This window comes from Thunnus albacares, chromosome 1, assembly GCF_914725855.1.
Source record: "Thunnus albacares chromosome 1, fThuAlb1.1, whole genome shotgun sequence".
NCBI classification, from domain to species: domain Eukaryota; kingdom Metazoa; phylum Chordata; class Actinopteri; order Scombriformes; family Scombridae; genus Thunnus; species Thunnus albacares.
In genome coordinates, this window is record NC_058106.1 from 36,133,880 (window position 1) to 36,205,968 (window position 72,089).

Here is a 72,089-nt window from a genome sequence, read left to right on the forward strand (position 1 = left end):
AACTATTTTCCATTTGTTCCTTCATTATATCGACACTGAATTTCTTCCAGAGCTTCATCAGAGAGCAAGAAACACTTTATATTTAGTAAAAAATAGTTGAATAATAAATATAATGAATATTTCACATGCATATAAATTATAAAGACATGTTTTAGTTTATCATTTGCACATCAAAGCTGTGAACAATACAGCACAAACATTGTGAAGTAAACAGCTCGACATAAACACAGGAAATCACAGCTGTGTGTTTCGATTAACTACATTTGTAATATGATGAAAACTGAATTTACAGCCTTTTAAACTTATTCATAGCAAAAAAAACCCCAACAAAACCAAAAAACAGAAAAAGCCGCCATTTCCCTCAAAAACTGCATTGAGAAATATGATCATTTATGTTTTGCAGTGTATCTCCAACTTGTTTATGATGTTTTTTACCTGCAGGTTTTTTACCTGTTAACTGTGAGTTCAGTGCTAACTTCAGTGTGTTGCACTAACTTTATTCTAACAACATGCACATTAACATGCCCAGTGTTACATGCTAAAGTGCAGATATGCCACATTTTACATGACTGAGGACAGTGGTGGATTGTAACGAAGTACATTTACTCAAATACTGTACTGAAGTACAATGTTGAGGTATTTGTATGTTACATTTATCTGACACCTGTAGTTACTTTTCATATCAATATTTTACACACAAAATAGTATGAGTTGTTAAAATTAGCTCTACATTGACCCCATTAAAATGCTGCTTAGATGTACACATCAGTGAATCAGTATTAATATTCTAATAATAATAATAATATATGTATCATACATATAACACCCTAAATGCACTTTTAACTTTGATACTTTAATTACATTTTGCTTCCAATATTTCTGTACTTTTATTAAAAGATTTTGAATGCAGGACTTTTACTTGTAATTGAGTATTTTTTTCATTGTGCTGCTTTCACTTCTTCTACTGATTAAAGATAAAAAAGCAAAGTTGTCTTTATTTGTCTTTCACCCAACAGTTCTGTTTCTGGGGTGTAATGAGCCTTTCGGCCTCATGGGGGCGCTCAGACACATTCAGTTTAGTTGTTGTCTGAGTTAAGTATTTTTGTTAAACTTTGGACTTCTCACTGACCCTTTTATATAATAATTTGGACGGTATTGGTGATGTAACCGTTACTTGGGGCTGGTGGGGTTTTAGCAGAGAAGCTAATCTCATTAGAGACCTACTTAATAGCATTCTTGTTCCGCCTAAAGCAGAGTGAGAGCTGTGGCCACAGACAAGACAATTGTTCAATGTTAGTTTACAGAATTATGACATTTTTTATATAAAAAACAAAAACTATAAAATGAAAAGTTAATTCATACTAGGCCTCAGGACCTCCCGCAACCTAAAACCCTTAATGCTACTGAGACGTGACAAAGAAGAGAAAATGGATTTAGCTTCACCTTCGGTTTACAGAGTTTCCCTTTAAGCTAAAAGTGAAGCTCGGCTGTTATAGTTTGTGATCGTGATTTTGCTTGTTTGTAAAACTTCAGGAAAGTCTCCCTCACACACACACACACACACACACACACACACACACACGCACAGATTATCACACAATTTGCAGATTTCTCAGTCATGACAGGAGTGTGAACAGATCAGCTTGTTGTAAATCTCAGAACTTCTCTTCTTCCAGTAGTTGAAGCTAAAAAAAAAAAAGCATTTTCAGTCTTTCTGAAAACTTAATTTACATTTTCAGCATTTTTGTTGACAAGTATGCAGACATGTTCACAAGTCTGAGTTTGCATTTATTTAACTTTTTATTGAGCTGAGATACAGGTTTACGACTCTTTCAAACAACTTTTGCACATTTGCAACTTGTTCTGATTCAATATCAGAGACACTCTTGACATCTGAGGCTCACTTCTCCTGTTTTGACATAATCTGTGGAAAAGATGCTTTTGTTATTTAGATCTGGTGAGCTACACCGACTGGCCTGATGGAGGTGCTGTGATTAAACCTAAAACTCTGTGTAAGCTGTCCAGTTCTGATGAAACATGAACAGTTCATGCATCTTGTTCCTGGCTGACCTGCATCATCGTCCTCTGTCACAGAAGATCAGGTGTAAACAATGAAAGTAATGATGGCTGAATCCCATTCAGCTGCTTCAGTCTCAGGGTTCTGGTAGTGTTCATGCAGCCTCACTGTCACACTGGCCCTGTTCACACCTGGCATTAACATGTGTCTTGGGTGATCCGATCACAAGTGAACAGCTCTAAGTACAGCTGTGAAGCTCTGTATTGAGATCTGATCACTGAGACCACATTCGGAGGTGGTCTGGGCTGCATATGACCACATTCTTTTAGCAGTGTGTACGTGAATGTGTTCTGGGCCACATTGAAGGACCATCTACTCAACTGATGTCCTCTGTGTAAGTGAAATCCTGCTACTAATGTTTGTTTACACAGCCTCTTGAGCCAGAGGAAGCTCCCTGAAGCTGACCAATCAGAACAGAGTGGGCTCATCAGGAGGCGGGGCTTAAAGAGACAGGAGCTAAAACAGCCTGTTTCAGACAGAGGCTGAACTGAGGGGCTGCATAAAGGACCAGCAGAAGATAAATAAGGAGTTTTTAACTGTAAATCATGCAAAGATGTTCCAGTAGAGCCCCAGAATATAAATATAATAATGTGCATGTTATATTTTAAGCCTATAGCATTATAAAACCTACATCAATAAATGAAATAACACAAAAAAGCAATTGTCATCAAAAGAAAATATGATACGTTATTATGATCAATGTTATTGTTATTTTGATATTAATTAAACATCGTCACTTCCATATTGCCGTGGATTATTGGTAAAAGTGAGTCTGCACCCCAAGCAGACAGCCACATGAGGCCCCTTGTTGTGGACTTGATGAATAGTGGATTTGGTCCAGACCTCGACACTCACAGACCTCCTGGAAACGTGTCCGTTAACTCCACGAGTCCACGAGGGCGGTGAAGTCCAGACATTTGTATTCAACGTCGGCGTTGACAGTGAGGATGAATCTCCTGGTGTGACAGGCGGTGACACTGTGACATCACAGCTCAGGATTATGGGATGTAGGTGTGTCACATGGACGTGACAATAGAAAACAAGTGTGAATGGTGAACAGAGTGTCTGCTGTGGAGTCTGATGGGCTTTACAGACGCACTCTGAAACCGGGACAGCGCTGCTGACCTTTGACCCACATGGCGGCTAAAGGTTAAAACTATCCAAACTGAACAGTTGGCCGATGCCTCGGGGCGAGCAGGCAGCCTGTTGTCGCTCTCCATTCATACATGCCAGTTTGTGACTCGATGTTCTTTATATTCTGGATTTTTAAATAGAAAAAGAGAAAAAGTAGATGTAATTTTAAGGATTTGAATGAGGTAATTTGTGTGTGTGTGTGTGTGTGTGTGTGTGTAAAAATCATGTTGGACATTATTATTGAAAGTCAAGTATTTTTATATTTATATCATATAAAACATGTCTGGAGGGAATCTTTAATCCCCAGAAACAAAAGCGTCTAAATGTTTCAAAACAATTAGTTCTGCATTTACAGCTTTGTTGGTGTCAGCAGGAGCAGCAGACTGGAATCAGGACCACAGCCCACTGAAACCAGTGACACCACCAGTGAAGGTTCTGCAGCTGAAGTAGAGATAAGATGATCTAAACTTAGTTAGCAGATAAACATTATTTACTGTACCTCAGTTTTCTGCACTGGTTTCATCAGAAACTCAAATGCTAACTATTAGCTTACCTCAGAGGTTTTCAAATACAAGTCTTAAAGGTTCACTTACCAAATTTTCTCTGCATCAAATGTCCAGCAAGGTTGAAATAAATGATGATATTTCTGTACAAAAACTCCAGAACTCTACATGAACTACTATTAATGGGAGATGTGGCATCTTTGTTGTATGACCAGGTCATTAAACCAGAGCACTGGAAACACTGGTGTAAGTGTTGATGAACGAGTTCTTCACTGTATTCATTGTTGAAAATGTTTGATTTTACATTTATTCTGTGGGAGGCTCAATATCACGACCTCAACTGGTTCAGTTTTGTGGTTTTTATTTCTGTGTTCTGTTTAGTTTTGTTCAAAATTGACATGTTTGGTGTCGTAGTCGTGTTTCACACCATCCTCTTCAAATTAACACATAGTTCTCAGTCCGCTTATACTTCACTGCACTGTTTTAACTGTCAACCTTTCTCTTTTTGTAATTGCTAGTTTTGATAAAGCAGATAAAGCTCCTACAGCTGACAACAACCTTGCTAACTGTGGCGACTAGCAGGCGGCTGAATGAAGACAGGTGAGGTCATGTGACAGCGATGTGTCAGCTCAGGTTGCAGTGAAATTTTGTTCCCCGTCCGGATTAAACTGTTATAAATGTTATCTGAACCAGAGTCCACCTGCTGAGTTTGTGTGATTAGCTTTGACTTCACTTACAGAACTTATTTCTTACACAATAACTCAATGAAAGAAGAAAAGCTGCTAAAATTAATAATGTTTGGTTCTGTATTTATTGCTGCACTGTCCAGTTTGAATTTTAATATCACACTAGTTAGTTTACAATGAGAAGGAATAAATAATACTTACTTTTCTTATTTGTTCAGTTTTTGTATTATTGTATTAATATAATTCATATATCATCATATATATATATATAATTCTATGGAGGGGCTCTATTTCCCATAATCTGACAAATTGTAAGGTGTCAGATTATATGTGGGTGGTAGTTTATCTCCAGGTGGTTGGATAGTCTGAGTCATAAATCCAAACCTGCCGTCTATACAACAGAACTAAGTTCTAAAATAAAGGCTGAGTCATAAAATTGAAGTCATAAATAAATGATGGTTTCTTTTTTTAAACCTTGTGAAAGTGAGCTCGGACGGGTTTCGTCATGCGGTGAGCTCCAAGTCGACGCTGCTGCTGCTGCTAAAACACTTTTTGGCAAAATAACGGTGTCACGGTGTTAAAGGCGTCCGGAGGAGGAAAGATAAGCAGCGAAAATGTGAAATGTCAAGAGTTCAATGTTCAGCGACGAGAGGTGATGTAGTCGTCTTGTGCTGCCTCCTGTATTTAATTAACATTTATAAATCTCTTGTTTGTGTCTTTATCTACCTCTAACATGGCGCTTGTCTTTATTTTTCACTTTTTCTGCTTGTATACATCTCTGTCTTTATGTTTTTTATGTCTTCATCCATCACTTTTTGTCTATTTCTCTTTATTTATCCTCATCTCTTCTCTCTTTGCAGCCACTCTGCATCAATAATCTTCATTAGATGGTCAGGTTGCATCACTCTTTTACTCCTCTTTTAGGTTGGGAAGCAAACTCCAAACACACACACACACACACACACACACATACATACACACACTGTCCCTCAGTAATTAGCCTTATCCCATCAATCAGCAACATCTCAAAGCACTCCTGTCTTCTTATGAATTTTTTAATCCTGTTCCAAAAAGTACCAGATGGAAAGAGGAGCTCCCACCTTTTCTTAAAACACCGCGGTGAAATCCGAGGGAGCTGCCATTCACTCTTACCGCTCTATCAAGGGCTTATCTTTCATTTATGTGTGTGTGTGTGTGAGTGTGTGTGAGTGTGTGTGTGTGTGAGACTACCTGCAGGGTTACAAAGCCATCAGAGGCTCATTTAAGGACAGACTGACCTATAAAAGCTGTGGTCAAGTGGCAGAGAAGCACTTAAAGAGGATCCAGCCGAGTTTAAGGTGAAAGAAAATCTCACCGGGTGTTATGGACAATTTAAGTCTTTTTCGTCACATTTTCACCACCATGTGAACATTTATTCACCATGCAGGTATAAAATGTCACTGCCTTTTATTTGAGATAAGTTATATCTCTGCTAAAAAAAAAAACATAAAAGAGGGAAAAATCAACCCAGGCTCAGTGATTTATCCTGTTATCTACTGTATTCTGTTGTTTTTGTTAAGAAGATATGTCAAAGAACAGATTTTGCTGACATTTTGGTGGGAAAATGATAACATGATCAAAGAGCTTATGCTTTATTTTAAAAGTTCTATCAAGGGTGGGAAGGTACAATACTTCTCATCTTTCCTTCTCTACATCTCCCATATCTGCTCAAGTTCACTGGTCAATCTGACATACGTGTGTACTGTATGTATGTAAAAACAACCACACAAAAGGTGTTTCAACTCTGTGTTTGCACAACTGATCAGAAGATACAGTATCTGTTTGTGTGAAGGCCACAGTGTACAGGAAATATATAATTAGACTTAGATAAAAAACTGATTCAGCAGAAACAGAGATACAGAAGACGGATACATCAGTTGTTTCTGACCAGTTGCTCGGTTACGGCAAAATAACCCACATCCCACAACAGAGATCAACTGACATGGACACACTGGGTCTCAAGCAAGAACAGATTCATTCATGGACGAGAGATATAAACGCAAAATATGTAATTTTCTGCCACTTTCATTCAAAACAACAACAAAAGACAGAGTTTGATGAGGTTGTACACATAAAACACTGAATAAAGCAGTTTTACATTAATGATTAATGTTTCTCCGACGCTGTTCAGCAGACACAGGATGTCCGGAGGGGCTGCTAGCCGAGGGGCTGCTAGCCGAGGGGCTGCTAGCCGAGGGGCTGCTAGCCGAGGGGCTGCTAGCCGAGGGGCTGCTAGCCGAGGGGCTGCTAGCCGAGGGGCTGCTAATGTTTGCTCAGCTTGTTTCTCTGATAACTTAAGATCCAGATGTCTGATGACTAAAATCCTTCATCCAGTTAAAAGATACAGTAAAAAACGACCAAAATCTAAAAGGTTTATCATAAAAATGTGGCTTAAAACTGAATAAAAAGTCAAGTTACAACAGTTTCTGGCGGACAGCCATGATGCTGATGCATGTGTAAAGGGGCACACAACTCAACAAAATGTACAACATTGGTCCACTTGTTTTTAGACATTTTTATGCAGAAAAGTTACACATTATACCTTTAAGTTAACTTGTCACATTCACCAATTTTGTCATACAAATTTTTTCTGTGTGAGTGATCCAGACCTGTGGTACAAGTCATGAACACTCTGCCTTCCCTAACAGGGTAAAAACATTTGAGAATCATATTGCTTTCATCTGAACAAATTTGGAGCTAAATGATGTATGTATGATTAAAATAAACTTGATGTTCATCATGGCTTTCTAAGGGGTTTCAAAGTTTAAAAAAAAAAATACTCTGTATATTTTATTTGCAAAGTTTCAGGACAGAAAGCCTCTTCTGTAGCACAGACAGTGTTATATCAACTACTGTTCATAGCAGTTAAGGGTTGGCGTTAATTATGCTATTATAATTACATCTCATTAACGGACACGTACTCGTGAACAGGTGTAATTCATCAAGTTAAAATGAACAATTTTTGTGCAGTTAAGAGAGTTTGGTGAATCTGACTTAGAAAACCTGTACAAGAAAATCTCAGAGGATAATAATCCCAACATGTTCCTGCATCGGACCCAACGTCAGACTAAACAATGATAGTAAATAAATCCAGTCTGATTATTAGCTGTAGAATAAGAGAGTTGGTTTATGGTCGATCAGAACCGGATCATACAACATACTGACCGACCACATCGGAAATCAAATGTCTATATAGTTGTTTAGGGTAGTGAACGCAACACTCAAAGGTGCCTCCAGAGTGTATAAATCTGAAAACACCAGCTTGGTGTTGTTTTGTGTACGGGGACATTTCATTGGAAGAGGAAGAAGAAGTAACAGAACAACAATAAAAACGATGGCGGATGGTTTCATGCAAGTGTTGTTCTTTTTATTGTCTACTTTGACAGCTTGTTTAGAGTTAAACGTAACTATTCACTAACATTTCTCTCACTGAAATTGTTTTAGTCTGCTTGCAATAAACAAAATGTCAGGAAGCTGCTGCCAAAATGGAAACAGTACACCGTTTCTTCTTCACTGGTTTTCTGTGGCTGACTTGCTCGTCTGTCCTCTGCACATGCTCAGTAGGAGGAGTATTTTCAGAAACAAACTGAAAGTCCTGCTGTGGATGCGTGTCGTCTTTGCTCGAAAACGGCATTTAGCCGGCTTAAAGGAAACGTGGTGTTAGTGTCGCACTTTGTTGTTCACAAATAAAAGTGACAGAAATAGTTGAAGTGTGAAGAGTGAAAAGGAGAGCTACAGAGAGAAGATGAACCTCTGGCTTCTTTCTCACCTCTGCAGAGCAGCGCTGTGTGAAGTTTGGTGTGAATGTCGGCTCAACTGTTCCAGACATTCTGCCTCTGAAGGATTATATTGGCCCTTAACTATGGAAACAAATAACATCATTAATATTTTGAGCTTGTGAAACAGTTTGTGAATGTGTAATAAAGTTCTGTTTTTTACCATTATTATCTACAGCATCCTCAAGTCCAATTAAACCCACCGAGGTCGCAGGAAAGTCCGAAAATTCACGACCTGCAGGGAGACGAACACAACAGAACCATCTGCCTTCTGATTGGACAGATTGACTCTGCTTTTGACCAATCAGATTCAGTTATAAAAACAGGGTCAAAATTAGTACTCATAACTTTCAGCTTGCAGCTTGTAACTTCAGTGTCGCACACAAAGGAAGGAAATTTGTTTTTCTGTCTCTCTCAGACTTTGTGAAACCTCACTGTTGAAAAAATTCCTGCACAAATTTGAAAAACACAAACAGAAAATATTTCTACAGCTACAAAAACTTTTTACACATTTGCAGATTATATCTGTGCACATGAAACTTTCTCACACATGCGCAAAATATTTCTACAGCTGCAAAACTTTATTACATATTCACAAACCATTTCACAAACCCAAAATATTAATGACCATTATTTGATTCCATAGTTTTTGTTTCAGGCCCGACCTGCCAGAATAAAATGTTGGTATTGTACATTTCTGCAAACCACAGATTTGTCGAATATCTACTTTTCAACATGTGTAATATGTATCATATCAACATTTCTGAAGTGACACATGACATCTACATGAGCTGATGTTCTTATTAGGAGGAGGAGGGGTTGGTGGATTATTTGGAAGTTTGTTGGCAGAAATCAATGCCCACTTCCTGTTTTCCTGGCAAGAAAACCAGGTGTTTTTAGTGAGACGTCGGGACATTTGCAGCCGTTTTTATTCTATTTTTTATTTTATTTTAACCCAAACCACGATCTCTCCCTAACTAAGTGGTTTTTGTGCCTAAACCTAACCAGACCTTAACCACAGCGTCGTCACATCATAAAACATCATTATTCAACGGATAACGGCCGACATTGAAACATAGACATTCAACGTATCCGTGGTTTGCAGAAACGTACAATGCCGATGTTTTGTTCTGGCGATCGGGTTGTTCAGGCTTCAGCTTTTAGTCATTGTGCACATCCATGATGAGATGTGTGTGTAGCAACAAGACCAAAACCTCAGGCTTTTTATCTTTTAGTACATTTCACCATGAGGATGTTATAAATCTTTATCAAATTAGATCTTTACTGTATCTCTCCTAAATGTTGTTTTGAACACAACTTTTTGGTCGGATTTTTTAAAACGGCGAACACTTTTCTCATCTCTGAGTCAGGCCTGTAATCACATGCTCACATGCTGTTTACTGAGATAACAAGCAACTTTTTGCCAGGAAGTCTTAGCTGTAGCTTCATCTCAGGATGACTAATATGTGCTTCAGAGGAAAGCGCTGACTCCATTCAGTTTACCTCCCTGCTCTCATTTAATCACTGAGTTCAAGAGGAGGAGAAGAAGAGCAGCTCACATTCGAGGGATGATACCTCACAGTGATCTTCCCTTATGTCTTTATGTATCTTCTGCCTAAAGGGATTTAGGGCGAGTTAAACATCTGCGCTGTGATTTTTAAACTCGTGTGCTATTCTTCTTCTCTTTTTCCTCCTGAGGCTCTGTGACAATGTGTGAAAAGCTAATTGCTGCTGACTTTATTCTAATGATATTCATGCCACAGGAGCAGCCGTGGCACAAACACCTTTACACTGAGATCAAAAGTAACAGTTGTTAGAAAACTTGTCAGCTGTTTGCTGCATGTGATGTCTGATTATAACGTTGTGGGGTGAAAACTAGACCTGGAATAAAAAAGCATTTCTGCCCTCAGTTGATACCAAATTCGAGAGCTAAGATTAGTTTTTCAGAAGTATAAAAATATTTGCTCTTTGAAGTTTTGAGTCCATGAGTTTGGCTGAATAAACAATAAAGTGTCATTACTGTCATAGTTTTATTCTTATTATTTTTATCCAGGTTATCCAGTGTCAGGTTCATTGCTACATGTGGGTTTTGAACAGTTTGTGCAAAATGTGATGAAAAATATAGAAAAAAAATATAGAGAAAATATAGAAAATTGTCAGCCTTATCCTTTGAAATCCCACTGACATTTGACATTATTCACTCCATAGGTTTAAACAAGGATGGTATTTGTTTTAAAAATGGTTTAATACTGTTGTTTAGTCCATATTTAGTTGTTTAGCACCCTTTAACACATCCCGTTTCCCACAAGCCCTTGACCATCTTGGTTTGACAGAAGGCTTGGCTGGATATGACACCAGGACTTCTGCTCCCTGTGAGGTGCTTTCCAAATCCAAAAACTCAAGGGCTGATTTGTAAGGAATGGATTAAACAGTGTTTGTATGCTAACGTAAATTGCAAATGTTAGCTGACAGGACCGCAGGGCTAATCGTCATTTGGTTTGTTCATTGTGATAAGTTTTGTTGCATTCAAGAAGCAAACTGAGTCCATTTACCACCAAGTCAAGTCAATTTTATTTATATAGAAGTTCTCTCTTTACAATATCATTTACAGAGACCCAACGTTCCCCCATGAGCAGCACTTGGTGACAGCAGCAAGGAAAAACTCCCTTTTAACGGCAAGAAACCTTGAGCAGAACCGAGCTCTGGGTGGGCGGCCATCTGCCTCGACCGGTTGGGTTGAGAGAGAGACAAGAAGAAGGGGGGGAGAGAGAGAGAGAGCAGGAGGAAAGAGAGCCTAGCAGAATATAAGTTCCACATAGAAATGCATAGTAATAATAATAATAATTGTAGCAGTGGGTGTTGAGCAGGATCACAGAGGCAGCAGGTGGTTTGCAATCATAGATCCAGATTCTACAGGTCTGGAGGCAGAAATACCTGCAGAGCCGACAGGAGGAAAGAGATGAGAAGGCACAAAACTACGGGAGAGAGAAGATGCCGAGTTAGTAACATGCGTTAATGAATGCGTACAGATGGAGAGGAGGAGGAGGAGGTGAGAGGAGCTCAGTGCATCATGGGAAGTCCCCCGGCAGTCTGAGGTCCAAGGTGAGCCTGGTCGGCCCTAACATAAGCTTTATCGAAAAGGAAAGTTTTAGGCCTACTCATAAAGGACAAGTGTGCAGGATTGGCAGAAATGGAATATAATATTTTTAAGTATGTTTTAATCACCTGAAAATAACAATCATTATGTTTTTATTACCTTAGAATGAGTCCTTTATATCTCCAGAGGGAGCAGGTCCTCGTCTACAGAGCGGCTGTCAGACTCAAACTGGAGGATGGCTCCACAGCAACAGTGTTTACTGTCATAGAAACATTTGATAAAACATAACATTTGATAAATTCAAGTGTGTGCTCTGGGTGATGATTGTACGCTTCCTGTGTTCATATGTGCGTGATGTCTGTTTGTGTTCTTGAACGAGTCTTTTATGGTTTTCGTCTCCTCTTTTCTTTGTGTGTCAATGTCAATGTGAAGCACCTGCATTAAAACAGGTGCTATATAAATAAAGTTTTACTTAATAAAAGACTAAAGAAACCAGAAAATATTCACATTTGAGAAGCTGCAACCATTTTTTTTTTCTTACAGAATGAATGCAAACGATTAATTGATTATCAAAATAGTTGGCAATTAATTTAATAGTTTGCAACATATTGATTAATTGTCGCAGCTCTCTTGATAATTATCACCTTGGCTCTGTGTGACTCTGTTCATTGTAAACTTACTCATCACTGGTGAGGATGATCTTACATTTTAACTTCATTTCCTCTCAGTTCCACATCTTCACTGTCACATCAAAACCAGCTGGTTCACGACCGTCAAACTTGATGAGAAGTTGTCAGAAGTTGTGTGTGACACTTTTCATTCTGGTATATTTAATTATAGTATGAAGTTAAGGACTGTTTTGTGGATCAAAGTGAAGCCGGGTGTCATTTTTCTCTCTGAGACACTTTTACTTTTTACACCAGAAGGCGTTCAGAGATGGAAGATGTCTTTCTGTCCCTGAGGGAGTTGAAAAAAGTGATGAAAACTCACTGACAGAAAACTACATCCAAGTGCAGTCATAGTACCAGCAGAAGTACTTAAAGTAGATGGATTAGCGGTTGTTATACTGTAGAAGTAACAGTAGAAGTAATACTAGTGGTAGTGCAAATAGTAACAGTCACAATATTAGTAGAACAGTACCAGCAGTGGTAGTAGAATAGTACTAGTAGCAAGTAGTAGTGCTAGTAAAATAGTAGTAATGTCAGCAGTTGTTGTCGTATTAGAATGATGGTAGAAGTAATAGTACTTGCAGTAGCAGCAGAATAGTGGTAGTAAAGGAAAGAAGTTAAAGGAGATGGATTAGCAGTTGTAATACTGTAGAAGTAACAGTAGAAGTAATACTAGTTTTAGTGCAAGTAGTAACAGTCACAATAATAATAGAATAATAGCAGCAATGGTGGTAGAATAGTGTTAGTAGTAGTAGAATATTACTAGTAGCATAGCAGTAGTAAAAGTAGCAGTAAAGCTAGTAAAATAATAATGGAAGTAAAAAAAGAATTATTGTAGAATGACAGTAGTAGAATAGTAGTAGTAGTAAAATACTAGCAGGGTTAGTATTAGTAGAATCGTGGCAGTAGTAGTTGTAGTAGCAGTTTCCTACTGTAGTAGTAGAAGAAGTAGCCTGTGGTAGAAGAATGGTACTCATAGTAATGTCAGTTTCATAGTGGTAGTACTATCAGCGGTCATAATAGTTGTACTAATAGAATGTATCAGTAATAGTAGAAGTTGTAGTGGTAGCAGTAGTACAGTTGTATCAGTAATCATAGTAGTAGTGCAACAGCAGTAGCATTGGTAGAAGAATGGTAGTCATAGTAGTATCAGTAATCATAGTAGTAGTTGTACCAGTGGTCACAAGGTGCAGCCTGGTCGCCAGAATAAAACGTTGGCATTGTACGTTTCTGCAAACCACAGAAACGTTGAATATCAACGTTTCAACACGTGAAATACGTAGCATATTAACATTTCAACAAAACGTATCAAATCAACATTTCTAAAACACATTTCTAAAGTGACGTAGTTCACATGAGATCTATATGAGCTGACTTTCCTATTGGGAGGAGGGGTTGGTGGATGGTTAGTAAGTTTCTTGGCAGCAAGTTGGAAATCAGCAGAGAAACCTCAAAACCAATGTCTGCTTCCCGTTTCAACCAACAAAAGTGGATTTTTTTTAGTGAGACGTCAGGACCTTTGCAGCCGTTTTCATTTTATTTTTTATTTTATTTTAACCCAAACCATGATCTTTCCCTAACCCTAACCAAATGGTCTTTGTTCTTAACCTAACCAGACATTAACCACAGCGTTGTCACACCATAAAACATCATTATTCAACGGATAGAAATGTTAATATGCTACATTTTGTAGAAACTTTGAGATGACACGTTTTGTTGAAATGTTAATATGCTACGTATTACACGTGTTGAAACGTAGATATTCAACATTTCTGTGGTTTGCAGAAACGTTCAATGCCAACGTTTTGTTCTGGCGACTGGGTTGCAAGGTATTAATACTGTAGTAGAATCACAGTGATAGTGACATTCACTCTCTCTGCCTCTCACACGTTGTATATCATCATTTGTGCATTATGGGTAAAGATATATTATGTTTGCAGTAAACATAGGTAGATGTCTTTCTGTTTTTTTTTCTTTGTTGTATTTCTTTTGTTGTTTTGTCACATATTTTAATAAACTAAAATAAAAATCAAATCAATCGCACATTCACTCCCTCTGCCGCCCTTGTTGACGCTGTAGGTGAACAACGTGAGCAACACTTTATGTGTAAATTCATACTGCTTGTTGAATCAAGAGCTTTGTACCTCTGCATGTTCACTCACCGTAAATGAGTCCACAGCTGCAACAGATTTATCCTCAAATGGGAAAAAAAAGCCTGAAAGTATTGAGAGCTGAAGAAGGGAAATCTGTGCAGTCATTGGGTTTCATCTATCGCAAACGGAATTTTTATTGTGATCGTCTCATAAAAAATAAAAAGTCAGAGAAGAATGAGAAGGCGTTATTTCAGTAGATTCATTAGAAGGTTGCTGTCTTAAAGGGGGTTTATTTTTATACTGTGATGATGTTGGATGTTAAACATGTTCAAGTTCCAAAATATGATGGACTCGAGCCGCCTCATGGATGAATTAAGGAGAACTAGATACCGAGAAAGATAACGCCCATATATTCCAAAAGTCATCTGTGTTTCCATGTTGCTTCCTCACACTTGCACGTTTTCAGACCCAAACAGCACATCCACTAGAGTCCTTCTCTGGCTTGTCCGAGACTTCCGCTGGCCGACTTCTGGTTGGCTCCTCGTTCACTTGAATAAAATAATGTAATCATGTGTATCTTTAAGCCTTTCCAAATGTTTTGGATCAAATTCTGATAGTAAAATGAGTCATGTCGTGAGGGTTGTAATGCTCAGAAAAATGTATTCACCATTTTACAGCCACTTCTAATGTTTGTATGTGGGGAAAACTGCCTTTTGGGCCAGAGTGCATCACGTGACAGACCCGGAAGTTGTGATTATACAGCCCAGCGATGTTGTTCGCGTCGTCCACTCACATATTTCAGATCAGATTCCAGCTCCAACGGATGTATTTGAGAAATTTATATTTCGAGTCAAGAATGAGAAAAAGAAGTGAAATCCTGCTACTACAGTTTGTTCATGTAGCCTCTGGAGCCAACAGAAGTCTGCTGGGAGGAAACTTCCTGAAGCTGAACCAATCAGAACAGAGTGGGCTCATCAGGAACCTGTTTCAGACAGAGGCTGAACTGAGGGGCTGAATAAAGGACCAGTAGAAGATAAATAAGGAGTTTTTAACTGTAAATCATGCAAATATATTCCAGTAGAGCCCCAGATTTAAAATACAGACGTGGAAATGTGCAGAATATGTTAACTTCAAAAGTGCATCTGAGCAACAAAAAAAAAAACAAATATCAATTAGCAATTTAATTACATTTTAGGGATTTTTTTTTTACTTTACTGTTTTATTGCTCTGTTTAGTAGTTAATTTGCAGGTCAGGCTGAACTACATAAGAACTTATAAAATATTATGCAATGTCATTGATTAAAAATACACAATAGTATAGGAGAAATAAAATTAGCTCCATCTACAACATGAACATAAACATAATCAATAATATTACAATAATATACAACAGTAACACTCTTAAAAAGCATTTATGCAAAATGAGAACATTTTGCTGATAATACTTATGTACTTAAGTATAATTTTCCAATATATATGCAAAATATATTTATTTACTGAGTGGATCTTGAGTTCATCTTGATGGTGATAAATTCATGAGTGTGTGATATTTTCCAGCACAGCTGAGGAGAGAAGAACAGAAGGGCAGGAATGTGTTTGCGTAGTAAATAATAAAAGTAGAAGCTCTGCTTTTAATACTGCTGCTGTGCTGCTGGAACAACCTGACATTAAATATGAAGCTGACAAAAACAAGATGATGACAGGCTATTAATGAAATATTACCTGAGCTGTCAATCTGTCTTTACGTATTTATGCGGCTGCTTTTTCATCTAGTTTGAACTGATGACATTTTGGGTTTTTTTTTAGATGTTATTGTTGTTTCATATTTTATGAATAAATGCAAATGTGGGACATATGCTTTATGATCTGTGAAATTACCAAGGACATCTATGTAAATATATGAGTCCATGACTTTATCATTTTATTCCTGACAAAGTCTGATATGTTGTGTTTGAATATTGTCAATAAACCTAAATAGTTAATTGGGTACTTTTCCTGTGTGATCTTTTACATAAGGAAAAGATGTCAATACTTATTATTATTAAAGTTTATTTGTAAAGGTATAGTCCTACAGTATGAACCACATACACAGCATTTATACCCCCAGCTAGTTTGTGATGTTGGTGCCAAGACAAAAAACTTAACAAAACAGCACAAAACACAAACAACAATGACGTCATAAAATTACCATAAAACTCAAAGCCAAGAACCAGTTCACTCACGACTGATCCATCTTTAAAAAAAAAAACTGTTTCATCTTAAAGTCTAAAATTATCCCAGTCATGATTCATTTTCCACCACTGACCATATTTGCATGTAGCATAAGATGCATTTAAACATTTCTACACCAAATAATGTTTAAATCTCTCTTAATTTTCCTAAAAATTGTTTGAATTGATGTTTTCTGTTGTTTTTTTTTAGTTTAATTCCACATTGATCTGGTATTTTATGTATTTGTAAAGCATCTTGTAACCTGTTTGAGAAGTGCTATATGAGTAAAAATGACTATTATTATTACTATTATTATTATTATTATTATTATTATTATTATTATTATTATTATTATTATAATTACCCATCCTGTAAGCACTTATTTGGCAATTTGTGTGTAGTGTGCAGTTAAAAGAGTCATGTTTCATATATATTTAGTATATTTTTATGTGTAATCTGCTTCTCAATGACATGTAATTGGAATAAAGTTGAAACAGCAGGTTATCATGTAATGTAAACGTAAAAAAAAAAAAAAAAAAAGTAAACTTTCATCCAAATTTAGCCCAATTTGATCCAAAACACCTGCCAACTACATGTCGCCTATAACCTGCGAATCAATAAACCCATGCTGACAGAGCAGGGTCACGTGACAATATACAATAGCTTATTCTAGAGAAATATATATGCTCTATATATTCCTCAGAGATTATTTCCTGAAAGCAATTGATTTATTGTGTGTCGTCCTGGTCAAACAGCTCACCGCCGCCTCTGTGACTGTTGACACAAAGCGAACAGCAGAGCTTCAGTAAGCAGATTTGTGCGGATGGATTTAAGCTGTTGCCTTCTGATTCATCCACTCTTGTTACCTTACTCCCTAACGAGCAGTTTGAGAGGACTGCAGAGAGGGAAACGGATCCACATCTGGCAGTAATAACAGTCGACTGAATGTAAAGGAGGGGGGGGGGGAAGTGAGAGGAGGGATCCGCTGCGTTTTGGAGAGCAGAGCGCACGAGGCTCAGCGCGGATACCCACCGCTTCAGATGTTCATCCCCGCGGGAAAACTCACACCGACTTCACCTCTATCGCTCCTACTTATCAGAGCTGCTGGATACGGCTCATAGATGAAAACTGCTCCGGAGAGAGCGGCTCTCCGTCGGACAAGGAGCCCGTCAGTCTGCGGCGCACGGCGCAACACCGGCGACCATGTCGGACAACTTCACTGATTTCACCAACGACACGCTGCCCTCGGCTGCGGTCACCCACTACAACTTCCCGGCGCTTATATTCGGGATTTTACTGATTGTGATCATCGCCGGTGGGAACGTGCTCGTGTGCCTTAGCGTGTACTTGGAGAAGGCTTTAAAAACGACAACAAACTACTTCATAGTCAGTTTGGCGTTTGCGGATTTGCTGCTGGCGGTGCTGGTTCTGCCGCTCTTCGTTTACGCAGAGGTAAGAACACCTGCGGAGATGTTAACAGTGGTGTTTTTTCTCGTGCGTAAAAACCGTAAGTTTGCACAATTCTCAAGAAAAAGCAATTAGGCCTATTTCACCCTGGTTGTAATTATAAACAGGATCAACGCTTTGATTAATCTGATCAGGGACGGTCGCCAGTTAGACCCACCAGAACTATTTCATCATCATGACACAACATAGAGGAGAGGCCAGCCTGTCTCTCTTTAATAAGGAGTAATTAATGACATGAGGGACGCTGAGGGTGTTAAAAGAGGTATGATTCATAAATCACAATATTTCCAGGCAATAAAAAAGGCCTAAAGGCTGTAACCTGGCCCTCATTAAGGTATTAAAAGCCACCTGCCTGCCTGTCTAAATATCTCTGGCGCAGAGATGCCCCTGCTGAAGCTCCCCCCTCCACAAATCCTCCTTAATTAGCCGCTTTTGTTATCTTGTTACCTGTGCCAGCCAGTTAATCTGGCCACAGTACTGAGTGTCACACCGGTGGTTTGTCCACATGCACTCACTGGATTAGAAAAAAGTCAGTCTGAAAGTTAAACACCTGCCACCTGAAGAAAAAGGAAGGAGAAGAGAAGAGAGGCCGGATAGAGACAGAGTTGTGTTTCATAGGAGGAATGTTTGTCTTAACAGTGAGCTGCAGTGGTGAAAGCACAAGAGGATTAGAGATATTTACACTGCTGCTCAGATTTGGGGCAGCTAATTAGGTGTTTCTTTCTTTCTTCCTCTCTCTCTCTCTCTCTCTCTCTCTCTCTCTCTCTCTCTCTCTGTGTGTGTGTGTGTGTGTGTGTGTGTACAGTTCCAGGGTGGAGTTTGGTCCTTGAACATGCTGATGTGTGACGGCTTGATGACCATGGATGTGATGCTGTGCACCGCATCCATATTTAACCTCTGTGCCATCAGTGTTGACAGGTACGTGACGCTGAAGTTTCAGTTTGGTTTTAATGTGAAAGCCGACGAGAGAAGGAAGAGAAGGAGTGAGAAACCAGAGAGAGAGGATTCATATTTATCTCAACGTTTAAGAACAAGACTCGAATTTTGCACAACAGATACTGTGTTTAATTATTCTACTGTAGACTCTGCTTTAACATGTGAAATCCCACTGAGATCTGAAGTGTTAATAACATTGAGTTTGTTTACCTCCCAAAAAAAATCAGGAAAAAGGCGACTCTCCAGTTGTAAAACCTAACTGACAAAAACTGACATTTTTTGTTATTTCAGTCCATTAGTTGAAAATAAAATTCACCAAAATTATCAAGACATATGGGTTGATTCTTTGGCCTTTTTCCCCTTTTTTACCAAGCTCTGTCATCACTACCATTGGATGAACTGCTGTGAAATTCACACACAGTCATTGGTGGATGAAGGACTGAGATCTTTTGTTTAAAGGATACAGAAAGTGATTTTCTATATTTTTCTTATTGTCATCCTGTGTGTGCATCCAAAGCCTGAAACATCTTATTCCTCTGGGCAGAAGACCTCCATTGTTGTGCAAAAACGATTAAAAACACATCAATAAGCCACACTGGGTGACATGTTCCTTCATTATGAAGAGTTCATAGTGAAGGTTTAGTTTAGTTTAGTTTGTTTAGAAACGGCTCCAAAGACTCCAGAGAGTAGTTCTTATATTGAATGGTGTTCCCAATATTTTGTCCACCCATTAACATACATGAGAGAAGTGAAATATTAGGAACACATTTCAATATAATGCACTCAAATACAGCACCACCATCCACTATGACCTCAGTAATAAACATAAAGAGGAATTATATAATTAAAATGCTTAGAATGACTTATAATTACTGATTCATATCTGTTATATACTGAGTAATAGAATAAGAGAGAGATAGTTGTTAGTAGATGTTCAGGGAACAGATTTTACTTCAGGTTAGTCACTCTATCAGACGTGTAATTTAAAGCATTTCCCTTCCTTCTTCGTTTTGCAGGTTCATTGCAGTGTCCATACCTCTAAATTACAACCGTAAGCATGTGGACCATCGTCAGCTCATCCTGCTGTCGGCCACCTGGCTGCTGGCCCTGGCCGTGGCCTCACCCGTCATCTTCGGTATCAACAATGTGCCTAATCGCAACCCAAGCGAGTGCAAACTGGAAGACAATAACTACGTGGTTTATTCCTCCGTCTGTTCCTTCTTCATCCCCTGCCCCATCATGGTCCTGCTCTACTTCGGGGTTTTCCGTGGGCTGCAGCGCTGGGAAGAGAATCGCAGGGCCAAACTACGCAGCAGCATCGAGGCCTGCAGGAAGCTGCAGCACGCGGCCGTCGCCACCGCCCTCCCCCCGCTGGCGGGCACCATCCCCGGGCCGCTGCCAATGCCGCTGCCCAGGATCATCGAGAGGGACTTGGCCCAGTCTCGGCTGGACGACACGGACGAGTACATTCAGCAGGAGATTCCTTATCCTCGGCAGTACAGAGAGAACTCCGTGCCCACGCTGACCTTCAGCAACCATCAGTTCAGGAAAAAGAGAGCCAAGATCAACAGTAGGGAGAGGAAAGCTATGAGGGTGCTACCTGTCGTAGTAGGTGAGTCTTCCTCTTCTCATACAGCAGCTACAACTGAGTCTAAATATAGTTAAAGGACTATAACAGGGTTTTTGCATTAAGGACAGATTCACAATTTTTCAACTCTGTGGATTTTGCCCTCCATCACTTGGAGGGGATCTTCTAATGGTCCATGTGAAAGAAAAACCTGTTAAATGTTCATTTGGGCTCATTTGGAATCCTTTAAATACATACCAAATACAAACCACCACTTATCCACTACTTCTCCATAAGTTTTAAGCTGATTTTACAACAGAAAGCTAATTGACTTTTAATTGATCCAGCCAAGAGGTTCATCTGACCCAAATTTGGTGTATATGTTAAGGTGGGTTATGTTCATGGAAAATACTTTAAATACTATAAATTTACATTATTGTTGTAGTTCCATACAGTTGGGGACTTGCAATAGACAGAAAACAAGACTAGGTTCAGCTGGACCGTGGATGGTCAGTGGGTGAAACTGGGCATTAAATGTTCATCTGCAATTTCCTGTAGTGGTCCCAGTCATATTTGTTGTTAAAGTGAACTGAAGGAGCATCACATGACATGGTTAAGCTACGTTTGAGTAAAAAAAAAAGAGGGTATAATTGCAGTTGCAAGAACAATACTTTCCATTCATGTCTTGGGGATGTTTGATTTGAAAGAGAACTTATTTTAATTCTAATTATAACTATTCTAATTATCGGTTAACTCCTCCTGCTCTTTCATCTGTTTCACTCTGTGGATGTCTCTCGTTTTTTTCACTCTGTATTGAGCGTTTTGTCAGAGTGATGGTTATTTGGGGAGCTTTAATTGTGTTCTCTCCCTCATGCCCAGGGCTGCCAAGTGTTGACTTCAGCTCGGAGTGAGATTTGTTCCCTGCGGGGGTGGGGGGTGGGGGTGGGGGTGGGGGGGGGTGTACTTTAGTTCATAATACAATGACCATTATTTGTGGTTAATTGGCCCACTTTGACATCTCTCTGGCCTTATGAGCCAACACCTTTTTCATAAGACTTTCTTTTTGCTCATTTGTGTTTATTTAGTTTTTGATATATAGACCAGATATTACACATTCACGTCTTCATGAACAGCTGATATTCATCAGGCTGAAACGAGTCACGACAGTTGAGAGAATTTGTTGAATCCGACTTTGAACAACTCACAGAGAGACGTTAAGATAAGAATATACAAAAAATGGCAATGGGGTCTTTCTGTGTGGAGTTTGCATGTTCTCCCCGTGTCTGCATGTCCTACAGACCAAAAACATGCAAGTTAAGTTCATCAGTGGCTCTAAATTGCTTGTAGGTGTGAATGTGAATGGTTGTCTGTCTCTTTACTACATGTTAGCCATGTGATTGACCGGTGAACTGTCCAGGTTGCTCCCCACCTCTTGCGAATGGTGTCACCCAAAGCTGAGATTGGCTCCACCTCCCCCCCGCGACCCTCTAGAGGATAAGCGGTATAGAAAATGGATAGATATACGTATATGTTCTTCCATGAGGCCCATTGTCTCCTGAAACAACATGCCAATATCTCACCCTGCATTGTTTTAATGTAGAGGGGTGTTCGTAAGACAAAAGTTTAGCTGGCTTCAGCTTTTTTCACTGTAGCCTTCTGCATCAGCTAAAGTCAGTCTGAACACGGCATTATGGAAGGACGTCAGGCAGTGTCTCTCGTCCTGTAGGGCTTCATTACTTATAGAAACAGAGTGCAAAGAGACAAACAAACTAGATTCTTAGATTTAGGTTTCTCTTCTATATTTGCACCTCGCTGTAATCATTCCTCCTGTTCATACTGGATATTAAAAGATCCTTCAAATGTACTTTCAATGTAAGTGATGGAGGCCAAAATCCACAGTGTGTCCACACAGTCATTTAAAAGTCTCTGTGAAGCTTATATTCAGCTTCAGCAGTCTGAGTTAGTCATATCAAGTGGATATCTGACACATTTACAGTCTTTTTAGCATCAAATTCCCTCTTTGTGTTTCCTCAGACAGTGTTTCCCTGTTGAGCTGAGTATAGTAACAAAAAGAGGGACTTTGGCACTAAAAAGACTGTAACGTTGAAAGATATCTACTTGATTTGACTCATTTGGACGCTGAAGCTTCATATAAGCATCAGATAAACTTTTAAATCCATTTTTGCACAGATGGAGGACTGTGGATTTTGTCCTCCATCACTTACATTGTAAGGTCATTATGAAGGGATCTTCTAATGGTCAGTATGAACAGGAGGAATGTTTACAGCAAGAAAAACATGTTTCACTGTTCATTTGGGCTCCTGAATGTTGGTTTAAAACTTACTTTAAAAAATGTGAATCTGTCCTTTAAGAAGTGAATCACAGGATTTCCTTTTCGGTGTTTGTCTACTCTTAGAAGATTGTTTTTCAACTTTTATGAGTTTTTCAAGCGAAAATGTTGTTTCCTCTGCTTGGAGGAGTCTTTAAACAGTTTTTATTAAGGTCACTTTTTGTGTTTCAGTTATCTATTAATTCACTGAAGCAGGAAATGAAAGTAAAATTACTTCTGACAAAAGGTGAGGTGTTTTCGTGCCGAGCTGCTCAATATGGTGATTACTGCCCTCTTTAAAGTCGGCAGTGGCAGCAGTTGTAAGTAATTGCACCAAAGTTGCTCGCTCGTGTGTTTGTGTGTGTGTGTGATGCTTTTTAATCAAACGGGATCAGAAGACAAATTATAAACACATTTCTGTCCCGACGGCATCTCTGTTCCGTGAATTTTGATTTTCTTCCCTGAATTTACTTTCATGTGCTTACAGATTCATTAGTTTTTTTTCATTAGTAACAATTTTTTTCATTAATTAACTTCTCCAATCTTGTCTTTACGGTATAATTACTGTTCGTGTTTGCAGCTCAAATGGCTGTGAGGCAGCTGACGTTGATGCAGGTCACCCGGAGTGTAAAAGCGTCACTTCTGACCGGCTGCCTCTCTACAAGTAACGCCATTATAGCTTAAAGCCTTCAATCCAATTATTATGCAACACATAATCTTAAAGTCACACCGTTTCTCCTGTCTGAACACGGACTAAGATCTGCTCTGATGTCTTTACTGTTCTGATCTGTTCAATGACTCACCAGATAATACTCTCTTTTATTATGCAAATGCTTATCTGATACATGAACACAGAATCTATACAAACATTGAACTTTACATCTACAATTTGGCCACATTTCTGTACAAACTGCAGTGCTCAGCAGATTTTCAGTCAATTGCAATTAAATGATGTAAGGCTCGTACGTAGTGGTACAAGACCGTAAAACCACGCAGACTAATTAGTTACAACTTTAAAGACGTTCAACATGCAGAGCAAAGCCTCGACTGCGGAGCAAAAGCTGATTGCAAACACTCTCAAACACGTCATTAACACGGAAAGTAAGAGTCTACGGCTCAGCGGCTCTGTGAGGAACAATGTTTGAGCTGAGGTCAGCTGAGGATGATGGGAATGTTATTAGTTTTACGGGTATTTGATCATAAACCAAAGTACTGAACAAATTTAAATTTTGACCTGATAATGGAGCAAGATGACTTGGATAAAGACATATTCTGCATATTTCCAGGTCTATATTTATATTCTGGGGCTCTACTGGAATATCTTTGCATGATTTACAGTTAAAAACTCCTTATTTATGCAGCCCCTCTGTCTGAAACAGGCTGTTTTAGCTCTCGTCTCTTTAAAGGCCAGTTCAGATCACTTCTCTCATTAGAAGTTAGCTCAATAAAGAACTTTTTGAGTGACTAATCTGATCAGAATTGCTTTGCAATTATCTTCTAAATCATTATCCAACAATATAATATCTTCCTAACTGTGAATGCGGTGGGTCCGTGGCCTAATGTGTATTTGGGGATTCTTGACATGAAAAAGTTTGAGAATCACAGGTCAAGGTCTCTTCTATTTAGCTAGATCACATCTCAAAGGAGCCTTTTATGAAGCAATGTGTCATCTACCTAAAATAGCTATGAAATACGATAATATTATTGGCTCAAGACTGTATCTTTCCAGAAAGGCTGTAACAACAGAAACATGCAAGGTCCACTGTCGTCCAACACCAGTTTCGGTCATTACAGTATCCAAAAAGCATCCATACCTGACAAATTCATTTACAGAAGCAAGTTAATAACCACTTAGAGTTAACATTATAACATCATAACTGCCCATGGCGATGGCTTGTTAAAGTTTCAAGTAACATTAACGTAGACAAAGTACCACAGATATTCATATAATGTTATTCTCATGAATGCCAGAACTCTTTGGCCACGGATATCATGTAACTGCTAATGATGATAATCATCAGCTAAAGTAGCTAAAGCTAGCTGCAGTCATTGCTGACCAAGATAACCAACAAGCTACGTTACTATCTATAAACAGATGAAACATTACCACCGTTTGGCTGGTGTTTTGTTTGTTAACGTTAGCTAACTTAACTCACAACATTAGCTTAATATAAATGAAAACAAAACAAAACGTAACTTGCCAAACACACTCAGGATGCTTGCAATCAAGCAAAAGGTATTGTTTTTGATTATTTTAGTGGAGTATGTTCAAGCTACAATTGTAAAGTGAATGCTGTTCTTCAAAAAGTTGGATGAGCTCCCTCTCCTCTGTCCAGAAATCTGCCATGTTTTCATACCTGCCTGTGCTGTTTCCTGATTGGCTGAAGAGAAACAGCTACATCCTTATGTTCTAAAACGGCACTTGGCGATTTGACAACAGGCAATGACTTCAGATACTCTGCAACTAACCGATTCACACTGCTGCAACCGTTTCATCTTGTTGTGAATCATTGATCTGATGATCCCACTCTGTTCTGATTGGCCGGCTTCCAGAAGCTGCTCAGTAGACTTCTGGTGGCTCCGGAGGCCACGTCAACAAACCATGAAACAAACTACAGTCGAAGGATTTCATTACTTTTTCTTGTTCTTTATTCAAAATGTGAGCTTCTCAAAAACATCTGTACATGTTCAAGCTGGAATCAGATCTGGTAAAACCTTAGCATCAACCTTAGCAACAAAGGCTAATGAACACATGGCGGTTTATGAGCATGTGCTGATGTCAGCTCATCGGCAAGGTAGAAAAAAAACATTGCAAACGAAGAGTTTAGAGCAGGTTGAGGCCCTGAGTTTTGACTTGCAGGCAGCATTTCTATACATGTTCACCTCAAGTTTTGGAACTTTGACCATGTTTAAAAATCATGAGAAGAAAATCATAAAAAGCGTATTATGACACCTTTAAAAGATCACCAAAGTTATTACAATTTGTCCTAAACGGGACATGAATGGATGAACCAAATGTCATCACAGTCGATCCAAGTGTCAACCACATAGTGGCGCTAGAGGAAGAGTCAGGGGTTCAGTATTTATCCATCTGGGGACCATAAATCCAAATTTAATGACATGCTATCCAATGGTTGTTGAGATATTTCAGTCTGAACCAAAGTGGTGGACTGACAGACAATGTCATAAAAGAGACATTTAAATGTGTGTTTGACTACATTTATCTCTGTGTGAACATCCACATCATCTCCACCTCCACCTGCTCCGCTCTGCTCCTTCTGTTTCTCTCTTTGTCTGTTGCTTGTGTATATTTTGTGTCTTTGGTTTGTTTTATTATATCACTTCATCTCATTTTAGTTGATTGTCTCCTGAAATATTAATAATTAGATATATTTGAATTTTTCTCAGATGGAGTTGGTCTGCCCAAGAAATTGTTATGTAATCAAGATCAATAAGTTATTAGTAGCAATCATACTGTTAAAACTGCATCTATGAGTTCACCTTCCTTGGCACAATACACCTCGGAGGACAGGAGGACTGACTGCATTGTCTTAGTAAAGCTTAATAATTCAGAGGCTGGATACATGCACATTGTGGCCACAATCTCAGCAAAAGCTGCACTGTACATTCTCTTTGTAAATCTGTCCCCAAGTGTATTGTTAATTTGATTTATTGCAGAGTTTCTGTCATACTTTTGTGCCTAAAATACTCCTCACAATACTAGGACAGAACTACATACATACACAGAACTGACACAAATTCCTACATTTAATGCAGTATCAGCAGAGCTGGCCTGAATACATTTTATGAATAAGAAGTGAGCAGAGTGTCCAACTGGCAGCAGAGCTGTGGCATATTATGTAAATTCCTCCAACCTGGAAAGAAAGACATAAATCCCATCCGTCAACCTATCAACACAAAGTAAATAAATCACTCGTATCCGTTTTATCGCCAACATGAGACGACACCTGAGACAGATGGTCCCAGTTTGACTCAGTTGACACGGTTTCTCATCGTGATAAGGGAAACTACATTTATTATGGCGCGTTATCATTTCCAGCTCAACTCATTGTCTCGATTCGGACTGTACGCTCATTGTTCATGTCTTATCAGATTCGTTTCAGGAGGTGTTTTAAATCATGTCTTCACACTGGAGTCTTTAAACTGGCCAACAAAAGCAAATTCATCCTGCATAAAAGTTTACAGGAGTTGTTTTCTGCCTTTTTCGGTGAATTCTGGCAATGAAATAAATGATTTTCTTGTGAGGGAGTCAGACAGAAAAAAAAAACGTCAAGAAATCCAAAATTTATTGAGCATCCGCCGAGCTGTAATGTCTTAATTTAAAATAATGAGACAGCAGGATCATACATTTCTGCTTTGTCTAATGAACTCAGTCTGGTCATGAATCTTTTAGAGTTCAACTGTCAAGTCACAAAGAAACACGTCATCTCGGTTCCTTAAATCTGAAACTTCTCCTTTTGAAAACTGGATGTTGAGACAAAACAAATAATTCATGAGAGATCAGTAAAGAGGAGAAAGGTGCTGTATTCTGAATCTCATACTTCTACTTTTTACTTCTAGTACGTAATGCAGCTCCACTTGCAAAGAACATAGTGTTACATGAAGTATGCATAGAACTTGGACAAACCTTCATCTGTCATTGCGGCTTTAGTCATTGCGCAGTCATTGGTCTGTGCTCTTGGCGGCTCAGTCGATGTAACGTATCTTGAGCTGCACAGAGGATTGTGAGTCAGAATAGGCAGAAAAGCGACTGGATGTAGAAGAATCCTGGTACTTTTGGCAAACCGCATTGTGATAAACTAAATCTTTTTCTGGTGTACTAATTAGTAGGTATTATGGGTGTCGGAACGCACCCAGGGAGTTACGTTTGAGATGAGAGGAGTGGACGATGGGATTGTTTGAATGTGTGTGATGGTTTTATTGGCTGGAGGTTTAATTTCCTTCCCGCATTACAGCTTGAGGTCATATAAGAACCCACGGTGACACAGGTGCCACCAACCCTTTCAATGTTCTGGAAAATTCCTTATACAGCTTTATCCTTGATTTTAACTTATGAAGTCCTTAAGTGACATCTACTGAACATCCTGGTGCAGTCATGTGACAATGTGTGAATCTGTGTACCCATGACATCACTTCCAAAATGGCGGTGTGCCCGGTCAGCAGATGTGACAGAACTAGCTAATTTTAAAAAGCTTGTTTTTTGTTACTAAAGGTAAATGGTCTGTTTTATATTCTCCATAATTTTCCTTTAAGGAGAAATGGGTTCTTATGGGTTAAAGTCATACTCAGACTTTCCACCAGATACTTATTTTACATTAAACTGATAAGATTCCTTTACTGATACCTCTAATCTGAATGTCTGTTTCTACTTCACTTTAAATTTTAGTTAGTGGTCTTTTCTTAGTTGCATTCATTTTTTTAAATACTTTTTGGTGTGCATGCGTTATTGTTCTACATGTACACACACCGGCCACTTCATTAGATACACCTGTACAATCCACAAGACATTGTCAGAAAGGTGATAATTCTACTTTATGTTTATTATTGAGGTCATAGTGGGTGGTGGTGGTGTACTGGAGTGTATTATATTGAATGGTGTTCCTAACATTTTGTCCTAAAATACATGAGGGGGGCAAAATATTAGGAACACTTTTCGTGACCTTATATGTTAGCTTGTTGTGCTACACCTCACAACCACTTGACCTTCTTACTATATCGTACATTGTAAAGAACTTTAGTGTAAGTCAAGAGACTGTGAGATGTTAGCCAACAAGCTAACGCAACACTGTAAACAGAACTGTGTTCCTGCACATGCTCAGTGGCATCTGCTGAACACAAAAAAAGAATGACAAAACTGATCACACTAGGTATTAAATAAAAGTTTATAAATGGGCCTCTGGCATTTTACAAGTCACAAAAATCATATGATCTGTGCTAAATTTGTGAAATATTGTGTCTTAAAAGGATATGTCCGGCTATTTTCTATTAATCTGTGCCGTAGACCTTCGTTGTTGTCCAAAAAACTATTAAAAACGCGTCAGTGAGTCACACCACTGCACTGGGTGACATGTTACTTCATTATGAAGAGTTTTGGTCACGTTAGTTTGTTTAGAAACGGTTTCAAAGACTAATAACAGCGATTGCATTTTCAGTCTCCGGAGAGTGGTTCTGTGTAAGGCCACTGAGCATGTGCATCTGTTTACAGAACCTCTCTAGCCTGTTATGCTACATATCACAACTTCTTTACTTTGTACTAAAGTTCTTTACAATGTGCATACAATACTTGTAAGTGGATCAGTTCATGGTTGGTTTGTAGATGAGATTTGTTGACAGTACGAAAAATATAGAAAATAGAAATACAGAAAAATATATGTTTGTTGCACCCTTAGTATTCGCAGGACGAATGCAAGAGAGACATAAAAAGTTCCCTACAGTTGTGAAAGAGAGAGAATCATCACTTTGATCAGGGTTAAAAACGTCTGAAGTTATGATTCATACACATGACAAACTCTGATCCCCTTCTTCATATCTTCACGCAGGTTGCTTCTTGTTCTGCTGGACTCCGTTCTTCGTTGTCCACACGACGCGAGCCGTGTGCCTCACATGCGACATCCCTCCCAGTCTGATGAGCACCGTCACCTGGCTGGGCTACGTTAACAGCGCTCTCAACCCCATCATCTACACCATCTTCAACACCGAGTTCAAAAAATTCTTCAAGAAATGCTTCTGGAGATGCTGCTGACACCAGATTTTCCTCCCAAAGACTTTTGCTGACTGAGCGAACTAAAGGAAGAAAACCAGGAGATCATGAAGCTCTGTGATGTCGCGTCGTCTATGAAAGCATCCTGTCACACAGGGACGTGTTCTGGTAGGATTAACGGCGTGGTTGGGACATCTGAGGCTTTCATTTTAACAAATCAGCTCGTCTCTGGGCTGCCAGCTGGATGTGGATGGTTGACAGTTACTGTCTGACAGGAAAAAATACACCCTGAAACACTGATAAAAAAACCAGTTACCGTGATATATATTGCATTTCTAGTCCATTTTGTTGTTTGGTGATGTACTTTTTTTCATTCCTGGAGATTAAAGCCCAAACAAAATGATGATTTTTCAGCAGAAAGCAAAGATTAGGGCACGTAGCGTCTGAAAGGAGGTTTTCATTGCTTTTAGTTTGTCTGAACTCCCTCTTATGGAGGACATATCCGCCTTTGTGCGAGTTATGGTCTGCCAGTTCCAGTGAAGGATGTGGGATTTGTGCAGAGCCTGAAAGGGAAGTGTGCCTGGAGGGATAAACTCAGGGCAAAAAAATGTCCCCAAGAAGCAGAAAGACCGAATGAGCTTCAACAGACCAGAATACCAAGCAGCTGAAAATCCTCTGAAATCAGCCACTGATCTCCACTTCCTTATACAAGGATAAAGGAATAGTGTGACATCTTGGGAAACACATGCATTTGCTTTCCTGCCGAGAGTCAGATGGGAAGATTCGCACCACTCACATGTCTGTATGCTAAATATGAAGTTAGTCTAGCTTAGCATAAAGACTGGAAACAGGGGGAAACAGCTAGCCTGGCTCTGTCCGAAGGCAACAAAATCAGCCCACCAGAACCTCTAAAGATCAATAATCAAAGTCAAAATGAGTTTTTCATATAAACCTGTGTTCAGTTATCTCTTGTAATAGGCCAAATATGTGTCCAAAACCCATTTTTTTGCAAGTTTTTATATCAAAATCCCTGCCTTTTCTCTTCCTGTAAAAGCTTTTTTATACATATCTTATGTCATTCATAGTCGTAGTCACTAGAAGAGAAATATCATAAGAGGAGGTGTGTGTTTTTGGAAATCTGTGAGCAAAAACTGTTTTCATTTCCAAAAGAATGCAGCTGAGGTCTAATTTATTCATTTCTCTCGTGTCCTCCTTCCTGATCCAACAACAGATGAGGTGTGACTGGAGGCCTCTACAGCTCCGTCTCTCTCTCTCTCTCTGCAGCTCTGCTGCTTTTATGTTCAATTAAAATCTGAAGAATTCAATTTAAATCTCTCTTGTAATTGTACATTGACCACATTTTCCATTTCACAGCACACTAAACTAAAGACACTCTAGCTTCCTTTACACTGTGACTTAATTTTTTATCTCATTTGTTTAAGTCGTTTAAAACCCAAAGTGTAAAAACAACAGGGGGGGGGGGGTTTATGTGTTGGACTATTTCTTGGCTGAGTGCACTTAACGTGAGTTTTGTCGTCACCGTGAAGTTGTCAGGAAACAGCAGGGACTCCAGTCAGCTAACAGCCCCTTTACACTGTCTGAGACGCGAGTTGACAATCATGAAATAATGTAGTGAAATTTTTTGGTTGTCAATCCAAAACGGTGTTTTAGCTCTCGCTGTGAGACCAAATCTGTCAGTCAGAAATTTAGGACCAAATTCTGACATTGTGACTGCTGCTCCGACCCACATCTACCAACCAACCAATCAGAAAACCACGGGAAATGACTGACAGTAAACTGGTCAGTGTGACATTTTGTTAAGTGCAGTTTTTTTTTGAATAAAGTTTACAGGGAAAATACACTCATAGTTTGTGTGACTTTGCTGCATTTTTGAACATCAGAGCTGCAGACGGACGACGAGCTGATGACGTGTCTCTGGTTTCATTTACTTTTTTTCTGTTTCCATTCATAACGTTCATCTTAACAATCTGACAGCCTGATGTCGTACAGTCTGACAAAGATTTGGATCAACATTTTATTAAAGCCGTCTCTCTCACACACACACACTGTGAGATGCAATAAACTTACACCATTGTTGTTGTCACACAGTCTTGAAGGCGCCTTGATGAGCCGCCGGTTGTAGCTTCGTATTGAACAGAAAGATACGAGAGTGGTATCCGTCTTTCCATCTAACACTCAGCAAGAAAGCTAATAAGCATATTTCCCAAGATGCAGCACAACAGTGTTTGTGGCGCTGTTGAAAGGCGTAAAACATGAAAGTCCTTCTGGGAAACGCTCGAAATCACAAACTGATCAATGAGTTGAAGGAGAAGAGGCTGATCGAAGGAAAAGCGCAAACACCGGAAAATATCAAAACGCTTCATAACAAAATATCTTCCTGAAATGTCACAGAAGGATGATATCTGTTAGTATGTGTAGAGGAGCAGCAGCAGGAGGAGGAGGAGTCGCTACCAAAAGGGACCTGAAAGATCAGCAACATCCAGTCACACTTCCTGTCGTGGATCGCTGACCTCTACGAACTTGTGTGTGGATTAATAAAAAAAGGTTTGCGATGCTGAACATGGCACAGTTGAAACCAGCTCACCGCAGCTGTTTAAAGTCATTTAACATGTCTATAGATATAAAACGTACATTCATACAATACTGAGTAGCAATATGCCTTAAATTCAAAGGTTGTACCGTCTGTTGTGATGAATTCAAAGCACTCAAAACACTGAGGAAATTCACAGCAGACCTGAATTAATGAGAACCCAGAGGTGAATTTCCTGTTTCATACTTAAAATCGTTACTAAAGTTGAGTTTATAATTCACACTGATCAACATCCAAGGCTGAGGAGTCTCAGCTTTATGAATATGACAACCAAATATGTTCCAGTAATATGATTTCTCTCCAGTGCTGAGAGGAGTTCACGTCTACATTTAGGTTACAGTTAAAGTCTTTGTTTGTTTGTTTTTTTAACAGCTTCAGTCTGACAGTGAAACATCTGTAACGATCGTTCTCCTCTCTGCTGCTCTGGAGAGAAGAAAGTTTATCTTCCTAATTATGTTTGTGCAGCAGCGTGTTGTTGTCACAAAGAAATATGTATATTTGCTCAGTTTCTCATTATAAGAACAAAATCATTTTTCACATCATAAGAAGACATCTTTCATGTCATAATGACATATTTTACTTGCTCGTACTACAAACCAAATTTTAAAAAGCAATGCTAACAAGAAACTTCTTGTTATGAATATATATATATTATATATATATATATATATATATAATATATATATATATTATATATATATATATATATATATATAATATATATATATATTATATATATATATTCAATATTTGTCTTACACATTATTATATATTATATAATCCGTATATACACTGTATGTTATTACATGATAAATTGAGATTATATATAAATTATATATTTATATTAAATTACATATATATGTTATATATTAAACAAGAAAATTCCATCTCTGAAGTGAAATACGCCAATTATGTTTCAATTTATGTGACAAAAGTACAAAAAAAAATCATGTTATAGTGAGTGTTCCTTCTCATGTTATAACAGAATATTTTTCATAGTATTATGATGTATTTTCCTCATTATTAATACAGACCAAATTATTCCATTTTAACAAAAGAAATTCAAATATTGTTATTACACAGTATCCTTGTATCTTGTTAAAACTAGAAGTCATTGTACCATTAACTGGTGAGCTGTTATATTTACAGGCTTTAAATTTTTAATTATGTTCTCATGTATGTAGCAAAACTACAAAACTACAAAAGTACAAAAGTATGATGTGAGAAACATGAGAGATACATTGTATTGTGTAATAATAATATAACAAGATAAAGTGATATGTTGATATAAAAGAAAAGTTGAAATGAAAAAAAACTTGATATCTAAAAACAAGAAATACGTCATTATAACATGAAAAGAATAACTGCATTTTTTTCTCACTATAACAAAAGGCTGATCAAATATTTGTGTCGAGGTGGCAGCAATATGTATGTTACACTAATGTCTTGAGAATCACTTTGACAAGATAAAAGAGAGAAATCGGACATAAATTACAGCTCTGACTTACCTTCATTATTTCTGCTACTTGAAATACAAAAACAAATACAAACAACTACTCAAACTGATCAATAATATCTGAGTAAGTTTCATCACATAATACTGTACGACTCAAAAAGCAGCTTAGAGGATGTCAGTTTATAGAGTGTTGAATGAAACCTTGAAGTTGCTTTAATAGAGAAACATTTTCCAGATTGTGTCTTGCACATTAGACTCATTATCCTCATGTCAAGTTTTGTGAAAAAAAAAGTTGTTTAATGTTCTGAAACTGAAAGTATCCTCGACTGCAGGGTGGCTTAAACTTGAGCGGTATTGTCCTTTAAGCCATTACTGCCTGTCACCACAGTATGTATGTTTGGTTACTGACTGTGCCTACTGTTTGCCATATCCACGTTTTATGTGGAAACATTTCTAATAAAGTCCATCTTTCTAAATGTTCCGGTGGCCTTTTAGCTGAATGTTAATCAGCTCGGAGGTCGACGTGGTCGGACTGTGTCGTCTTTTAGTTTGAGATAACTTCACGTACTCGTACCACTCCTGTCAGACAGACACGGACTGGATCCCAGATGTGGTTTTAGATAACTTTCATTGAAATAAATGACTTTAAAATGCTATTCATGAAGCCATGAAGCCAAGAAAACTAGAGAGTAGAAGAGTTTGAGGTAAAGCTGCAAATGAGCAACATTAATGCTTTTGAATTAAAGTTGGATTAATCAAAGCTGGGAAATTTCCCACCACCGAGTGAGAAAAATACACCCTGAATAGACTCCCGACCGAGATGTGCAACTTACACATGAAGGTCTGCAGAGTCTTACCACTTCACACATGGTGACTGCATGTTAAAAAACAAATCCTGTTAATCCTGCTTCTCCAGCCGGCTCAGACGAAAAAGGAGCATTTCTTATATTTCCTGAAATACCCTTTTTTTTCCTTCAATGTAATAATACAAAACTATAAACAACACATTTTAAAAAACGCATTGACTGCAAAGAGGGATAATTAAATGTTGGACTTCTTCTTGGACTTCTAAGATTGATCGTTATCAGAAAATGAAGCCCAGCTGCTCACCAGTGACAGGAAGAAAAAGCCTGGATGCAAAAACATGAATTTATGTTTTGATTGAAGTTTAACAGGTAATTTAATCAGTTCCAGAGGAATAAACACAGTAGTTGAGTAGTAGAGAGATCTTCCATTTCTACAGTTAAAGTTTGGTTAAGTTTAGGAAGCTGTAACCACTTTGTTAAGTTGACAAAACAATTTCACCTCAAGGTTCATTTTGTAGCTGCTCTGGAACTTTTTTATCATATCACACGATCTTCCTCAGTCGTTGGAGTTTTTCTAGTTCTCAGGGCCGGCCTGTGGCATAGGGCACATAGTCGGCTGCCTAGGGCACCAAATGAGTGGGAAGTGGGGTTATTTGGCCTACATGTTCTCCCCTTTTAACATTTTTTCTGTCTTTTTCTATTAACTTGCATGGATTTTCTGATTTTCCGGATCCGGTTTGATTTTCCAAAGTCTTACTGTTCAGTCAGTTTTCACACGACAGCCACCAAACTTCATGTGCAGCCTCATGTTGCAATGCCACCAAACACTCATTAAATGGCACCTTTACCCCCACCTGCCTGGAGAACTGGGAGGACTTTGTCTGGTCTGGAGGAACCATTGTGGCAACTGGTTTTAGTATCTGATGTTCTTGGACTGGAGGTTGGAGCTTCAATCTAAAATCACCAAAATAGTCAGATCCAGCCCTGCCAGTTCTCACGGAAATGTAGATGTTCAAATTTCCATTTGAGTGGGAAGTGGGGTTATTTGGCCTACATGATCTTTCCTGTCTTTTTCTATTAACTTGCATGGATTTTCATCCGGTTTGATTTTCCAAAGCCTTACTGTTCAGTCACCAAACTTCATGTGCAACCTCATGTGGCAATGCCACCAAACACTCATTGAACGGCACCTTTACCCCCACCTGCCTTTTTATCTGGAGGACTGGGAGGACTTTGTCTGGGCTGGAGGAACCATTGTGGCAACTGGGTTTAATGTGAATTCATATCTGACGTTCTTGGACTGGAGATTGGAGCTTCAATCTAAAGTCACCAACATGGTCAGATCCAGCCCTGCCAGTTCTCACGGAAATGTAGATATCCAAATTTCCATTTTTTTGTGAGCGTTTTGAGGAATTCTCCTCCTAGTTGGCTTAAAAATTGAGATTTAAGATTAAGTCTTGACCTTGGAAACAGGAGTTGACAAAACAATCTCACCACGAGGTCCATTCAGGTTTAGGGAGGAAAGAACCTCAAGACAGAGTTTGAACCATACTTCAGTCTGAAGGTCGTCCCCTGCTTTGTGTTTTTAGTAGCAGAGTTATTACAAGTATCTTATTAATGCATATATACAATGCAAATCATTCTCAGTCTTACATTGAGACCAGGTTTTAAACAAATTCATTAAACATTAAAGTGCTGGTAAAGCCCTCGGAGGCAAAACACACTTTGGTGTCTGACAGTTTGAATGGATTTGTTCCTCTAGTTGTTTTTAACATATTTTCTTGCCTGATTGAAAGTCTTGTTTCGGGCTGCCTTACAGAGACGATGTTTCCTGCCAACGCAGCAAGAAAGTTAACAAAACTAAAGTAAAGTTAATTAAAGAAAACTGTGAGGTTGTACTTGGGCACAGTGGTGCTTTGAGCTAAATGTTAACATCAGCATGCTCATGATGACAATGCAAAAGGTTAATAACTAGCAGGCATAATGTTTTCTGAGACATTTCATTAAAAAATCAAAACTGTAAACCTCATTTTGGCACTAGAGGAAAAACCAGAGGATCACTCAGGTTTTTAAGGATTCATCATCTGAGGACCATGAATGTCTTTAGAGAATTTGGAGCCAATTCATCCAGCAGATGTTGAGATATTTCACTGGATAAGTAAAAACGTTGACTCAATGGTGGCGCTTGATAAAAGATCAGGGGGTCACCAAAGTCATTGAGGTTTATCCTCTGGGAACCGTGAATATTTGCTCCAAATTTCATCACAATCCAGCTCACAGTTGTTGAGAAATATCAGTCAGGACCAAAGTGGTGGACCGACCGACCGCTGAGCTGCTTCGACCAGCGAATCTGTCGACACATTCAAACAGGATAAACCTATTGTAAGCATCACAAGAAAAGAAGATGAGAAACAAAGCGTCCAGATATCGGTTATTAGTAGTACTTTGAAGATATTAAAATGTGGGACAACGATAAATGACACTTGGTAAAGCAGTAGAGAGGATTTGATGTAAGTACTTAAGTCTCTTTAAGAGGCACAGAGACATTTAGCATGAAAGGAAAAAAATTATAATTTCCTTGCAGTAGATGATATCACACAGTGTGAAATAAAATAGACTTTGTCTCGTTACAGAGGCGTCAGTCAGCATCACCTCATTTTAACGGGACCAGCGGGAAGAGAGGTGAAAATTGGAGCGAGGTGAGAGTGCTGCTGAAAAAGCTGAAAGTGATGAATTTGATAAAAAAAAATCTGTAAAACTGCAAAACTAAAAACCCCAAATAACACAAGACTAGTTGAGCTCAGAGCGAGGGCTGACTCTGGAAAAACTAATAAATGAATACAGTTCACACCATTCAGCTGGTGAAAGTAAAAGACATGAAGATGAATGGAGCCTGGTTCACAGAAAGTGTAATTGGCACATTTACATGCTTGTTATTCTAGATGTGGTGTTTATCCCTGTTTATGTGATTCTAACAGTATCCAGGATGCTGATAGTCTGAGTCAGTGCAGGTTTATTTTTTTTGTTTCCACATCGAGAAAATGTGTCAGTTCTGCATCGACTGAGTTACATCGACAGCTGAGAATGAACCTGGTTTGGTTCTGGCTGCTGGACTCTGATGGATTCACGTTCAGCAACAGAAAACCAGAGTGACAATAAAATGTATGTTCTGCATTTCCAGACTTTCACTTTTATTTCAGCATTCAGATCAAATCATTACATCGTTTATAATTATATTTTTGGTTTTACTGACCAACTATGTCATGATTTGTGTTGTGGACTCACCTGTAAACACACAATGATCAGAAACCTGGATAATGTGTTTACATGCAACTAGAGCCACAATGATTAGTTGATCAACAGAAAATAAGTTGGTGGCAATTTTGATAAAGAATAATCAGTTAAGCATTTTTTTTTTAGCAAAATTGGCAAAAATTCACTGGTTCCAGCTTCCAAAATATGAATATTATCTGGTTTTCAGCCTCCTCTATGATAATAAACTGATTATCTTTGGGTTTTGAACTGTGTTTGGCCAAAACAAGACATTCTGAGGAGTGATCATGGACCCTGGGAACCTGGGATGAACATTTTTCACAATTTGCTCATTAAAAAGACAATTACATCTGATTGACAAGAGCCATGACACTGTACATAAAAGTTGGTAAACTCTTCAAGTAAAGGCGTTTTACAAACCACACCACCAAAAAACCCAGTTTGGTTTTGGCTGCTGGATTTAACTTCAGTAAAATGTATCTTCTGCATTTCCAGACTTCAACTCTTTCACTTTTATATTTCAGCATGTGGATCAATCAACACATTGTTTATCATCATATTTTTTTGGTTTACTGATCAACTGTGACGTGACTCATGTTGTAGACGCACCTGCAAACAAACAACGATCAGAAACCTGGAGAATGTGTTTACATGAAGATGCAACAATTAGTCGATAATAATAATAATAATAATTGTTTAAGCTATTTTTTTTTAGCAAAAAATCACTTTTTCCAGCTTCTCAAATGCAAATATTATCTGTTTTCATACTGCTCTATGATAATGAACCCATTATGATACCATTTTGAACTATGCTTGGTCAAAACAAGACATTTTGAAGATCAACTATGAACTCTGGAAACTTAAGTTGGATATTTTTTCACAATTTACAAACAAAATAATCAATTAATTGGGAAAATAATCTGTAGATTAATTGATAATGAAAATAATTATTAGTTGCATGTAGGGTTGTAACTAATAATTATTTTCACTATCAGTTAATCTCAGTTTCCAACAGAGTACTCAAGCTTGCAAATCCAAATTTCACAAAACTGAGATAAGTTCTTATCAGGTTTCAGAAACCAGAACATGACGTTTGAACGCACAAAGCATAACCGTGTGCAAATAAACACACCCAGTCAACTGTAATAAAAGACCAATATGTCTTCATCACTCAAGAAATTCTGTCATATTTATTCTCATTTATTTATTTACAAAAGGTCAGTTTTTCTGAACATTTCTCTACCGGCTGTCATACACTAAATTGATTCGGCCTGTTGATCCTCGGAGGGATTTCTTGACAATTTAACTTTTTTTTTAGTTGAATAGACATTTTTCACAGCAGACATTTTTCACATGTGAAGGCAGGAAAAGTAAAGGTGCAATAAATCACATTTAGTTTTTCAGAATTCATGACTCTGGTATAGAGCATGATGAATTGGCTCCCTCAGATGCTTGAATGGAACTAAAGTGCTGTGAAAACGGTTTATATCCAGAATATACAGAGGAGTCATCAAAGGAGACTCCATGCAGTACATACTGCTGTTGCACTGCACTGTTTATAGTCACATCACATCATTTAGGGACTTTCTGATCTTTACCTTAAGACTTAAATTCAACTTCCTGAGCTCTGAATGAAGATATACCATCCTGCAGATTGTTAAATTGCTGTGATTCTGCTTTAATGAGACACTGTATAAACATATTACAGATGAAGTTTATTGTTCACTGTTGTTGCCCAGAGAATCTTTTCTGCAGCAGCTCTGACAACTGAGATCAGTTTTATTGGCAGGTATTATTATAAAACCACCAACACCACCACCTACAGTCTGTAACCAGTCAAACAGAAATCTTCAGCACTATAAAGGCTGTCCTCTGCCGCCCTCTGCTGGTTAAAACACGTTTTGATTTAAAGTAAGTTAGTCTGGTGATATTCTTTATTTTTCTTATTGTCAAAAAACACCAAAACCAACAATGAATTGATCTACTAACAAGTATTGTGTGCATATCCTGGCTGAGAACAGTCACTAACTAATGCGTCATTTCCTCCTTTTTGAGTCATTTTTGCTTAAAACTACATTTTAGGAAATTACTGAGAATTTCTTAAATGAAACTATTAGTCTTCCTCTGATGTTTTTGTATATTAGAGTCCTGACAAGCTTTAAAAGCTAAAACAATCATCTTAATTTCCTTATATATGTATGTATCTATGTATATATATATATATATATATTCTTAATTCTTATTCTATATTCTTAATAACTGAACTTTTGATTTTCAGGGATTTCGGAAGAATTAAATGGCTGATTCTTCATACAAAGGCCACCGTTAAGTCATTTCTTACAAAGAATTTTTCCACACAGCTTCAAGAAACCAGAGACTAATAAATAAAATACATCTTATTGAACATCTTCTTTATAAAGGTCCACAAGGTTTTCTACTGTACATATCACTCATTTTGACATTTTCTTTTTTGTTGAGACAAAAAGCACCTGATTTGATTTTCCCACAGCATCACTGTGTGTCACTGTCGTCTGTATCTGAGTCATATTTAACTGAGAAACACTTCTGTTATATTACATTTCCATTGCTGCTGTTCCTTTTTTTGCCAGTCTGTGAGTTTCCATCGACTCCAGTATGTCTGTTATTACATGATCCTCAGTCGGCTGGATGTAGTCCCTCAGTTTGGGTGTTTTTCATTAGCGGGTGCAGTAAATAAGGTCAAACCTCCAGCTTGATGCAGTGAAACAGTCTCACTCTTCAGTCTTTGTTGAGGCCTGCAGATAAAAGTATAAACATTAACATAAGTGAACTTATCAGTGGAACTCGTGCTTCTAAATCACTGCATCTTTCACAACTTTATGACTAAATCCTGTTCAGCTTTGTATGATTTTAGTTTTATCTTTTGAGCGGTTTTATCACCGGACTTACAACACAACGGTGAGGTGCAGGAAGGCTCTGCACACGTGCAGGTATTTGATCAAAAAAGATTTTGGTCATTAAAGCTGCGCTAATCAATGTTTTTATGTTGACATTGGATCAAATTGGTGTGTGTGAGTGTGTATGTGTGTGTGTGAGACTCAAGCAGAGCTAGAAGTGATTGAATATTAGTCTTATATTCATCAGGAGGCCACAAACGCAACACTAAATGATCAATAATGTTGCTCTGTGTCTGCCGGATGTGTTAATAGAAACTAACTCGCCATAACAACTTTATTAGGTAAGTAATAACAACATGTCTGTTATTTATGAGTGTAAATAATAACCAAAATACACTTTTCTATCATTATTATTATTATTATTATTTCCAGTTTTGCTTCTTTTATTTAGATTTCTGACTGTTTTCTGTATTGATTTTAGGGCTGCAACTAACAATTATTCTCATTATCGATTAATCTGAAGATTACTTTCTCGATTAACTGTTTAGTCTATGAAATGTTAAAAAATAGTGAAAAAATGGCGTTTGCATTTTCTCAGAGGCCACAGTGACATCTTCAACTTGCTTATTTTGTCTAATTAACCGTCTAATATGTAAAGATATTTAATTTACCGTCATATATGACAAGGAAAGACAGCAAATCAAGCAAAATGACTGAAACTATTAATTGATCATCAAAATAGCTGTTGATTGTTCTGTAAATCAATTAATTAACTAATCACTGCAGCTCTAATTGATTTATCCTCAGTTTTGTAATATATTGGATGTGAGGAGCTTGTACTTGACAGTTGTTCTATCTGATGTGAGAGTTTATTTTGCTCTGATGAAGGTTAAAAACCAAAAGCTGAGAGACTTTTGATTAAATACCAACATGGACTTCAGTGTATAAAAAGTAAATAACCACAAAGGCTCACGTGAACCCTGACGCTGAAGAGTTATAACGTAAGTGTGAGCTTGTAAACAAAAAAAACAAAAACCTCACTTTCTCAGCAGCGGCCGCCATCAGAGCGTCCAGCTCCTGAGTCCAGCCGAGGGCGTCGGACAAGGCTTGCACGCCGCTGACCACGTCGCCCAGCTGCACCACGTCATGAGGTCGGCGGCTTCTCCAGGCGAACGGACCCACCAAGTCCCTGTTGATGAGGAGTCGGGGAACAGAGCTGCGTACGGCTCCTGACAGACTGGCGAAGGGCTCCACCTGCAGGACAGAGAGTGAATAAGTTGATGGTTTAATGTGCTGCAGGTGCTACATCAGTTATAACAACTTAGTGTTCTGTTAAGACTCTTTTCTTTAAACTTTTAATATGTAAAAACTCTCACGAGACCCTGATCCTGCTTGAAACTATCACAATAAACAGATTTAACATGTATTTGATAATATATGGAAAGACTTTGTATGTTTTCCTATTAAAATCTTTTTAATTCTTCCACAAATAAGTATATTTCAAGCAGCAAACAGAACATTTTGCACCAGTAGTACCAGTAACATTTAATTTAACAACATGTCCTTGCTGTAATATAATGTTTCAACTCTGAGAGCAGCATGAATGGAACATATCTGAAGTACTGAGTCAGTTTCTATGTTTGTTCTGTTCCAGCCCACTCAGCTCATGTTCTCTCCCAGCCTGACTTTTTGTTTCAGATGGAAATACGTCAGATTAAAAAAGGCCCCTGACGTTGTTTCCGCCGGAGTTTTGGCGCTCACCTCCAGCGAAGTGCCCATGATGATCAGCAGGTCTGCCAGTGGGAAGTCTGTGAGGTATTTGAAGAAGTGAGGCGGGAGCTCCTCCCCAAAAAAGACGATGTTGGGCTTTACTACGCCCGTACAGGTCGGACACTTAGGGACCGTCCCGCTCATCACGTCTGGCTGATGAAACACAGGAAAAACACACAAAATCATTTAAGTCTCCTCGACTAAAACATGTAAAAGAAGAGAATTTGTTTTTCTTCTTGTTCCTTCAGTTGTTTGTAGAGTTTGTTTTCATTCATCTGCTGAAGGAGGAAAGTTTCTCTGAGCTCATCTTAAATCTCAGATTAACACGTGTACCTACGAGCGTGATTTGTAACATCACCACCAGTTTAGAGTAGAGCTGCAACAATTAGTTGCCAACAACTAAATTAATCGCCAACTATTTTGATAATCGATGAATCTTTTTGAGTCGCTTGTTGAGAAAAAAAGTCCAAATTCTCTGGTTCCAGCCTCTCAAATGTGAATATTTTCTGGTTTCTTTAGTCCTCTATGACAGTAAACTGAATATCTTCGAGTTTTGGACTGTTGTTCGGGACAAAATAAGACATTTGTGGACGTCAGCTTGGGCTTTGTGAAACGGTGACTGACGTTTTTCACCATTTTCTGACTTTTGATAGACTAAACGATTAATCAAAAGAATGTAATTGATGTAAATGTTGACCAAACGTGCAGATCAAACTCACTCGTAGGTCTTCTCCTTCATATTGTCTCCTGCAAACAGTGCAGGTGGCCGTTGCAAACGTACCATGAGCCTCCACCAGCATCTTAGCGGGAATCCCTGCCACTTGACACAGACGATCACGAGTAAACAAGCATGAAATAATATGAAATAATTCCTTTGATATATCAAAAAGATATAAATACATACATCTTTCCAGCCCGTCGATGTTCTGCGTGTACATCCTGAGAAGCAGACCCTTCTCGTGAAGCAGCCGTACAAAGTAGTGTGTGACATTGGGCTGGTAATTACCCGGGTACAGCTCTTTGGCCAGGGCGAAGAAGGGTTCAGGGTTATGATGGAAAAAGCCGATCTCGAATATGGCCTCCGCGTAAGGCAGGTTATACTGCTGCAGGTTGTCATAGAGACCGCTGCCTGGGGACCTGTGAGGGAATAAACACTCATCTGTTGATAGACCCCAGAATACACCTGATATTTACAGATTTGTATTTATAGAAACGCTAGAATATGAAGACAGGAAACCACATCTAACTTTTTTTTTTTTTTTTTTACCTGAAATCTGGGATGCCACTAGGAGTGCTGATCCCTGCTCCGGCCATCACTACGACCCTCTTGTACTGCCGCTCTCGGATGTTCTTGGCAATGCTCTCCAGGGTCTGCTGCTCGCCGGCTGCACCTCCGCCACGGGAGAAAAGTCCTCGAGCTCCATCCCAGCGGGGAGAGCTTGTTTGTCTGTGAAGATGCAAAACAGAGATGAAACAGTTTGTGCGTGAACTTCACTGAGACACTGCACATAAATATGAGATTCAGTGGAAGGGTCAGTTTATTACTGAGATGTGAACCACCACGAAACTACAAACTGTTTGAATTTCAGGTGACATCACTGTTTCGGCACCATAAGCAGAGAAACTGCTGTCAGTCTGGTACTGTCTCATCTCTTTTTGTTATAAGCACATTTTATTTGTTCCACTTGAAATCATTTAAATTGCTCTTATTATCCTGACTTCACTATGTTGCAGCTTGAAGGTGCAGAAGCCAGCATCGCTCTGATTGGACAAAATGGGAAAGACTGTTGTGTCCTAAGAACCACAGTCTTCATCGTCTACCTGCGGTCTGTGGTAGACTTCATAAACAAAACATTTATGCACTTGTTGGAGTCACCACATTGATAAGTGTCTACTTAAGAGCACCTAACATCTGCACATATACAAAATAATTACAGCATCATTCTAAAATAGGAATAATTTACACTCAGTAAGTGCTACATACTGTATATATATACACTACAACTGACTGAAAGATATATCAAAGTTATGCCTTTGTTACTTCTGTCTACTAGTGATTACTTGTAGTGGTTCAAATGGAAACCTGCATAGCAACCAGTGTCTTAAGGAGCCAGAGCCTGAAATAAAATGACACCCACAGCTGCCTTTAAGTAAGGGGTTGTGTCCAAGGACTGTGTATTTTGTCCTCCATCATTTACACTGAAAGCACATTAGGATTTGATCTTTTAATGGCCGGTATGAACAGGAGGAACAATTACAGCAATTAAAACCTTTATTAATATTCATATGGGCACCTGACTGATGTCTGTAGTAAATAGACAAAAACATGCAGTAAGCAGACGGTATGATCCTTTAAAGAAACTATTCAGTTTGGTCCGTTGGAACAGACTGTAGTAATAATCCTTAGACACAACAGGCAGATACTGACATTCCCCATACTCCTGTTACAAATGGCTTACAAGTTAGATAAAGCACCCCCCCTTTTAAAAATGTCACATACATATATTATAATTATTCATTGAAGCTATGTGACTGAATGAATTACTTAAGTCCAATATATCATTTTGCAGGCCTGCACCATTACAGTGGATGGAAAATTCAAGGTGTCATTTGCAGCATTTGCATCCATTGTGTCAAATCTTCATCTGAAAAGTAACTAAAGCTGTCAAATAAATGTAGTGGAGTGGAAGTATAAAGTAGCATCGAATGGAAATATTCAAGTAAAGTACCTCAAAATTGTACTTAAGTACAGTACTTGAACAAACCACTGCCCATATTTTACATCTGGTTTACATATGAGTCTGACCCTGAATGGACATATTTATCTCTGGTGTGTGTGATATGATTCTCATTTTCATGTCACATTTGGAGATGCAAACATGACCCTTAACCCAGACAGGACTGGTGAACTGTCAGGATCCTGGTGAAATACCTGGACGGCGCTGCTGCACCTCGAGCTGGACACAAACTCCTTTCACCAAAGCCTATAAAAACACAATGCATGTGTCATATATTATCAATCATAAATACTTCTCATACCGATTAATGTCAGCTGAGTCTGTGTACTAACCGTTTGCACACACCGTCCTGCTTGCTCTTGAACACAAACTGCGATACAAACAAAACCTGACAGGTGACATTAAAGAGGAACTCACTACAGAAGCCATAACACAGCTGTGACTGCACACTAAGCTACCCGCAGAGTTTCATTACCTGATTCCTACTTTCCACAAGCAGTTTCCTAAACGCAAACACGACATATTAACGCGTTTAGTCCTTATAGGGTCAAATAAATAGGGAAACTAATGACAGTCTGCTGAAATGTGTTTTGTTGTAGTCCTTTGACCTCCTTATGACGCGCCACAGTACCGTAGTGTACAATAAAAAGGTAGCTACACAAAACAGCTCAACCGTAAGCTACATCACTTTTTGTTTAATTATCCGTCGTTTATTAATGATGAACAACCCACTGGATAACATCTATTAAGTGTTTAACTGTTAATAAACCAACTTCACATCACATTTTGAACGAGCATGAGCTAAATGGTGCTGAAATGTTATTGTAGTTATTTGACCTCCGTATGACGCGCCAGAGTACCGTAATGTACAATAAAAGGTAGCTATACAAGACAACTCAACCGTTAGCTACATTTTTGTTCAATTATCCATCGTTTCTTAATGATGAACAACCCACTGAATAATATATATTACGTGTTTTACTGTTAATAAACCAACTTTACATCACATTTTGAGCGAATATTAGCTAAATGGTGCTGAAATCTTTGCTGTGTTAGACCTCCTTATGAGGCGCCAGACTACCGTATACCGTAATGTCTGATATAGCCTAACAATAGCTACACAACACAGCTCGGCCGTTAGCTACATAACCTTGCCGCCTATTTTATTTAATTGCATTTTCATTGTTTAATGATTAACAACCCACGGGCCAATGTGTATAACGTATAAAACTGTCAATAAATGAACTTTAGATCATATTTTTGAGCGAACATCAGCTAACCGGTAACCGTTGGAAACGCCTACTTCATGTCCCATAATTCTTTGCGTCAACCCCACAACACGACAGGCTACTTGACGTTAGCAGAAAATTCAACAACACTCATCAGTCCCCAATAAATTTAACTTTTAACTTGTCGCTACCATGAAAGATGTCACCGGGTACCTCAAACAACAGCAGAGCAACAGCTCAACGCCGGAGATGGCGTCGGAGTGGCACACGCTGGAGGAACTGCACAACAAAAGGTAAAAAAAAATCTTCTGTTCGTCTGCCGTGCTAGCGCTAAACTAGCCAAGGTAAGCTAGCTCGTTCAATGGAAATGCACGCTGAGTCATGTACGGCACTAGCGTTAGCTCAGGTTTAGCAAGTGTCTTATTTAAAATCAAAGCAGAAACGTGGCGACTAATATTATATGCTGAGCAAATAGTCTGACCGTGGTTGTAGCTTTCAGCAAAATACCAGAAATTTCGGCTTGCGGATGACAAAGTTCATCAGACTGAAGTTTTACTAGCTGTTGTGTAGCTTCTAGCAGAGTTAATCATAGTCATTGTACAACTGCACATAAAATCTGTGCTTTCCCACTGTTTTGTTAGAACACGGCAATATGATTGAAAATCATGACACTTAAATGTGTCATGTAAAAGTTTGCCCTCTAAAATATAAATGAATGTCCATCAAATATAGTCAATGTTAACTTGTCTTGACGAACAGCCCAATAACATTAAAGGACGGGTTCACAAATTGTCAAGTCTGTCATAAAACAACAGTCAGGAGCCCAAATGAGCATTGAAACATGTTTTTCTTGCTGTAATCATTCCTCCTGTTCATACTGACCATTAGAAGATCCCTTCATAATGCACTTACTATGTAAGTGATGGGGGACTAAATCCACAGTCCTCCATCTGTGCAAAAATGTATTTAAAAGTTAATATGAAGCTTCATCCCCATCACTTACATTGAAAGCACATTTGAAGGAGATCTTTTAATAGCCAGTATGAACAGGAGGAATGATTACAGCGAGGAAAAACCTCTTTCAGATGGACACCTGACTGTTGTTTAAATACACACGCTTGAAAACTTGTGAAGCTGTCCTTTAACGTTGTAATAAACGGTGCATTTAAAACATATTCTTCTCCTTTGGACCTTACCATGTTTTGTCCCACAACATTTAAAGACTGTGGATGCAACTAGGGTCTCCTAAATGTTTATATACACCTAAACCATCATTGGTCACTCACTAACCATCAGTATCACTCCCTATGTTTGTTTTCATGCTGTAGTTTTTGTCAGAAAGCTGTAGTGAAACAACATGATGAGCTGGTGACTGACACTGTGTGTTTTTTTTATTGACAGATTGTGGCATCAGTTGACTCTGAAGCTGACAGACTTTGTTAAAGACCCTTGCTTCAAAACAGGAGATGGCCTCATACAGGTAACCGCACCACAGTCACACGTTGTACTGTAATACTTTGAATGAGTGTAGAGGATGCACAATGATGTCTGTTGCCAGAATTTCATATCATGTAGTGTGATATACGATCACTAATGAAGCTATTGATTTCTCATTTGTATATAACTCTCAAGGGAAATTAATTACGTCATTGCGTTTCAGTTTCTTCCATTGAGGACTGAACCACTCTGTTTAATCCAGTTATATGAGCCACACCATTCATATTGCAGCAGCATTTAGCAAACCATCAGGAACAGAACAAAACCCAAACACTTGTTAAAGTCGCAGTAGAGAAACGGTTTCTAATGAGATGAACATTTCATATTTTAGCTTTGTCTGTGATCTGACTGTTTTGTATTTTCTTCTTCCAGCTCTATGAAAATTTCCTCAGTGACTTTGAACACAGGTGAGCTAGAAATTGTAACATCTGCCAATTCAGTATTTATATGTGTTTGCTTATTCAGCTGCTAATTCATCGTTTTTGATCCCTCAACAGAATCAATCCATTGTCCCTCATGGAGATCATTCTGTATGTTGCCAGACAGATGACAGGTAAGGACACGTTGATGCAGGAGGGAATATTTCTCTGCAGAATATGTTTATTTTGGGGTTTTAAGACAATAGTTTTTGTTTCCAGATCCTAAAGATGCCATCGTTTTTCTGGAGAAGACCAAGGAAAAAGTAAGTTGATTGAAACATCACAGGTTTTGAAATGTAACTGATGCATTTTACAATCAGATTTTAACGAGTCTCTGTCTGATTCAGGTGAAAAGCAGCGAAGAAGCCGTCATTCTCTGCAAGACATCTATCGGCAGCCTTAAACTGGAGATCAATGATCTTCCTGCTACAAAGGTAAGAGCTCCTAAAATCTCTGCCGCCTCCCTTTTTTTTACATTCGCTGACGCAAAACGAGCCTTACACCTTACATTCAGATAATCACACGTTACGGCACATGCTGAACGTCAAGCTGCTTGTTATGATCACACATGATTCGTTAAAGCAGAGCGTCAAAAACCAACAGCTGTGCAACAAAACAACAGGAGTGTGTTTTATCTCCTTTTTCTTACAGAAATAATTTTTCAAAGGATAGAAAAGTCAGATTGGTTCGTCCCTAATAAAAACTTTACTAGAACATGTTAATTACTGCTGACCTGCCAGATGATGTCATCTTTAAGCAGCCTAACTTATCCTGAAAACAATATATGATATCTCTAGCTGAACCAGGCAAAAACATCCAATCAGAACAAATATGATCCGCTGCTTTACGCCTTGATCAACGCTGATTGCCTCGTTGTCTTCTGCACTTCCAGAAAATAATTGAAGAGGTGGAGGAAATGTTGAATAACTTGCCCGGAGTGACGTCGGTCCACGGCAGATTTTACGACCTGTCCAGCAAATATTATCGCATCATCGGGAACCACGCCTCCTACTACAAGGACGCTCTGCGCTACCTCGGATGTGTGGACATCAAAGACCTTCCAGGTGAGCGATGACGGAGGCACAGGGAGTCTTTTGTATTAACAGCAGAGAGATGAACTGTTGTTGTTGTTTTTCCACAGAGACAGAGAAGCAGGAGAGGGCGTTCACACTGGGACTGGCTGGACTCTTAGGAGAAGGAGTTTACAACTTCGGAGAGCTGGTGGGTTTTTTCACTAAACACAGCGTTCTCTTCGTGTGCTGTTTTTTGTTTTGTTTTGTTTTGTTTTGGTTTTTTTATGAACGCTGGTTAGCCTTTCACCTGAAGCTCAGCGTGCTAATGAGCGCGTCTGCCATTTTGTCGTTGCAGCTGATGCATCCTGTGCTGGAGTCGCTGAGGAACACAGACAAACAGTGGCTCATCGACACACTATACGCCTTCAACGGAGGCAATGTGGAGAAATTCCAGGGCTTCAAATCAGCCTGGGGCCAACAGGTGATTCACTTTCATACAACTGTTCAACATAGACTGAGACAATAGAGGTTTTAAATCACCTCTGAGCAGCATGTTAAGACTAAAAACATGAGTGTTAATTCATGTATTTTGCAGTTTATCATTTAGAATAAAAAACAGTTTTCTGGATCTTTCTGTTTCACTGTCAATAAGGTGAAAAGGAACAGTTTGATTTTGGGGGATTTTTACGTTCTGCTTTCTTTAAAATTGTTTATTTAACTGTGAGATGATCCTACTGTAGAGTAGTTTACTGGATATCTGTGACCAGGTAGAAGAATACATCTTTAAAGCTCTCTAATGATGAATGAAGAACCTTTTATCCACCTACTGATAGTTTGTTTTAGGATATAAAAGACAGAATAAAAACACCGTCCACACAGCCTGCATACAGAGTGTTGCAGTGACACGTCCTCCTGATAAAGGGTCTTTGTATTTTGTAACATTAAGTAGAAATGTCGACACTCAGCAGCTGAGGTGTTTTGTATCCTGCGTCCAGAAGCAGAATAATTTTATCTGGAGTTTGACAGAAAGTTTTTCACTCATTCATGTGGATCAACTTTAATTATTAACTGTCTGATTGATGTTTCCTCTCTTGATCCTAGCCGGACCTCGCAGCACATGAAGCCAAACTGATGCAGAAGATCCAGCTGCTCTGCGTGATGGAGGTGAGATTCCAGTTGTGTTTTAGCCCTGATCTGTGATTTTTTTTTTTTTTTTTTTTTTTTACCATTTGCGTTCTCAGAGATGTGAAGAATGAGCCACAAATTGCATCAAAACTCGGATTCCTTCAAGTTATAACTCAGTCAACTCTTAACACACAGCTGTCTTAGATTGAGTGTGACTAATATATCACCTAAACATTCATAAATCATAAAGAAAACACACTTCAGAACTTTCCTGAGAATTGTCACATTTTTAACTTCAGTATCAAAGTAATGTATCATGAGTACAATGCTAATTGGTAATAACACAGGGCTCAAGTTGTTCCCACAGCCGACGCACTGAATCCACAGAGTTGTCTGAGGGGGGACCACCAGTGTCAGACTTTGTAAACCCACTTCAGGCCTCATCAGACCAGCATTAAAAACTGTGAAATCTCAGAGCAGAATAAACTTGATTTGAATGGAGTCACTCATGCAGGAGGAGTCGATACGTGCAGTTTTTGTGTAGATTTCATCTTTGGTGAACTTTTAACACGCAAATTAGCTCTGTTGACCAATCACAGACCATCCTCACAGTCTGAGCCTTTAAGGAAGAGAAAGAACAAGATGATGAACGAAGGAGGAAGTTGTCATATCAGCTGTGTTGCTCCAGTCAGCTTTTACTTCTCACCTGAAACAAATATCACAATTAATTATCACATTTACCTCGGTTACGATTAATCAAATGATACCTCATTAAATACACCTGAGCATTAGGTTCTCAGTCCTCACAGTGGAGCTCTTATGATATATTACTGAATGATATTTAGTTACCATATTCACTATTTTAGGTATTTGTTTGCTAAAACGGAAAATATAAAGTGAAATGTATATATTATATATAACACTTTTATGACTTTATCATCATCCAATCAGCTGGATCTTTTAGAGTATAGAGTGACGTTATTTTAACTGACACTGTATGAAGGAATATATTTATTAAACATATCAATATGACTAACATAAGGTCGGTCAGACAGTCATAATTTGTTGCCCAAACCTGAGCAGTTGATACAAATATCATCATCTCTTAAATGAACTGCGTTAATCTAACATCTGGTTAGCAGCTGTTAGCTTGTCACCAAGTTTAAAACACCGCCGCTTATTTCACCAGAACGCACAAATCTCTTAAAAGCTTTCTGAGATAATTGTAGAGTGACAGAGATGAGCAGGAGATGAGTGTCGATGTGAAGGTTTAAACTCTGTCTCCTTCCTCCTCCAGATGACTTTCACTCGTCCTGCCAACCACAGGCAGCTGACCTTCACTGAGATCGGCCAGAGCGCCAAAATCCCCGTTAATGAGGTCAGTTGGATGATGAGAGTATTTCATCAAATGTCATTAAATCCTTCAACAGTGATGAGCATGATCGACTTTTTATTACCAGAAAGAATAATGTTGTTTTTCTATCGTAACTTCCTGTTTTTAACACCTGGATGGAGGTGATCTTGAAGTAGTTTAACATTTTAATTGTGAATTAGTAAATATTAGTGAGGAAACCTGTGAGGTGAACCGATGGACTGTAGTAGTTTCTGATGTTGTGTGACGGTGGTTTCTGCATGATTTTCCCTGCAGGTGGAGCTTCTGGTGATGAAGGCTCTGTCTGTGGGCCTCATCAAAGGCAACATTGATGAGGTGGACCAGAAGGTGCAGATGACCTGGGTGCAGCCCAGAGTGCTGGACCTGCAGCAGGTTAGTTCACACCACAACAGAAGAGATTAATAAGTAAAACAGAAGAGAATTCATTCACGTTACAAGCATTTTATTGTGCATCAAGTTTCAATCTTCAACATGTTTCCTGCTCTGTTGCGTGTCATGTCTGGTACCTGCTGGTCTGACCACTCACCTGTTGGTCTCTGTTTCAGATCAAAGGCATGAAGGAGCGGTTGGACTTCTGGTGCGGTGACGTTAAGAACATGGCCATGCTGGTGGAGCAGCAGGCCCACGACATCCTCACCTAAACGGTTTCCCTCTTCAGTCCACAGAGGGACGCCTCACTTCCTTCCCCGCACACAGCGACTCCTGTTTGTTTTTTGTTTTGTTTTTTTTTTTTCTTTCTATCGGATGTTCATTCTTTCATTACTGTCACTGTTTATTACCAATCTGTAAATTACACTGTGGTATTTTACAAATAAACAAATTGGTTGAAACGTTATCCTCACAATATGGACTGAGAATATTGTCTAAAACATTAATAAACATGTCCAAATATCAGCCATGCCAGTTATTATCTGTATATGTATCGTTTCCTTTTCTTTCTTTGAATGTGCATCCAGGTCAAAGTTTCCATTTTTGTTTTTTAATTCCTTAGCTGAATATTAAATTTTTCATGTCTTAAAACAATATTGAGGTGCATAAATGAAAATCGAAATAGGTTTTTCTTGCTGTAATCAATGTAAGTGATGGGGGACAAAATCCACAGTCCTCCTTCTGTGCATAAAATGTATTTAAAAGTTTATCTGAAGCTAATATGAAGCTTCAGCGTCCAAATGAGTCAGATCAAGTAGATATCTTTCAACATTACAGTCTTTTTAGTGCCAAAGTCCCTCTTTTTGTTACTATACTTCCACCGCAGCTCAACAGAGAAACACTGTCCGAGGAAACACAAAGAGGGAATTATTCTAAAAAAAAAAATACATTGGAAGATATCCACCTGATTTAACTAACTCAGATTGCTGATGCATCATTTTAGCTTTAGATACTTTTATTTTTACATTTTTTATGGAAATGACTGTGGATTTTGTCCTCCATCACTTACATTGTAAGCTTGGAAAGGTTTTAATGGTCATTATTAGCAGGAGGATCACAGTAAAAAAAACATGTTTCAGTGTTCAGTTGGGCTCCTGATTGTGAACCTTTCCTTTAATCCTCTAACCTCCATAAGACATGAGCTGCAATTATCCAATGATCTTCAAAATCTGAGGGATGTTTTTGATGCTAAATTATTAACAAGCGCATACAAATCTATATTTTGTGCAAGCAACTTCGGGTTGAGGAAAGAGGAAACATTGATGACTGTTTCTGCTGGTTTTGGAGTGTTTCCTGTAGCCTCCTCCCTTGTGGTTGGTGGTTCAGGCACTTTAGATGTTTTGATTCGTATCCATAATGCAGTACCACGAGGGAGGCGTCTGATTGGTCAAATGTATTCTGCAGCATGACAACGAGCCCAAACATCCAGCCAGAATCATAACAAACCATCTTCATCAACAAGAAGAACAAGGAGTCCTGCAACAGATGGTTTGGCCCCCACAGAGCCCGGGGCCCCGTTCCTCATACGAGGATAACAAAGTTATTCAGATTGGAATAATGACGGTTTGACATAAATCTGCATTTCTTTGGTTCTTTGAAGCTGGGACTGTTGTCATAGCAACAAGTCCTTAAACCCAAGCCTGCTACAGTGCAGTTCAGTGACAGTTAGCTGGATCATGACCAAGATCCAAACACATGAACTAATATTCACATACAAATGTCTGTCTCTCAGATTTATAATGGAAGACTGTTGATATAATTATGATTTTAGATGACTTAACTGGAGAACTCACTTTGCTGAAAGTTGTTCATGCAATTAAATGTACTTTCTGAAGTTTTTAAAAGATCTCATTGTGTGTGATGAAAGTGTGGAAAGAGCAGAAACATTGTGGATTAAAATGTAGAACAAAACAACGGCTGTAACGATACAGGATCACACATAAAATCAGACTTTATGAGATACCTGTTCAACTGCTCGTTAATGCAAATATCTAATCATTGTTAGGGATGCACAATATTGGATTTTTTGCCGATATCCGATACGCCGATATTTCCAACTCATTGTGGCCGATTGCTGATACCGATATATGCACATATTTTTTCCAGCTGGCTGAGGAGACATTATTCATGCAATCATAGACTGTACTAAGTATGATCAAGAAAGACAATATATGAAGGAAGAACTTAGGAAGACTGGAGTTCAGGAGCTCAGCATTAAAACTTTTATGAACCTGCCAAGTTGGTGGAGCAGTAGAGTTTTCTTTGAGTTTATTAGACAGACAGGATTAATGTGTAGGATTTAATCTCTGGTCCACACTCCGGGGCAGAAGGTGGCGGTAATGCACTTAAAACACTGGTTGCCAACCGCCGTTATAAACCAAAAAGAAGAAGTCCCCCCCCCCCCCCCCCAAACAGAGTGGTACATCCTGTCAGCCAAAGGGCTTCCTATCTGCGCAGCCGAACACAGCAGCTCCTCCACAGACAATTTTTATTTGCTTTACTTTTCACCCTTATCCAACTGGGAATGTTGGTATTGGCAGTGGTAACTATTAAAGGACCAATGTGTCGGATTTAGTGGCATCTAGCAGTGAGGTCCAACTGAATACACCCCTATCCATCTCTCAAGAGCCAGTGTTTGGTTTGTCCCTTCTGGGCTACTGTAGAAACATCTGAGGAAGAGGACCTGCTCCCTCTGTAGATATAAAGGGCTCACTGTAAGGTAAGGAAAACTCAATGATTAGGGATGAACGATATTATCGGCACATCATGGGTATCGGCCGAAATGAACATTTTCTGCTGATTATGAGAGGCCGATTTGTTGCCTTCTCCTCCACGGACTGTTTCACCCTGTTTCACCCTGACGGTCCCGGTGCTTCCTCCGCAGGCTCCACTTCACTCAAGCTGCCCGTCAGACCCGCTGCTTCTTCTAGCTGGAGACTAGCTGGCTGTGCTTCCCTCCGGCCATGCTGCTGCTAACACTCCGCTAGCCTCTCAGCTAACGTTAGCCCCGGCTCAGTAGCCCAGAAGGGACAAACCAAACACTGGCTCTAGAGAGATGGATAGGGGTGTATTCAGTTGGACTTCACTGCTAGATGCCACTAAATCCGACACATTGGTCCTTTAATAGTTACCACTGCCAATACCAACATTCCCAGTTGGATAAGGGTGAAAAGTAAAGCAAGACAGTGTTTGACTGGAGCCCCAAATTATTGAATGAACCTCCACTCGACACACTTTTTTAAAAAATATACAGTTTATGTAACCGACTGCACAAATTTATTTTTAGGTTTCGGTGTAATTTGAGTGTTTCTCTGTGCTTGCCTGAATGTTTGAGGGGAGATTTAAGTCACATTTGTCTTCATTTTGTCTTCATACTCCTTCAAGTAAAAGAAAAAGCGACTGAGCAGGAAATGAGATTGTGACGAACGCCGCGCAGACAGCAGCTCATCCATTTGTTCCACAGCTTTCAGTTATCAGTCACATCCGACACTGATTCATTACAAAGTGACAGTCTCCTGCTCACTGACACGACTGCGATAAAGCTTTTACATGTACTCTGACATTTGAGGACGTGAAGGTTTGAAACACACCGTGTGAAGGATCACAACACGTTAGTGAGGTGTCTCAACAGAGATGTAGACGTCAAATAGAGGCGTTAATTCATTTCTGCTCTGTGTGACTTTCAAGCGTTCAAGTGTTATTTTCACAGGGAATTTATCGCTACAGCTTTAATATTTCCATCCGTTAATGTGACATCTGATGTATTTTTCTCTCTTAAAATTTAAAAGAATCTACAGAAAAGCTGTAAATCATTTGAAAATGTTTTTGGTGCTTTCACGGCATCTGCCAGCGTCAGAAATTAGATTTTTCTTTTAAAGAAAAATCTAATTTAAAGTGTCACAGCAAAGGGTCTGAATAACCTACTTATATGAATGAAAGAGTTCAGTTTTTGATTTTTAATACATTTTCAAAACTTTCTGAAAACATGTTTATACTTTGACATTATGGGTTGTTGAGTGTAGATTGACAGGCAGAAATTGCTCATTTTATCCATTTAAAATTAAATCTACAACATAATAATGTGTGTTAAAAGTGAAGATGTCTGAATAATTTCTGACTACTTTACCACATATCCAACAAGAAACAGTTAAAGCATTTTTGGAGAGAAAATCATCCTTAAATATTATTAATTAATGGTTTATAGTCAAAAACTCAGCTAATCTGGGTGGTTTGATCAGATTTGATTGACAACGTTCTGTCAAACAAACAACCTACCAACTAAATTCTGATTGGTGCTCAGGAGTGGTCACATGGCGTTTCCGTTTACTGAAATGTCCAAGTAGGTCTATCTGCGGACTCGCACATCTACACGACACACCCGCTTGGTCAGGTTTAGGCATGAGGAGGGGGATGGTTAAGGGTCAGGAGGGTCGTGTAGCATGTCTTTACGGTGAAAACATCAGAGTTGGGGGGGGGGGGGGTAGACTGCAGATAGACCCTCCTCGCTGGGCATCACAACAAAACAGGAAGTGTAACGAATATTCATAAGACAGAAATGAGCTCAGACGAAAACACAAATGCAGAAATCTCTTAATTTAAATAAACAAAACTGTGCTGTTTTTTTTTTCTTTGGCAGAAAATGTTGAGTTCATGTAGGACCAAATCACTTTTTAAAATATTTCTTCAGGCCCTTTAATACTTCCGTATGTAAGATGTAATTTATTAGTCAGATTGAATAATCAAAGCTGGAAAAACTAACTTAGCAGAACTGATTAAAGTTATGAAGGTTAAAACAGGAAGAAAATGAAAAAAGACATTAAATTGAGATGCATAATACTGAAACTGAAATTTATTTTGGTCATAAGTCATTACAAAAAAATGGGATTAAAGAAGAAATACAAGTAACAAAAAAGTAAGACAAAACTTCATATTTTGAGTGATGATTTGGTAACTTTTTCATCATCCTGTTTGCAGACCTTCACTATAATGATCATCATTGGCTTCTGTCAATAAAGATGACAAGAACAAGCAAAGAATTCTCACATTAACAGTTATACAAGAGGCCCAAAAGATGTCCGAGTCCATCTTAAAACAGCAGTCAGGTGTCCATATGAACAGTGAAAGAGGTTTTCCTCCTGTTCATACTGGCTATTAAAAGATCCTTCAAATATGTTTACAATGGAAGTGATGGAGGATAAAACCCACAGTGTGTCCACACAGTCATTTAAAAGTTGATGTGAATCTTATATGAGGCTTCATCAGTCTGAGTTAGTCATATCAAGTGGATATCTGACACATTTACAGACTTTTTAGCATCAAATTTTCTCTTTGTGTTTCCTCGGACAGTGTTTCCCTGTTGAGCTGCAGGTGGAAGTATAGTAACAAAAAGAGGAACTTTGGCACTAAAAAGACTGTAACGTTGAAAGATATCTACTTGATTTGACTCATTTGGACGCTGAAGCTTCATATTAGCTTCAGATAAACTTTTAAATACATTTTTGTCCCCCATCACTTCCATTGTAAGTGCATTATGAAGGGATCTTCTAATGGCTTGATGAACAGGAAGAAAAACATGTTTCACTGTTCATTTGGGCTTCTGACTGTTGCTTTAAGACAGACTTGAAAAATTGTGCAACCATCCTTTAAATCTCTCCTGATCTGATCACCAGAATATGTGTAATATAAGTCTAAAAGTGCTGAAAGCAAAGATATCAGCATTATCAGATCATTTCCATCCAAATCTAATGAAGACTCTTAATATGAGGAAGCATGTCTGCTGGTGTCTGTAATCGTTGGCACGTCATGATGAGCAGAGCACGGTCCGGTTAATGCCTCTAAGAGGTTTTTTTCTGCCTCATTTGAGTCTTTTTGGACATTAAGTTGTTTGCAGATTCCTTGTTTGTTCTCGTTGTTGATGGATAGGAAAGAGATGTATGGAGGGCTGTTATGTGTTTTGTGTTTACTGTTACGCTTCGATGAACACCTGGGTCACATTCAACCCCGAGCCAAAGAAAAAAAGTGATGCATTAAACCTACGGCTGCAAAGAGCTGCTTCTGTGTGATATGATGGAAATGAATCATGCAATTCTTTGAAAGGAGAATATTTTATTAGAAGTTTTAACGTAATAGTAACATTTTTAGCTTCTGACCCCTTAAAATGAAACGTCTACTCGTGACTCCTCATCGCCAGTTTTAAATGTCCGTTGTGTGATGAAATGATGTTGTGTTCGACGGATCTTCCTCGCTTTGTTTGAATAATTTGAATCCTGAAGACGTCCAATTACCCAATAATTCATTGTTTTCCTCTCCTTATCACGTGACTGCCTTTATATTTATGTCACGACTCTCAACTCCCAGTTTGGGGGCACTGTTACCATGATCTCCATCATGTGTTGATGGTTGTTGGGTCTTTCACTGTGGTCGTAACATTGACTACAAAAACCGAACTTTTATTAAAATAGACACCATTGCTTATTATATTGGATATTGTGATATAAACAATAAAGTGTGTGGTGACAGGTGTGATTCAGCCATTAAACGTCAGTCGTGGGCTTCATGAAAGGAAACATTCAAATGCTGAATACCAGGAGTGAACATGTCCAAATGTAACAAAGATTCCTAACGTTTCTGAACATTTTAACTCAAACTGCAGGTTTTAATCTGCTTTAAGAATGAACGCCTCCCTCACATCTTTTAATAAAACTAAAAACTCATCTTTTCAACATTGCTTTTACCTAGAAGGTTTTACTATACTTCACTTACTGTATTAATTGTCATTTTATACACAATTTATTTGTTTTAAAATGTCTCTTTGATTAGTCTCTTTTAAAATCATTTCTTTTGTTTTTAATGTTTCTATCTCTTCCATCTCTTTATGTTTTGTGCATCCTTTTGTATGAGCTGTTCTATATAAATCCAATTTAATGATAATTATTATATTTTTTACAGCAGTAATGTGAGGAAGTTAAACAGAGGAACTGCTCTAACTGTCAGAAACCCAATCAATTTTCCATCAGCCAGAATATTATTCGTTCAGACAATTAATGAGACATTATGACCTCACACTGCTTGTCATCAACTACCAATATAGCAGAAATACATTCTAAAATAACCCGTGGACGACCAGTTCAGGGTTCAAATCCTTCTTAATGGTGAGATGAACACCATTCTTCTAAAAGATGCTCCCTTATCTGGTGATGATGGTTCTGCTCCAGAATCTCCTGCACATGTTGGTGTTTAACTGGTTTGTTGTTGCTCTGTGTGGAAGCGTCTGCATTTGTTCTGTTTCTCCACTCTTTTTAATCAGGTTTTTTCTCATTTTATTTGTCACCTGTGCAGTAAACAGCTGGTGTCAGTGTGTTTCCTGATTGGCCGCTGAGGTTCTGTGGAGGAAACCTGCCGAAGGTCTACAGTAATGAACCGTTTCTGTGGGTACAGATGGTGCGCTGCGCTGTGCGCCGCGACCTCCTACGCCTTTGGTCTTCTCCGCACCTGTCAGCTTGTGCTCAGGTGTCGGGCTGCAACAGACAATTATTTTCATCATCAATTAGTCTGTCTGTAAGCTTTTCTATTAATCAATAAACCTCTTTCGCCGTAACGTGTCAGAAAACCCAAAAGATATTCAAGTTACAGTGATGTAAAGCAGAGAAAAGCAATAAATTCTCAAATTTAAGAGGTGAAAACCAGTGAATGGTGGAATTTTTTCTTGTTAAATAACTTTTTTTTAACAATGAATTGATCATAAAAAGGTGTTATGGCTTAATCTTCTGCCATATGGTTTCTAAAGGTTTCATAGGTGCACCAGCTCCACTGTTTGGTTTACTATTTTCATTATAGTGAAGAATCATCACGCTCATCCTGGTGCAGTTTAACTGAAGGTTCACACTCGCCTTTTTCCACAGAAGACATATTGACTTGTGATAGTAGGAAAAGCTCAGTCGTTACTAATAACATTAATCATGACTCCATTTTATTAAAGTGTCCCAGTGAGTCATGACAGTGAGTCAGCAGGCACAATACCAGGACTCTGAAACTGAAGCAGCTAAATGGATTCAAGCCGTCGTTAATTTTATTATTTACACCTGAGCTTTTCCTGCCGTGACGTGTCAAAGTGTCTCCTGTGTAGAAAAGCTTTTAGAGTTATTTTAAGTTCACGTTTACCGTTTTTTCATTCATTAATGCAGAAGAGTAACGAGCACGAACGTTTCAGACGACATATTCATCAGTATCGATCAGAGTCCGACCTGTTTTAAACCGGTTAGCGGTGTCGGATGAACATAATCAGAACAAAAACTGTCACAGAAATCAAACACATGCAGCAGGTTACAGGGGAAACTGTGACGTCACTGCTGGGTGCAGCTACAGGTGCAACAAAGGTCACATCCATCAACGAGAACAGACACCGACCTGAAACTTTCCACTGATACATACAGACACAGCTGATAAACACTGATTTACCGTTACTGTTGAAAAACAAAACAAAAATAGAAGAAATAGATTAATCATTAAAAAACAAACAAATTATAATATAATTTGTCAATTTTAGTCAATTTTAAACATATGTACAGTATATGTACAACACATACTGTATATAAAATCTAGAAATAAATAAAATCAAAAATGTGTTTTAACTTTCATTTAAAATTGATTATTGATTAATTGAAATTGATTATTTTTATTTATTTAAATATCTTTTGATTGGTAAATATTTATCACAAATCAAGCACTATCAAAGAAGGAAAAAATATAAAATAAAAAAAATACATATAAATAAAAAGTAATAAATAAATAAATATAAATAATAAATAATTTTTTTTAAATAAATAAATTTAAAAATATTTTTAAAATAAAATAGAAATAAGTAAATTAATTAAAAAAATAAAATATACTTTTATTTATTTATTCATTTTTAATATTATATGTATTATTTTCTAATATATTCTTATTTTGTTTGTTTTTTAATAATTAAAAAATATATATATATATACCATTTTTTTGCCAGTGCTTGAAATGTCTTATTGTCTTATTTTGTGCAGCGACTGGTGCATAAAATAAGAACAATTAAAGTGTCACAGATGCACATGAGAATAATTAGCTTTTTAACAGAGGTTAAAAAAAAAAAAAAATCAACAAATTAAACTTAAAATTACATTTTTTTTCTCCTCCATGTGAATCCTGCAGGTTCATCCTGTCAGGCTGGTTTTCGTCCTTCTTTGACACCATTTTCTAGTCACCATATGATCCAGCAGATTGTGTTCACTAACAGAAAGATTTCCAATACCATTATCCTCCAGTCATTGATTAGAAAAAATATTAACAATATGAACACTCTGACAGTACAGACGAGTGTTCGTGGTTGTCAGACTGTGATGAAGCTCTTATACTTTGGCGCCGCACTTGCAGAAGATTATTTATGGCTTTTTTTTTTTGCTGTTTAAAAAGGTCAGTCTGGGTCTCTTTGGTCTTCAGTAAAGCTTCCTCAAGTGACAGCCACAGTCCATTGGTTTGCCTACGAGACAACAGTAAAAAAAAAAAAAAGACTAACAACAACTAGCTGTGGAGAGAGTGGCACGGGATCAATGAGCTCACAAACCACCAGTTATCAGGAAAACAGATTGCTCACTGCCCAGATTACAGTCTGGGAGGAGGCGAGTGAGAGGAAGAAGAGTGAAATGAGGCTGGATAATTAGGAAAAGCAGGCTGTATCCCCAAAGGGAAAGAAAGAGCAGCGAGCAACGTACATGCAGCTATTCGCACCATCCCTCCGTCTCTATCTCTTTAAGAGCTGAGAGAAGGAGTGTGTGTGTGTGTGTGTGAGTGTGAGTGTGTATGTGTGTGTATGTGGGGGAGGGGTATTGGCTGGGGTGGAACAGTCCTGTAATGAGCAGATTTTAGAGAGAGAGAGGGAGAGAGAGAGAGAGAGAGGGAGACATAGAAAGAGAAAGAGCGAGAGAGAGAGAGAGGCCGAAAAACAAGAGGAGGACAGATGACTTGGTGGAATTGAGGATACAACAACAATCCTGATTTAGACGAGCGCTGAAAATGGAGAGGACAAAGAGAAGAGGAGAGGAATAATCTTTTTTTTTTTTTTTTTTTTTTCTGCTGCTTCTCTTTTTACGTCCTCATCTTCAGGAGAGAGCTTCATCTTTTAGATCACAGCAGAGCAGAGAGGAGGAAGAGGGAGGAAATAAGAGGGAGCCGGAGAGATATTCACACTCCGTTATGTCTTCTGAGGTGTGTGTCGCTGTGGTTATGGATGTGTGTCTGGTCATATCCTGGATTGCTTGTTTCCAGGCCATGCTATAGAGAAATATCTTCAACTTCTCTGCCCCTGATTTTTTTTTTTTTTTTTTTTTTTTTTTTTTTTTAATGGCGTACCAGTGCGGTAGCATCCCTGCCCTGTATGCCTCTCTGTCTGCCGGTGCGGCAGGGATGTGGAGATGCTGTAATGTCTGATTGAGCTGAGCTCGGTCGCTGCTGCTGCCACCGCCACCGCCGCCACCGCCGCCACCGCCACCACCACCACCACTGTGTGGGCCTCTGGGACTGCTGGAAAAAGCCTAGGCCTCGCTTGTCTGGAGCGCCCCGCTGCACAGCTGAGGCGACGGGCCGGCTGCGAGGCTGCGTGGAGCAGGAAGGTGGAGGAGGAAGTGGAGGAGGAGGAGGATGAGAAGCACTCTGAGCCTGCATGCCCATGGGAAGCAGCATGCACAGCAGCTGCGTTCGTCACTCCAGACTCGCCGCTGAGGCTTAGATTGCTTCTACATCGTAAGGTGATGCTCTTCGGGCCACGTCCTGCTGTTTCTAAAACCAGGAGCCGGTATTTCACATCCTAAACTAACAGGAGAGGGAGAGTCGGGGGCCTGCAGCTCCATGCTACCTGATTCGAACGAGGCCTCCTCCCTCCCTGCTGCTTCTGAGTGAACCAGGCCCTTGTTTTTTCTTTTTCTTGACGTTCTAAGGATTTGCCTAAACCTGTTTCATGCATGTCCACTGGAGGCAGGTTTGACTTTGATGACGGGGGGTCGTACTGCGGGGGGTGGGAGCAGGGTAAGGCCCATGGCCGAGGGGTATGCACGGGGCCCCAGGGTCAGGGAGAGTACGCGGGGGCCTGGAGCCACGGCTTTGAGGTCCTGGGCGTGTACACGTGGCCCAGCGGGAACAGCTACCAGGGCACCTGGGCGCAGGGCAAGCGGCATGGCATCGGGGTGGAGAGCAAGGGCCGCTGGGAGTACAGAGGGGAGTGGACGCAGGGGTTCAAAGGTCGCTACGGGCAGCTGGAGAGCACGGCCAGCGGCGCCCGATACGAGGGGACGTGGAGCAACGGTCTGCAGGATGGATACGGCACTGAAACCTACTCTGATGGAGGTAAGAAAGGGTCACTTTTCCCTCCAAACATCTTGCTTTTATTTTCACTCAAACCTCAGTTTAGAGATCAGAGAGTGAAAACATCTCATCTTCCTCCTTAAACTGATTTTCAGGCTGCAAGTGGAGCAACTTGCTTACAGAGCCTCAGCTGTAGGCTACATAAATAACATGTAGGTCACATCCACATGCACATATTAGAAAGACGATCAGAGGGATAGATCACCTTCACGCTGGCCTCCTGACCAGCCTGCTACCACCGCCAGACCCCTCACATCTGCTGACCAATCACACTGCTCGTCATTCCACGTTCCCAGTTAAAATCCGGAGGTGATCGGGCATTTTCCACCGTCGGCCCTAAACTGTGGAACAGTTTGCCTCTCGTTAACAGATCCTCCCCCTCAACTGATATTTTTAAAACCCGTCTTAAGTCCCATCTCTCTTTTCTTCAGCCTTTAATAGTTCATTAAAGACATCATTAAGACATCAACACTGTTTTTCTGTGCAATACTGCTTTGTTTCTTGGATTTAAATCCCATTTTTATTTGTATTATTCTACACTTTTATTAATTTTCTGTCTGTGTTTTCATTGGATTGTATTTCTCAGCTCTCTGTAAAGCACTTTGGTCAACTTTTGTTGTTTTTAAATGTGTTTTATATAAATAAATTGACTTCACTATTAGATTATTAAGGACGTTAAATATGTGGGACGTGTGTCTAATATTAGAAATTAAACCACGCTCTGTTTTGAGACACATTTATATAAACACACCTTCACCCCTCTCATCCCCTCTGCATCACACCCTCTGTGCTGCCATGGTAACGGGAGACAGCAGGTCAGCGTGTCACTAGAGACCAGCTCGCGCGGCTCTTCTGCTCTCTGATTGGCTGTCTGGTTCTGTCAGTCTCGTGTTTTCCTCCTCTCCTCACTTCGGGGGCTTTTAATCTAGGCCGTTTGATAAGCGATGCTGGCCGGCCCGCACCGCGCAGGACCCGGATGATAGAGAGCGAGGTCAATAAGGGATGCAGGTGGGATGAAAACACGGCGCGTGTCGGTGCTGCATTGAAGGTGGAGGTTGTTTACCGGCTGCAAGCGCGCGCATTAAGGCTCCCTGCTGTTTTAACACGAGAGTCTAAGATAAATTTTTTAAAAAACACAGATGGTGAACAGAGGAAAACATGAGAAATAAAAAAGACTGCGTCACGCGACAGCTCTGCTCCTCTCTTCCGCTCACGTGGAAGACCGCCGACAGATGAATATAGCACGCACGAGCTGACACATTTTCCACAACCCAATAAATGTGCAGGAGGCTGGTTTATGCGCGTGCGGCCTGTCAACAGAACAAGTGCTCATTAAAAATGATAATAACCTGATATTAAGATCATATTATGAGCCACATGCAGCCTCGTGCACCGACAGACCCGCCGAGCGCGAGGCAGGCCAGGTTTGTTTCAGCACCGCGGACAGCTCCTGATCCATAAACACGGTTTTTGGAGCCTTAAAAGGCTCAATATGGATAATTATCGGTAACTGAGATGATTTACAGGGAAAATATTCATTTAACAGAGAAAAGACAGACAAAAAATAAACATGTAAGACCTGAGTTTGTTTCTTCAGGACACCTGTACAGATCCTTTACTTCAGTAAAAGTACCAATACAGTAATATAAAAATACTCCATTACAAGTAAAAGTCCTGCATGACAAATCCTCCTTAAGTAAAAGTACATAAGTATTATGAGCTTGATGTAGTTAAAGTATTGCAGTAAAAGTAGTGGTTTGGAGGTGGAGCTAGTTTCAACTACTTTATATACAGTTAGCTAGTTTAGTCCAGTGGTTCCCAACCTAGGGGTCGGGCCCCTCCAAAGGGTCAGCAGATAAATCTGAGGGGTCATGAGATGATTAATGGGAGAGGAAAGAAGAAAAAACAAAGTTCTGATACACAAATCTGTTTTCAGTTTTTGGACTTTTTCTCTAATCTTTGATTTTTGCTGAAATATTGGATCATTTAAACATTTATTGAAATGAAAGCATGTGAGAAGTTTAGAGGGAAAAATCACTATTTGGTGGAGCTGTTAACAACTCATAGACATGTGAAATGTGACCCCGACTACACACTGCTTTTTGTAAGACGTCAAAAGCCAAAAAGGTTGGAAACCACTGGTTTCATCTTTAACAATGTGTTGTATTTTAAAAGCTTGTTATATTATCCATTGTGTCAAATCTTCATCTGAAAAGTAACTAAAGCTGTCAAATAAATGTAGTGGAGTAGAAAGTACAATATTTCCCTCTGAAATGTAGTGGAGTGGAAGTATAAAGTAGCATCACATGGAAATACTCAAGTAAAGTACAAGTACCTCATAACTGTGCTTAAGTACAGTACTTGAGTAAAAGTACTTAGTTACTTTCCATCACTGCACCTGTATGTTTGATTTCAGCACCACGGTCAGCTCCGTCTTTAAACTGTGTCCCAAATTCAAACTACTCACTGATTCTAAGCAGGTTTTGAGTCTGTAGTTTGTTCACACTGCTGGAAAAGTGACAATAAAATATACTTGAAAAAGTGCAGAGATACGAGGGATTTTTTAGTTGTGCTGTTGAAGGGCACTATTCTCCCAAAATGCAATGCACAAGGGAAATGGAGGAGCAACTCACAGCTGCAAAAGATTAAAATAAATTGCTGGTGATGACAAGACGGTACAAGAAAATACTTAGGAAAACAAAAATAAGTGATAACTCTTAGGAAAACATTTTGCTTTCTCTGTAAAGTTCAACTCAACTCTCAACTCTACTTTATTTATGTAGCACTTTACAAACAACACAGCTGACCCAAACACACAAGAAAACAGAACAAGAAAAAGAAGACAAAACACAATATAAGAAAAAGAAAATAGAAGAATGAAAACAGAGTGAGGAGAATAATAATGTTAATAATAAAGGCAATTAGTCACACAATGCACACATACAGATGCTTCAGAAGAAACAGCTGAGCTTGTTAGATTAGGCACAGTTAAAGGCTAATAAGTAAAAGTGTGTTTTAAGGTCTTGGATATTTCAATAGATGGGGAGAATCATATAGTGGCAGGAAGAGAATTACATAGTTTTGGGGCAACTATAGAGAAAGAAGTTTAATTGACAATCAGATAAAATAGTAAAGTGTGTTGATATTTTTATATACCTAACAGTAAAGCATTATACTTGAAAATCAGTATATAAATATGCTGTATGCAGTTAGTATGTTGTATGAAAATGGGACACAGAAAGTGTCCTATTTCTTTACTACATACTAATTATATTCTGGTTTTTAGAATATAGTGTGTTCTAACTGGCATGGCCGAATTAACTCATTAAGGGGCCCTGGGGCAAAAATGAGCCCCCTACCCACCTCCCCCATCAGCCCCTCGAAGTAGTCCTTCCACCCTCTCAACACACTCTCCTCGCTACTCATTACATCTCCATCTCTATCGTTCATCACCCAAACCTGCTGCACATCCTTCCAAGCTCGCTCCCTCAGTCCAGCCAATCAGTCCTTTTCTCCTTTTATAGTGTTCAACCTCTCATACAACTCGCCATACTCCTCTTTCTTAGCCTTCGCCACCTCTCTCTTCACCTTCTTATGTTGTATCTCCTTGTATCTCCTGTCTACTTTCTTCATTTCTCTGGCTATCCCACTTCTTCTTCGCCAACCTCTTCCTCCGTATACTTTCCTGTACTTCCTCATCCCACCACCAAGTCTCCTTGTCTTCCTTCCTCTGTCCAGATAACAAACCAAGTACCATCCCAACTTTCTCCCTCACCACTTCTGCAGTAGTTACCCAGACATCCGCCAACTCTTTACTACCACTCAGCGGCTGTCTTAACTCCTCCCTGAACTCCACACAACAGTCTTCCTTCTTCAACTTCCACCATTTGATCGTTGGCTCTGCCTTCATGCTCTTCCTCTTCTTGGTTTCCAGCTTTATACTCATCACTCTGTCCGACACTCTCTTCACCTCCAACACACCCTTCCTTCAGGATTACCCCTACCCCATTTCTCCTCCCATCCACACCATGGTAGAAGAGTTTGAACCCACCTCTGATGCTCCTGGCCTTTACTCCCCTTCCACATGGTCTCTTGCACACACAGTATATCTACCTTCCTTCTCTCCATCATATAAGCCACCTCTCTCTCTTTACCAGTCATACTCTCACCTCCACACTCTTTCCCTTCCTCCTTCCTCCTGACATGCCTTCCCCCTCTCCTTCTTCTTCTCCTTCACTCAACAGTAGCATAGTTTCCACTGGCACCCTGCTGGTTAACAGTACCGGTGGATGCCGTCTGTAACCCGGGCCTCGACCGGTATGAAAATTTGATTTATGATATGCATATTTGATTTGGCAAAGGTTTTACACCGGATGCCCTTCCTGATGCAACCTTCCCCATTTATCCAGGCTTGGAACCAGCACTAAGATTGCACTGACTTGTGCATCCCGAGTGACTGGGTCTTTACATTTACACCTGGTATTAAAATGTATTCTCATTTTATCAGTTGTGCTGCCATTGTGATTGGATCGCAATATGCAAATTGACCAGGCGGAGCTGGCAACAGTCACGGGGCTTCTCAGGTCAAGGAAACTGCTGCCATGAACGGACATCATTCATTTCTAAATCAAGTAGCAAGACTTCTTGCTGCTGCTGCTACTTGTAGCTTTTGCTTTAGCTGGCAGGAAGAGGTCAAGCTAAGTGGGCTGATTTTTTTCTTATGAATGTGGTCACCTTGTACAGATTGCATTTACACCTACTGAGATCCAATCACAATGTTAGCCTGACCACCTCCAAATGTGGTCTGGCCAATCCAATGGCATGCAGATCACAATGCGGTCTGAGTGCATTAACATGTGTTTTTCCTTATCCAGATACAAATCACATTTTAAAGCCAGATGTAAATGGGATGTAAGTGCCCATTAAGTACAGTATGTACAGCAGACTGTACTTGATGTACTGTACTGTACCTTCATTACCTTCATCTTCATTATAGTTTGCCTTCAGCCACAGAAACCAGCAGTACTTCTGTCCTGTAACACGACCTGACCCTATGCTTTGCTTTATTGTGTGTCTGTTAGTAGCAGTTTTATTAAATAGTAATATGCAACGATATAAACTTGGATAAAGGTTTTAAAACTAGAAGTGGCACAAAGGTAAGATAATGTAGGTGTCATCTTAAGTCCTTAAATCTTATTATTCATCTTAAAACAAATACTGGATGGTGGTGAAACATCTCCAGGAACACTGAACACCGAACGAAAAACACTGAACATGCATCAGCAAAAGTCCTGCTACAATGAGTAGAGAGTACATACTGTACACTGTTAATATGTACACAGCATGTGATCCTGTTTTAGGATTCTGGGATGTTCAAAATGTTACTGGAGGATAATTGTTGGGAATCAATATAACAAAAAAGGTTTACAAGCAGAAAAAAGTAAACTTACAATGACTACACACAATAGTTGATTCGGCTCAGAAGGTAGGAGGTAGTCGTCCACCAATCAGAAGGTCGATGGTTCGATCCCTGACGCCTCCTGTTGAAGTGTCCTTGGGCAAGACACTGAACCCCAAAATGCTCCCGATGGTTGCACCAGCACCCTGCGTGGTAGCTTGCCGCCTTCGGTGTGTTAGTGTGTTAGTATGTCTGAATGGGTGAATGAGCAGCAGAAATATTGTAAAGCGCTTTGGATAAAAGTGCTACATAAATGCAGCCTTTTAGCATTTACCTCAGTATATCTATAGGACTTGGTTTCAGAACCACGGACAGCTCCATGTCTCAGTTCCACCACTACTACTATACTACTACTAATACTTGAGAATAATACTACTAATACTATACAGTATCTACTACATAATATTGTGTGCTGTTTTTGCAGTTTACAGGAAATAAATGTACTTAAGCATTTTGAAATAACAGGGAATGCTGCATGTAAATGTTGATCAAACTGCAAATTTGTGAATTTACTGCCAGTACAAATTAACGTAAGCAAAATGTTTTTACAGTTGCAAGTAGCTCTCTGTTGTGCATTATGGGACAATAGTGTCATTTAATGATATAAACACAGAAACATAGATGTACCACCTTCAAAGATCAGTGTAGATGTCAGCTCACTGCTGCAGCAAATAACACGTATCCTGATAATGACCCAGTAATGAGGAAGATTTCTCCTATTAGACCAGCAAGTCTTACTGTGACTGAGTCTGTTTACTCCTGAGAATAGTCGAGTTTTGGAATCTATTTCTTAACAGCTTCACTCTGAAACATGTTGTAAGCTTCTTGGCTGCAGCCTGTGTGAAAAACAGCACACTGTGAAACAGACACTGAGAGCCTGTTGACTGCCTGTTCATTTATTGATGGAGGCACCACCCAAAGTTGTGTCATTTCCCACAAAGTAATCTCCACATTCATTTAAATGCTGTAATTGTACTATTACAAAGCTGCATGTTCCTGAACCTCCAACAGAGCAGAACTATCGCGGACATCAGTAATGTCATTGACATTTACTCGCATGTGTAGCATAATTGCAGGAAATGCTTGTCACAGTGACCTCAGGGTGAGGCGTAGGACATAAAACATCTATAATTGAGAAACTGATCAATTGATTTTTGTTCAGCAGTAGTGTTGTTTTGTTAAAATCAATCATTTTTACTGAGTGTAGTTTGGGAAGAACCACCAACAAACCAAGTGAGGTTCCTGTTTAACATTAGATATTTGCTCTGTCTGATGTTAAATGAAGCTGTTCACATGGTGAAGGAAGTAAAAGATTTCAGGAATATTTTGCTGACTGGACATGATGAAATATAACGTTCATCATTACAAACACATCTCAAATGAGCTTTATAGCATCTTTCAGCTCATGTTTTGGTTTTACGAACCACATCTTAACCGTTTGTTGCTTTTTTGTTTGGTCTAAAAACCCACCGTCCACTGCCTGCTGAGCACCAAACAGCAGACAGATAAAGTGAGAGACTAGCTGGTGAACATAGTGGAGCATTTAGCAGCTAAAGAGACAGATATTTTTCTCATTTGTTGGTGGAGATCTAAACAGAGCTAGAAGGACAGATGTATAAATAGGTAATTGTTTGCTAACACATTGGCCATTTCAACTTTATTAGGTATTAAAAGGGATATATGTTTTTTGTTATTTTCTGTCATTAATGGACTGTTATAATGTTGGATGTCTACGTTAAATATGGTCAAAGTTCCAAAACTTGAAGCTAACATCTCTAAAAAAGCTCCCTGCATGTCAAGAACCAGGGCAACAGCCTGATCTGAGCAATTGTTTACAGTTACCTCTACTTCCTCCTCGTGATGACATCAGATCGTTCGTGCATGCCCACAAATGGCCTCCCGTTCCATATCCTCGGTTGCTGAGGTTGTTATTGTTGTTCTGTTGCTAAGGTGTTTCCATGTGTTGTTTGTGTTGTTCGCTCGCATATTTCAGATTGGATTCGGGCTCCAACATGTACGGATATATTTGATAAGTTTGAATTTTGAGTAAAGAATGAGAAAAAGAAGCAAAATCTTTCTGTTTGCTGGAGGAAGCTTCCTGAAGCTGACCAATCAGAACGGAGTGGGCTCATCAGGAGGCGGGCCTTAAAGAGCTAAAACAGCCTGTTTCAGACAGAGGCTGAACTGAAGGGCTGCATAAAGGACCAGTAGAAGATAAATAAAGATTTTTTTGAACTGTAAATCATGCAAAGCTATTCCAGTGGAGCCCTAGTATAAAAATATAGACCTGGAAATGTGCAGAATATGTTCTCTTCAACGCATAAATGTTATGTTTACAGTTTGTTTCGCTGCCCCCCAGTGGCCGGAAGAAAAAGTTAATGCTGCAAAATAAACAGTGAAATCTGTGACAATCAAATCTAAAGGAAACTATTGGGTTTAATGGAGTTTTGTATCAATTTTGGAATTAAATATTTTAATATATTTTGTATTTTACCTCTTAATGTTAACAATATTGATTAACTTCATATTATAGTAATTGATGCACATTAATTATTAATGAGAGAGCGCAAATTACTCATTTATGTACATGTTTTCACCCAGTGAAACCTGCTGGGCTCCATAGAAATGAGACACTTTAAGCATGTATGTTCAACATGAAGAGAATGACTCAAGGCATGTAGTGATTAAAGTTTAAATGAGGTAATTCATTGGGATGATGTGTCAGTTTGGGCTGAGACCAGAGTAAAATCATGTGACAGAGAGAGAACTCAGATTGGGTTTAATTTTACTATTTGACAGAAATTGATTTAAACCTTTAATCTAAATGTTCGACCAATATCAAGATCTACAATTTCCTGCTGAAATGTAGTTTAGCACTTTCTTTTTTTTTTTTCTCGTAAAGACACTTTGCCTTTCTTTTGATTGACTTTTTAGTTTCAGACACCTTCCTTAATCGATGAGTCAGTCGTACAGCTTGTGAGCCCAGATTGCATGAAGGAACTGCAGACAGACAGCTGTTAAAACACCTTTGATGACATAAAACTCTCTACTCGTCACAGAGGGAGAGACTGCCGCTCAGCTCTCCTGTAAATTAAACTAACGAGTCGCGAGTCGAACAGGGAGGCTGAAATATGAAACTCGGGATCCGCTTCGCCTCTTGTTCTCTCCTGCTCGGGGATTTGAGGAGAGAATGGAGGGCATAAGACGTAGACCTCTCCCTGCCAGCGGTTAAGTTGCTCGGGGGAGCTCTCCTCCTTCCTGGAGGTCTGGGTGTCGATTGCAGTTGACATTTTTCATTGGATGGAGA

The 72,089-nt window shown here is 39.1% G+C and overlaps 4 protein-coding genes and 2 long non-coding RNA genes across 6 annotated transcripts in view; 3 read left to right on the top strand and 3 right to left on the bottom strand.

Moving 5' to 3' along the window:
- Positions 1-7,806: 7,806 nt before the first annotated feature.
- Positions 7,807-8,469, bottom strand: LOC122988819. Its single transcript, XR_006404893.1, has 3 exons — positions 8,379-8,469; positions 8,209-8,299; positions 7,807-8,081 (listed from the first exon to the last, which is right to left on the bottom strand). It is a non-coding gene; the product is annotated as an uncharacterized LOC122988819 (long non-coding RNA).
- An 8,216-nt stretch (positions 8,470-16,685) lies between these two features.
- Positions 16,686-32,522, top strand: drd4b (dopamine receptor D4b). The gene is made up of 4 exons (XM_044356989.1): positions 16,686-17,736; positions 18,557-18,669; positions 19,704-20,299; positions 29,144-32,522. Exons 1-4 carry the CDS (start codon positions 17,488-17,490, stop codon positions 29,344-29,346), a joined length of 1,161 nt encoding a protein of 386 aa, XP_044212924.1. The 5' UTR covers positions 16,686-17,487; the 3' UTR covers positions 29,347-32,522.
- A 7,322-nt stretch (positions 32,523-39,844) lies between these two features.
- sirt3 (sirtuin 3) lies at positions 39,845-46,047 on the bottom strand. Its single transcript, XM_044357013.1, has 9 exons — positions 45,310-46,047; positions 45,167-45,222; positions 45,029-45,080; positions 43,364-43,543; positions 43,001-43,233; positions 42,816-42,916; positions 42,088-42,249; positions 41,368-41,580; positions 39,845-40,224 (listed from the first exon to the last, which is right to left on the bottom strand). Exons 1-9 carry the CDS (start codon positions 45,354-45,356, stop codon positions 40,201-40,203), a joined length of 1,068 nt encoding a protein of 355 aa, XP_044212948.1. The 5' UTR covers positions 45,357-46,047; the 3' UTR covers positions 39,845-40,200.
- A 115-nt stretch (positions 46,048-46,162) lies between these two features.
- On the top strand, positions 46,163-52,404 carry psmd13 (proteasome 26S subunit, non-ATPase 13). The gene is made up of 13 exons (XM_044357002.1): positions 46,163-46,356; positions 47,465-47,543; positions 47,933-47,967; positions 48,058-48,113; positions 48,199-48,242; positions 48,327-48,413; positions 48,872-49,043; positions 49,121-49,200; positions 49,348-49,473; positions 50,094-50,156; positions 51,415-51,495; positions 51,766-51,882; positions 52,056-52,404. Exons 1-13 carry the CDS (start codon positions 46,256-46,258, stop codon positions 52,149-52,151), a joined length of 1,137 nt encoding a protein of 378 aa, XP_044212937.1. The 5' UTR covers positions 46,163-46,255; the 3' UTR covers positions 52,152-52,404.
- An 8,717-nt stretch (positions 52,405-61,121) lies between these two features.
- jph3a (junctophilin 3a) overlaps positions 61,122-72,089 on the top strand; it is a 21,933-nt gene continuing 10,965 nt past the window's right edge. Inside the window, exon 1 of the mRNA XM_044357024.1 lies at positions 61,122-63,306. Within this exon, the coding sequence (XP_044212959.1) occupies positions 62,925-63,306 (382 nt within the window). The 5' untranslated portion in view covers positions 61,122-62,924. The remainder of the gene's footprint in view (positions 63,307-72,089) is intronic.
- Positions 71,545-72,089, bottom strand: part of LOC122985985 — a 3,880-nt gene continuing 3,335 nt past the window's right edge. The window contains exon 3 of the long non-coding RNA XR_006404216.1: positions 71,545-72,089. This exon is cut by the window's right edge and continues 39 nt beyond it. This is a non-coding gene — a long non-coding RNA (uncharacterized LOC122985985).

Bases quoted from the DNA above. Each gene is read 5' to 3' on its own strand.
- drd4b (XM_044356989.1), top strand. From the start codon at position 17,488: ATGTCGGACAACTTCACTGATTTCACCAACGACACGCTGCCCTCGGCT. The intron at 17,737-18,556 runs GTAAGAACACCT...GTGTGTGTACAG, and splicing joins CGCTCTTCGTTTACGCAGAG to TTCCAGGGTGGAGTTTGGTC. The intron at 18,670-19,703 runs GTACGTGACGCT...TTCGTTTTGCAG, and splicing joins TGTGCCATCAGTGTTGACAG to GTTCATTGCAGTGTCCATAC.
- sirt3 (XM_044357013.1), bottom strand. From the start codon at position 45,356: ATGTCGTGTTTGCGTTTAGGAAACTGCTTGTGGAAAGTAGGAATCAG. The intron at 45,223-45,309 runs GTAATGAAACTC...GTCACCTGTCAG, and splicing joins TTGTGGAAAGTAGGAATCAG to GTTTTGTTTGTATCGCAGTT. The intron at 45,081-45,166 runs GTTAGTACACAG...GTGTTTTTATAG, and splicing joins CAGGACGGTGTGTGCAAACG to GCTTTGGTGAAAGGAGTTTG.
- psmd13 (XM_044357002.1), top strand. From the start codon at position 46,256: ATGAAAGATGTCACCGGGTACCTCAAACAACAGCAGAGCAACAGCTCA. The intron at 47,544-47,932 runs GTAACCGCACCA...TTCTTCTTCCAG, and splicing joins CAGGAGATGGCCTCATACAG to CTCTATGAAAATTTCCTCAG. The intron at 48,243-48,326 runs GTAAGTTGATTG...TGTCTGATTCAG, and splicing joins TGGAGAAGACCAAGGAAAAA to GTGAAAAGCAGCGAAGAAGC.